Source organism: Bos taurus, chromosome 23, assembly GCF_002263795.3.
Source record: "Bos taurus isolate L1 Dominette 01449 registration number 42190680 breed Hereford chromosome 23, ARS-UCD2.0, whole genome shotgun sequence".
NCBI lineage: Eukaryota > Metazoa > Chordata > Mammalia > Artiodactyla > Bovidae > Bos > Bos taurus.
In genome coordinates, this window is record NC_037350.1 from 7,254,526 (window position 1) to 7,312,795 (window position 58,270).

At 46.9% G+C, this 58,270-nt stretch overlaps 2 protein-coding genes across 9 annotated transcripts; one reads left to right on the forward strand and one right to left on the reverse strand.

Moving 5' to 3' along the window:
- Nucleotides 1-9,169: 9,169 nt before the first annotated feature.
- On the reverse strand, nucleotides 9,170-27,940 carry BOLA-DMA (major histocompatibility complex, class II, DM alpha). Of its 3 annotated transcripts, XM_059880215.1 has the most exons (6): nucleotides 27,886-27,940; nucleotides 20,451-20,591; nucleotides 11,931-12,215; nucleotides 10,232-10,510; nucleotides 9,896-10,021; nucleotides 9,170-9,544 (listed from the first exon to the last, which is right to left on the reverse strand). In XM_059880215.1, exons 3-6 carry the CDS (start codon nucleotides 12,160-12,162, stop codon nucleotides 9,540-9,542), a joined length of 642 nt encoding a protein of 213 aa, XP_059736198.1. In that variant the 5' UTR covers nucleotides 12,163-12,215; nucleotides 20,451-20,591; nucleotides 27,886-27,940; the 3' UTR covers nucleotides 9,170-9,539. The 3 variants fall into 3 exon arrangements, with proteins under 3 accessions (XP_059736198.1, XP_059736197.1, NP_001422101.1); XM_059880214.1 differs by having other exon boundaries at nucleotides 20,451-27,940; NM_001435172.1 differs by lacking the exons at nucleotides 20,451-20,591; nucleotides 27,886-27,940 and adding an exon at nucleotides 14,444-14,594.
- A 2,564-nt stretch (nucleotides 27,941-30,504) lies between these two features.
- BRD2 (bromodomain containing 2) lies at nucleotides 30,505-40,240 on the forward strand. 6 transcript variants are annotated; one of them, XM_024983436.2, is made up of 13 exons: nucleotides 30,505-30,843; nucleotides 31,169-32,491; nucleotides 34,055-34,358; nucleotides 34,968-35,105; nucleotides 35,867-36,005; nucleotides 36,086-36,300; nucleotides 36,394-36,768; nucleotides 37,290-37,418; nucleotides 37,603-37,854; nucleotides 37,974-38,239; nucleotides 38,717-39,021; nucleotides 39,256-39,378; nucleotides 39,492-40,240. In XM_024983436.2, the coding sequence occupies exons 2-13, from the start codon at nucleotides 32,463-32,465 to the stop codon at nucleotides 39,626-39,628; spliced, it is 2,412 nt and encodes an 803-aa protein (XP_024839204.1). In that variant the 5' UTR covers nucleotides 30,505-30,843; nucleotides 31,169-32,462; the 3' UTR covers nucleotides 39,629-40,240.
- Nucleotides 40,241-58,270: the final 18,030 nt, after the last annotated feature.

Genomic DNA, 58,270 nt, shown 5'->3' on the forward strand with positions numbered 1-58,270 from the left:
GCAACCCCACTAATCTGCTTGATAAATAGCTGGTCATGAGCCAGTGCCCATAGCTCACTTGTCTCCCCCAAACTCAAAACTCCCCTATGTGTTTCCCTGACAGGTGCCATCTGTCTTGGGGCAGGCCCTCCTCGCATTGTGAAGCCACTAGAAAAATGAGATAAACGTTCCCTGTTCTTCTTCCCCAGGAAAAGACAAGCTTCACGTAGCAATTCATTCTCACCTGTGACCTATACAACTGGTAGATTTTTCCATTACAAATGTAAAACCCTCAGTTGACTTCCCTGTGGTCCCCACCAGGCTTCAGGGCTGCCTCTCCCCAGCTTGGTTCCTGAAAGCTCTTGAACTTGACTTAATAGTGAGCTAAACAAAGGAGGATGAGGAAGGAACCCCTTAACACGACACTTACCTGTCCCCCTCCAAGTCCCTGACTCCAGAAGAATACGATATTTCTGAAGAAGAAAGGAAAGGGGAAAGCATATCCCCCAAATGAATATATAGACAAATATCAAGAACCAAAGGCTGGTTTTGTGTAATTAATTGAGCTTCACTTCAACTGTCTTGAGTATTGTTGGTAATTCACTTCAGTTCAGTTCAGTCGCTCAGTCGTGTCCGCTCTGACCATGTTTTCCTACCACCCCCGCCCTCAACCCCACCTGGTTACAAGATTGTTCTACACTTGAACTTCTCTAATCAGCTGTGAAGGGTGTTGAATGAACCGAAAACAGAGGAGTTGGGGGGGTGGGGCGCGAGTCCAAAATGTGTTGAGCTTCTACTTTATGGTGGATACTATGAGATCCACACTGTTTCATTTACTCTTAAAAGTCTTGTTATGAATGGTCCTTCTTACAATTTGGAAAACAAGTTGAAGATTCACACCAAAGGTTTCAAGGTACACCCACACACACACTGCCCTAGGACTGAGAGGACCACATAGAGGTAGCTTGTGGCGGCCCCCGCTCAGAAAAGGAAAAAGGGAAGAGCCAGCACATCCCTCTGAGTCTTATCTTTCCAATGCTCAGAGCTCCTCCCACTCCAAACCAGTGTCTCTTCTACTTTCTCTTTCAACAGTCTCAAAACTGTGTGAGCTCTCATACACACATGATCACTTCTCCTTTGAAAGTCTCTCCTCCACCTCCAAGTAGGTGGTGAGCCTAACCTTAGGAACCAGGTCTCAGGATCCTTATCAAGGTCTTCAAAGCCTGCCTGGAACCGGAATGCTCGCTGCGTGGCCCTCTGCCAGCTCCTGGAGGCTCAGCGAGCTCCCTCTTGTGCCTGGGTCTCTGCTCAGGCAGCCAAAGGAGATGTGAAACCTTCCATAAGGCAGCAACAGGAAATGCAGGCAATTTCACTTCTCTATTAATGAGAAGATTGAAGGTGGTTTTAGAATTAAGCTGGACAGAAAAACCCAGAGACCTGTGCTCAGCGAAGTGGTTTCTTCCTTCCCTTTTTCCTCTTAACTCTACTTTTTTGTGTTTTATTTTACACATATAGCTCTGTCCCCCACTTCTAGTCAACTCCAAAGAATATTTCAACTGTCTTGAGCACTGTTGGTAATTCACTTCAGTTCAGTTCAGTCGCTCAGTCGCGTCCGACTCTTTGCGACTCCATGAACTGCAACACGCCAGGCCTCCCTGTCCATCACCAGCTCCCAGAGTCAAACTCATGTCCATCAACTCGGTGATACCATCCAACCATCTTATCCTCTGTCGTCCCCTTCTCCTCCTGCCTTCTTCCCCAGCATCGGGGTCTTTTCCAATGAGTCAGTTCTTCGCATCAGGTGGCCAAAGTATTGGAGTTTCAGCTTTAACATCAGTCCTTCCGATGAACACCCAGGACTGATTTCCTTTAGGATAGACTGGTTGGATCTCCTTGCAATTCAAGGGACACTTCAAGAGTCTTCTTCAACACCACAGTTCAAAAGCATCAATTCTTCAGCACTCAGCTTTCTTTACAGTCCAACTCTCATGTCCATACATGGCTACTGGAAAAGCTATAGCTTTGACTAGATGGACCTTTGTTGGTAAAGTAATGTCTCTGCTTTTTAATATACTGTCTAGGTTGGTCATAGCTTTTCTTCCAAGGAGCAAGTGTCTTTTAATTTCATGGCTGCAGTCACCATCTGCAGTGATTTTGGAGCCCAAGAGAATAAAGTCTGTCACTGTTTCCATCGTTTCCCCATCTATTTGCCATGAAGTGATGGGACCAGATGCCATGATCTTAGTTTTCTGAATGTTGAGCTTTAAACCAACCTTTTCACTCTCCTCTTTCACTTTCATCAAGAGGCTCTTTAGTTCCTCTTCGTTTTCTGCCATAAGGGTGGTGTCATCTGCATATCTGAGGTTATTGATATTTCTCCCGGCAATCTTGATTCCAGCTTATGCTTCATCCAGCCAGGCATTTTGCATGATGTACTCTGCATATAAGTTAAATAAGCAGGGTGACAATATACAGCCTTGAGGTACTCCTTTCCCAGTTTGGAACCAGTCTGTTGTTCCATGTCTGGTTCTAACTGTTGCTTCTTGACTTGCATACAGATTTCTCAGGAGGCAGGTCAGGTGGTCTGGTATTCCCATCTCTTGAATTTTCCACAGTTTGTTGTGAGCCACACAGTCAAAGGCTTTGGCATAGTCAATAAAGCAGAAGCAGATGTTTTTCTGGAACTCTCTTGCTTTTTTGATGATCCAACATTGGTAATCCATTTTGAATTACCAACGGATGTTGGTAATTTGATCTCTGGTTCCTCTGCCTTTTCTAAATCAAGCTTGAACATCTGGAAGTTCATGATTCACATACTGTTGAAGCCTGGCTTGGAGAATTTTGAGCATTACTTTGCTGGCATGTGAGATGAGTGCAATTGTGCGGTAGTCTGAACATTTTTTGGCATTGCCTTTCTTTGGGATTTGAGTGAAAACTGAGCTTTTCCAGTCCTGTTGGTGATTGGATGACCATTTATGTAGAAACCAGGACTGACATTAGGGAACCCCAGGCAGCTTCTCTTGTGCTGTCCCTCTGTATTTATTTATTTATTGGCTATACTTGGTCTTCATTGCTGCCCTAGTTGTGGTGTAAGGATTTCTTGTTGCAGTGGCTTCTCGTTGCGGAGTACGGTCTATAGGGCTCACAGACTTCAATAGTTCTGGTGCACGGGCTTAGTTTTCCTGTGGCTTGTAGGATCTTCCTGAACTAGAGATCAAACCTGTGTCCCCTGCACTGGCAGGTGGATTCTCAACCACTGGGCCACCAGCGAAGTCCCTGTCCCTCTTCTACTGCCACTATAGAAGGGCCCAAAGAGTGAGTCCCCTCCTTGCCCACTGCCTCTTCCACCAACCTAGCCACCATGGCCAGAAGTGGACTAACTATGGTGTGTATGTGCAAAGCATTATACGAACTCCCAAGAGCTAAGAGATGTGGCCTCTGCCTCCATGTCGTTCACTTGCAGGTCAGTTGGAGAGTGGAAAGAAACATCTAGAAAGAGAAGAGTTTTTGTTAAAGCAGGCAAGCAATCTGGATAGTGGACTTAAAAGAGAAAAGAGAAGTCATTGTGGGTTTGGTGCACAGGAAGTCCTCTCCATTGAGTAGGCCTGCAAGTGGGCTGCATTCATATCAGAGAAGAGGAAGGCGGTTGGTGTATTCCAAGCACAAGCTTGGAAATGCAAGTTTCTGTTGAGGGTCTACCAGCCACCTGGACTGGTGAAAACAAAAACAACTTCAGTGACATCATTGGCACATGGAAGAAATTCACTAATGTGGTCTTAGGCTTTTTCTGAGAGGCTGGCCTTAATACTGAAGCCCTTCTAGGTACTTCCTAGTGTCCCTGTACGCACACAGGCTCCTCTTCTGGACAGACGGTTTTCACTTAAGCTTCCATTTTATAAAGTCAAAAATTGTTCAACCCATCCAACATCTGTAATTGAAAACCAAGAGTATAAGACCACATTTGTGACTTCCTTCAATGTCTTCTCAAAACTACACACTTCTGCATTGGGTCAGGATTACATGACTTCCCAGTCTGTTCAGCTTCACGTCCACCCACATGCCATCCCGCCTCTTCTCATTCTCCAACTTCTCTGTTGGGATTCACTACTCGAGACCCTGACCTTTGGGTTACAGTGGCTATAACTAGTTCAACATCTTTCCATCCTGTAGCCAGATTACTTGAACTGCTAGCATATATTTTCCCTGATTTGCCACCACAAGTCTTTTTTAAAAAACATTTAATTTATTTGACTGAGCCAGGACTTAGCTGCAGCTTGCAGGATCTTTAGTTGTGGCATGTTGGATCTTATTCCCTGACCAGGGATCAAACTCGGGCCCCCTGCATTGGGAACATGAAGTCTTGGACACTGGACCCCCAGGGAAGTCCTGCCACCACCACTCTTGAATCATGTTATTACCTTCTCATCTTAACTATGAGAAAATGGAGGCAGAGGGAGGTTAGTGACTGCTCAGCTTTACCCAGATGCTGGGTAATAGCACGATGACAACTCAGGATTTATGATTCAAAATCCTACACTATAATATCTTGAAAAAGTGAAAGTATTAGTCATTCAATCCTGTCTGACTCTTTGCGACCCCATGGATTATAGCTAGGCTTCTCTGTCCATGGAATTCTCCAGGCAAGAACACTGGAGTGGGTAGCCATTTCCTTCTCCAAGGGATCTCCCTGACCCAGGGATCAAACCCAGGTTTCCTGCATTAGAGACAGATTCTTCACCATCTGAGCCACCAGGGAAGCCCCATAATAATATCTTAATAATCAGAAAATAATTGAAAATTGCCAACCATTTATAGCAGGATTTAAAAACCATAATATATTTATATATTTAGAAATTAACATACAAAAGTATAAGAACTTTATGGAATAAAAGGAAAACTTTATTAAAGTATATAAATGAAGACCTCAAGAAGTGAAGAGACATACCATTATTCATGGATGAGGCATCCTATCACAATGAAGAAGTCAGGTTCCCCCCATATTTCTAACAAAAATCAAAGCAGAATTTGGGGAGAATTTGACAAACTGATTCTAAAATATATATGATAATAAAGTCCATGAGAATCTTAGACAATTTTGATAAAGAAGAGCATAATGTAGTTTTCTGGGAAGTGAGGTGGCAAATAAATGGAAATTAGCACTGTCAAATATGAAAACATTTTTAAAAAGCCTTAATAATTTAAACATGTTTACGTGACCTCAGATCAGACATGACAACCTGCTGAATTTAAGCATATTGGTCAGGGGAGGAAAAGAAACTAACCAGGATTCCCTCAGTAAGGGCCAGTGAACAGGGAACAACCCAGCGCGGAATCCCTGCCCCGCGGTGGGGAGCGGGACACGTGGCTTACGGAAGACCCAGGCCCGGCGCCACTCATGGGGGCCCAAGTCCTTCTGATTGAGGCCCTGATTAAAAAAAATAATTAAAAAAAATAAAAATAATAAAAATTAAAAAATAAACATGTTTAAGTGAACAAGGAACTGACAAACCAATTGAACAGGATAATTCAGAGATAAATCCACACATATGGCAGAATTTGGGATAAAATTCCTGGGAATAAATCAAATAGTTTCTAAATGACATTAATGTCAATTTAGTGTTTGGAGAAAAAGAAAGTTGTAAACATACTCACACCATATGCAAAAACTCCAGATCAGTAAAGATCCAAATGTAAAAGGAGAATAACAAACACCAGTAGAAGAAGGCTTAGTGTAATATCATAGATGGCCAGATAAAGCAAAGCATTTTTACCCAAAATTATTCATCAGAAAAGAGAGAATTACCTTCGATATAAGTCCTTAAGTTTTTCCCTTTCCAAATTATGGCCACTCTTTCAAAGTTCTTTGGAGAAGATACATTATTCTAAAATGATTTCAATTAATAAATATGTGACATATGCATACTGTTTTCCACAGTGGCTTAACCAACTTCCATTCTTACCAATATTGCATAAGGATTCAGCAACAGTATAGAAAGTCCTCAAAAAAATAAAAATAGAACTACCATATGATCTAGCAATTTCACTTCTGGGTCTTTATTCAAAGAAAACAAAAACATTAATTCAAATATATATATATATATATATACACCCCCATGTTCACTGCAGCATTATTTACTGTAGACACAATATGGAAACAACATAACTGTCCATCAGTGAATGAAAGAATAAAGAAATTGTCATGTGTACATATAATGGAATATTATTCAGTAATAAAAAATAAAATGCTGTCATTTTCAACAACATGGATGGACCTCAAGGGCATTATGTGAAATGAAATAAGTTGGAGAAAGAAAAATATCATATAATCTCTTTATTATGTGGAATAATAATAATAAACAAGCTTATAGAAAGGGAAGAGAACAGATTTGTGGGTGCCAGAGACAGGGGCCAGGAGGTAGGAGAAAAGAACACACTGGTTTTGGTGGGGCGTTTTAGTTTAAATAAATGGATTTATTTTTAAATCAATCAATCAAATAATTTAGAAACCATTAGCATAATCAAAAATAAATACATGAGAAAAATTAGAATAAAAATTATTTTATGGAACATGAAAGTGGAAACAGCAATATGTGTTAAAATACTATATTATAAATTATGTGATTTTAAACTTGTGAGTAACTAAATAAAAGTAGTTAGCAGACATTTGACTATTTGCCTATAACTTCTATATACCTAAAGCTTTATATTTTGAAACTGGTCAAAATTTTTTAAAAATATTCTCACTGAGAATATGGAGACTCACCTTATCACTGTGCTTTATGTTCCAGCAAAAATTATAACTTTACTGCCTTGGGTTTGGAAAGAATTTCTTAAGATTATGAAAGCACAAACCATATGGGTTTTTTTTTTTTTTTTTTTAAGTTTTTGGTCACATCACGTGTATGTGGTATCTTAGTTTGCTGACTAGGAATTAAACCAGTGCCTTCTCCATTGGCAGTCTTAACCACTGGACCCCCAGGGATTTCCCACCATATGGGTTTTGATCATGAAAATGAAATCATTCTATTTAGGGAAGGAACCATATACAAACTTAACTGATGAGCAGCAAAGTGGAAGAAGGCACTTATAGTATTTATATACTGACATAGGATTACTATACGGAATATATCAGAACCCCCCCACCACCACCACAGTCACATGAAAAAACCATTTTTAAGATAGATGAACAATATAAATCAGCAATTCACACAGAGAGAAACCTAGGAGATGATGCCCAGCCTCACTAGTAAGGCAGGAAAAGCAAATTAAAACATGAGACCACTTGACGCCCACTGAATTGCCAATATTTGAAAGTCAAATAACTTCCAGCGCTAGTGACAGTAAAGGAAGGTGAGAGTTGGTGCGCGTGTAAACTGTTTATGGTCCCTGAATCACTGAAATGACAAAGCAGTCGCGTGAAAAAACCAACACATGAGCCAAGACGGCGTAGCCATGAGAGCAGAGCCGGGGCTGAGTGCCTCAAGTCTTGGAAGAGTTCAGTCAAGGTCGGTTAGGGCTGGAAGATTAGGAATAGGTTCATGGAAGAGGAGGCACCAAGTTTTTTATTAAAAGGGGGACCTCAGATGAGAGAGGGTCTGGAAGGCTTCTTGAGTATTATAAGTGGCAGTATCACAGAATGCTTGATCAGAGAGCACCTAACTAAGCCCACCACTGTACAGATGAGGCGTTTGAGGCCCAGAGAGAGTGTGACTTGCCTAAGGCCACACAGTGTAGTTAAAAAGAAGGTTTGGAAATTTTCTGGTGGTCCAGTGGTTTTCGACTCTGCACTTTCACTGCCGAGGGCCCAGGTTCACTCCTGGTCGAGGAACTAAGATCCCACAAGCCAAGAGGTGCAGCCAAAAAAATACAGCTAAATAAATAAAAGCACTTTTAAGGCTTGAGTGGCAGGAAGTTTCTGGATAGGTTGGAAAATGGGGAGAGAGAAATCAAGAAGAACTAGAAAGCAACAAGGGACAGATGAAAAAGTGAAAGAAAAAGATGTCAAAGAGAGACCATATAATACTTGAAGGTAGAGTCCAAGGTGTTTCCAAAAAAGAAGTTAATGATGCTGCTGAATTCCCCAGTGAAAATCTTTGCTAAGTTACAAGCACCTTTTCTACATGCGAAGCACTGTTCCAAGCATTCTGCAAGATATTAATTTATTTAAGCTTCACAGCAACCTTATTCAGGGAGGCCCCACTGTTAACATCATCCTTTTACAGAAAATGACACCAAGACACAGAGAGGTTGAGGAATTCATCCAAGGGCACACAGCTACAGTCATGACTGAATCCCCAGAGGTCTGGTTCTGCACCCCATCTTCCTAACCAGTACACGTGCTGCTCTTAGCAATAAGATGGTTCAGAGGAGGTGCCAGGTCCTCGGAAGAAGTGAATATTTTCCCTGAGATTCTGATACAAGGCAGAAAACAGAGACTCTTGCACCAACACCAAAATAATTTCACTTTTCACCTTAACGCCACTCCCTCCTTCAAAGCAACTCCCAGACCTCGAGAAAAGCAAGAAGAAAGTGCAGGCAAAGGGAGTTGCCACCATTCGCCACGCGCCCCACCACACCACCACCGCCCACACGGGGCGGCAGCAGCATGGCTCCCTGGACAGTCCCCGCAGGCCACGGGACAGGCCATCAGAGAGGACACGGGAGTTCTGGGCCCTTCCAAGCTGTTCACATTTCACTTCAGTGATTTTTGATTACACTATTTTCACAAAACCGAGATGACTGAGTTAGAACAGCATCTGAAGTATTATTTTTCCCACTTTGAAGCTCTTATTTTCCCAGCTGTGGTGAAGGTTGAAGGTAGTTATATATTCCTCAAGGCAGCCTCTACTAGGCATGAACATTTTCACAAACAGTAGAGTGCAAAAACAAAAACAAAAACAAACAAAAAAAACCAAGCAGCTTCCTCCACCATTGTGTGAGCAGATTATCAGAAAGAGGCTCTGCTTTCCTTGCTCACATATTTTGCACAGACTAATAGGAGTAAAAGCCATTGTGCTGTGTGGAGACCAGGGAGCAGGAGTCAGCCATGAGTTAGGGGTTTTCCCATTTCTCTCCCTAATGAGGGCAAACTGTATCAGGTGAAGGCATGTTGAGTTTGACATGATAACCTACTAGAGTTAAAGTATCCAGAAATAAAATATCATGAGTTAAAAAAGAAGCCACACCAATATTAAGAAATGAGATTTATTGCCTTGACATGGCAGGGTTGTGATCAGAAGGCCACTCTGGGTTCCCCTGGATGCAGAGCCCTTAGCTGAGAAACCTGGGTACAACACACGCTCGCACAGACACACACACACACACACACACACACCCCCCCAGAGGAGTCACACACACACACACACACACACACACACACCCCAGAGGAGTCACACACACACACACACACACACACACACACACACACACACACACACCCCCCAGAGGAGTCCCAGGGCCTCCTGCTCTGGGAAGGAGAGATCCTGGTCAGGATGTGAGAACCTGAACACCTCCTGCTTGGATGGCTGCAGCTGTTGGCATCAGACTCTGGTCAGGAAGAGTCAGCCTGAGGAGAAAGAAGGATGGAGAAAATACATCGGGGGGGTCCTTCTCATCCCCAAAGGGCCTTCCCCACCAGCAACACACCAGCCAGAAGTTGCTCTCTCCTTGTCTCCAGATCATCTCCAAACACCCTTCCTCCAGCTTCCCCGCTGCTCCTCCCCCACGCAAAGACATCCTCCCGACCTGTAACTGCATGTGTGCACCCGGGGCCTCAACCAGGAGGATGGGTGTGCAGATACAGGCCTGCCCACCCAAGGGCCACTGGGTGCTCCCTGGGTCACAAGACGGTCCTGGCAAACTCACATGTGCGCCACTGTGTCTGGCTCTCCCGCCCCCTCCAGACGCCCCGACCTACCCCCTAAGCACGGCTTTCGGCAGTAGAAGAGGACCAAGCCAACAATGATGCCCAGCACACCCAGGCCAAAGGCCACGCCGCACAGCACATTCTCCAGAAGATCAGAGGGCAGCGCGTTCTGGGGCACTGGAGAAAAAGGGGAGCTGATCAGCCCCGAGACCTTGTTGGGGATGACGTGGCTGTCTATGACAGGGCAGACCCCGAGACTGGGAATACTGAGCTCGGCACAGAGCGGGAATGGCCTGAACAAGGCCAGGTGGAGAAACAAGCCCTCCCATGGGTCCACCTCTCTTCAGCCCCACAAAGGAACCCGGCTTCCAGGGAGAAGGGTCTCACCCCAAAAAGCGATTGCTGTGTAGCCATCGATCTCATGAGTCACGATGCAAGAGAAAAGATCAGAGGGTGCTGGTGTGACGTTTAAGTAGGAAAAGGCCTGGAAGGTGAGTCCATCAACCGCGGAGACAAAAGTGGGCCCGGCTCCTTCCACAGGTGCCGACTGATGCTGCCAGTTCACGGTCAGTGTGGGTGGAAAGAGATTACTGATGAAACAGACCAGCGTGTTGGGCTTGCCAAACTCCAGGGGCTTCAGTGTGAACACCTGAACGATGGGGAACCCTGTGGGGGGATTGAGGCGTGAGGGAAGGAAGCTCAGATGGGACCCCCGTTTATGGAGGGACCGTGGCACATGGAGGAGAGGCGAGGAACTGGGGCTCTGGGGGAGGTCTTTGCCCAGGCAAGAACCAGACCTGGACCACAGCCAGACCACGCCGGCCCCGCCACCCTAACTTCCTGCAGCACTTCCGGTCTGGACCGCACGTGGGCACCTGACCACGGGCTGTCTTCTCATTAAAAATGCAGGCACATTTTAACCAGGAGTTTGGGATTAACAGACACACACTACTATATATAAGATCAATAATCAATAAGGACCTACTTTACAGCACTGGGAACTCTACTCAACATTCTGTAATAACCTATGTGGGAAAAGAAACTGAAAAAGAATGAATATATGTATGTGTGTAAGTACACCTAAAACTAACACAACATTGTACATCAACTGCTCCAATATAAAATAAAAATTAAATTAAAAAATAAAGGTAACCACCGAAAAAAAAGAACCAATTGGTAAAAAACATTGAAAATACTGATTTTAAGGATCGTTTCAAGAACTATATGTTTGGACATATTTGAAAGACATGCTCATCACATTTATATATGTTTTTAAAGTTACCTTGTCATCCAATTAATGTCAACTCAGTTTTGATGTGGTATTGTTGTTAAACTCTTGAAAAATGTACATTAAAACACATTATGATTGTCAACTATTTCGTTTAGAACGGTTGGACAACAAGGTCCTGCTGTGTGGCATGGGGAATTATATCCAGTCTCCTGGGATAAACAATAATGGAGAAGAATATTTAAAAAGGAATGTATGCATGTGCATGACTGTGTCACTTGGCTGTGCAGCAGAGATTGGCACAGCACTGTGGATCAGCTATATTTCAATTAAAAACACACATTGTGATGTCCAAACAATTATGGCAGAATAATAAAATAAATATTAACAGAGCTTACTTAATCCATGTAGTTAAGCCTAGTTTACCAAGGCAGTTAACTACCATTTCGTTAACTCAGCTAGGGCTTTCATCTACTATGATCCATCAACATTTCCTAATAAACTCAAGTTTTAAAATAAATAAATAAAATGAAATTCAGACACATCATCAGATACTTCCATTCTCCCCTTCCATCTTGCTGAGCATCAATCACAGCACAAGTGCTAACAGTCAGAAGGCATCAGTTGGTCCCCGCTAAATTTATCAAGTTCCATAATTTTGAATTACTACACCCCAGGGGCTTTTCTTCTGCCCACAACAAAAACAGAGTGCAGACCATGGGTGGTAGAAAAATCAAGGTTCAAGGGAGAACCAGAAAGCATGAGAGATGGGGAATTGGTGTGAAAGGGAAAAATTCAGTGTATAATGAGGTTAAGAGGGCAGCTCCCCTCCCCACCCCTACAGAAAAATGCCCTGACCTCTAGACACTGGGATTTGCCCTTCAAGTTCTGAGCCAATTTCCTCGATCATGGCCCGGCAAAAACCTTTGTCAAACATAATGTCAGAAGTATCTCCGTGCTGGTGAGCCCAGTCAGCAAATTCAGGCAAGCGAGGCACTCGGATGCTCTGGGAAAAGTCGAAGGAGAAAAGCTGGTCCTCGTCGTAGGACTCAGAGAGCGCCACGTTGGGGCTCCAGTCCTGGCAGTACATTGTGTGCAGGAACGTGTGGTTTTGTAGCTCATCCCTCCACCCTGGAGCAGGAGCTGCAAAAGAGACAGGGTGGGGTTCAGGGAGGTGGGATCCCCTTTAGCTTAGAAAACAGCAAGGGACTTCCTTGGTGGTCCAGTGGTTAAGAATCCACCTTGCGATGCAGGGGACTTCGGCTGGACTCCTGGTTGAGAAACGAAGGTCCCACAGCTGAGAAGCAACTAAGCCTGTGCACTGCAGCTACTGAGCAATAGTTTAGGTGCCTTTGTGCCACAACTAGAGAATCCATTTGCCGCAACGAAAGATCCTGCATAACCTAATGAAGATTCTGCTTACCTCAACTAAAACCCAACACAGCCAAATAAATAAATATTAAAAAAAAAAAAAGAAAACAGCAAGCCCTGCTCCAGGGAGGAGGGGGGCAGTGGTGGGTTTACAACCCCTCTTGTGTCTGTCACTTAGGCTCTGCCTCCCAATAGGGGCAAAAAAAGAAATTACAGAATCTCTCCAAACTTCCCCAGTCCATAAAAACATCAACCATCTAAAGCTATAACAAGTAAAAGGTTCTAGGATCTAAAGTGACAAATTCAGTTGACAGAGTCGCAGCACTGACTGTATCTTTGTGCCCCAAAGCACCCAGCCAAGGAGGTAAGTTGTGGCTCAAATTCAGCTTGCATTTTGCTAACCAAGCCATGCATCCTGGCACAGAGTTGTGTGCGTGCATGCTAAGTCCATTCAGTCATGTTCAATTATTTGCGACCCTATGGACTGTAGCCTACCAGGTTCCTCTGTTCATGGGATTCTCCAGGCAGGAGTACTAGAGTGGGTTGCCATTTCCTCCTCCAGGGGATCTTCCCGACCCAGGAGTCGAACCCACCTCCCGAGTTGGCAGGCAGGTTCTTTACTGCTAGCACCACCTGGGAAGTCCTAGCACAGGGCTACTGTCTCCCACAGAAGAGACCTTTGTGTAATTCCCAGGCCATCCTGTTGACTTGTGAAGGGCCTGATGGGTTTCCCAGTCTTCACGTGGATGGAGGAATGGTCACGATCTAAGCCATAGACAACAGTACCGTATCCTACACTCAGACACACACAAGTGTTCAGTCGTGTCCGACTCTTTGTGACCCCGTGGACTGTAGCCTACCAGGCTCTTTCGTCCGTGGGATTTTCCAGGCAAGAATACTGGAATGGGTTGCCATTTCCTTCTCCAGGAGATCTTCCCTACCCAGGGATTGAACCCGAGTATCCTGCATTATCGGAGAAGGCAATGGCACCCCACTCCAGTACTCTTGCCTGGAAAATCCCATGGATGGAGGAGCCTGGTGGGCTGCAGTCCATGGGGTCGCTAAGAGTCTGACACGACTGAGTAACTTCACTTTCACTTTTCACTTTCATGCACTGGAGAAGGCAATGGCAACCCACTCCATTGTTCTTGCCTGGAGAATCCCAGGGACAGGGGAGCCTGGTGGGCTGCAGTCCATGGGGTCACACAGAGTTGGACACGACTGAAGTGACTTAGCAGCAGCAGCATCCCGCATTATAGGCAGACGCTTTACCATCTGAGCCACCAGGGAAGTCCATGGCAGACTATAAAACCACTCTCCAGGCTTATTTTCAGGCACTTCATTGGCACCAGGCCTCTCTAAAAATATCTTCCCTCCCTCAGCCCTGCAGATCTTGCAAAGACAGGACTGGGGGAATAGTACCATAGCTACAGGAAATAATCCCTAATTCTTTGAAACTCCTGGCAGGAATCTCCCCAGCCAGAAAGATTCTACTCAAAACCCAATACCCAGAATGATAGACAGAGTAAGAGGGATCATCCAGGTTCTTCTTCCATTCCACTCCATTCTTTTCAGAGAAAGAAACTAAGGACCAAAAAAGTTAAGAGGTTTTTCAAGAATTGTAAGGTGAATTGATTTCAGAGTGCAGGGTTCCTAAGTAGGAACAGTGGAGATAACATCTGTTTTGTTCAAATCCCAGCTCTACCACTTACCAAAGGGGTGAACTTGCCCAAGTTACTTAAACTCTGAGTCTCATTTCCTTCATCTGGAAAATGGATATAATAATCTCTGCTTCAAGAGACTGTCTTCAGTGTAACCTACGAGGCACCTCTGGCATTGTTTACCATTCATCCATAGCATGGTTCTCTTTCCCAATTCTATCGTCTCTGCTCTCTCATCACACTTTCACCGCTTACTAAGCACTCTTGTCCTTTCAAATACCCCGGCTCCCTAGGCTCTACCCCAATCAGGATGGAAGTCAATGAGAGGTACTGTCATACCTTCAGGGGCGGTCCAGGACAGGGGCAGCAGCCACAGAAAGGAGAGCAGCCGTAGCAGCACATCTTCCTGGCTCAGCTCATGATCCATATCTTCACACCTCCCCGGGGGGCTAGGAACTACCAGCCAGCTGACCCAGGTCCCCAAATTCCTTCCCAGATCATGTTTCTCCAGCTCACTTCCCTCCACTGCCCTTGGCATTCTGGATAAGCCAATCACGAAAAGTGTAGGGTTTGACGTTATCAGTTGCTGGGGAGATACCTGGGGCAAGCCACCTTTTGAGGACTTGGCTCTTTCACCCGGCCAGCCTTGGGGTGTAGCTGGCGGCGTGGGGAGGCAGTGGAGGAACGTCTGCCTCCTGGTGGGGATCCCTCTCTAGTGTCTGGCTGTCAGCCTCAGCCTGTAACCAGACCAAGGGACTCTTCTGAGCAGCACCACCCCGTGGCCAAATAATAAACTGAGGAAGCTCATTCTCCCACAGCAAACCCCACCCCCTCACCCAGACCCAGGGCTCCTCAGACTGTTTGAGGATGGAGGAATAGGTGGGATGTAATTAGGAAGGCTGATAAGAGTCTTGAAGGAAAAACAGGCCAGCAGAATGTGAGGAGAGAAAAACCACCCAGGGCAAGGAGCAGGCAAAGGGGTGAAGGTCAAAGGCATTCAGAGTTCCTCTCTTTGGAGACCTCTGTATAGTTGGACTGTAATAGTTGGAGGTTGTTCATGTGTTCCTGTTTGGTAACAGGCAGGGGATGAAGGTGGAATGTCAAGAGGAGCTAGAATTTTTTTTTTTTAGGAGTTACTTTTTACTTTTTTATCTTTTTTTTTTAAGTTTATTGGGGTATAGTTGATTAAAAATGAGCTAAAAATTTAGGCAAGAGCTAGATCATATAGGCTCTGTTACACCAGAAGACAGGTGGGGTTTTTGTTTCTTTGCTTCCTGCTGCACCACACGGCATGCAGGATCCTAGTTTTAAGGCAGATGCCCAACACAAAGAAGGACGCACCGTTGGCTACTCCCATCCCTTTCACCTCTTGATGACCAAGTGTCCAAGACAATCCATATATCCAGCACCAGAGGAAAACCTGAGCCTATTCCAAGTCCTGAGTTTAAACTCTTGCCTAAGGCATAAATATGAGCCCATGCACCCTACTGAGAGAATCTAACAGGAAGCCAACCTCCCAGGAAGGCTGGGAAACACACACTTTGCAGACTCCTATACAGAACAGTCTAGAACACAATATAGGAGACAAGCTGTGGCACAGACACTAAGTGTTAACTAGTCACTGCAGTACACTGATTTGTATGAACCTGGTGGCAGGAGGCGGAGAAGGCAATGGCACCCCACTCCAGTACTCTTGCCTGGAAAATCCCATGGGTGGAGGAGCCTGGTGGGCTGCAGTCCATGGGGTCGATAAGAGTCGGACACAACTTCACTTTCACTTTCATGCATTGGAGAAGGAAATGGCAACCCACTCCAGTGTTCTTGCCTGGAGAATCCCAGGGATGGGGAAGCCTGGTGGGCTGCTGCCTATGGGGTTGCACAGAGTCGGACACGACTGAAGCGACTTAGCAGCAGCAGCAGCAGGTGGCAGGAGGAGCATCCTAGGAGCTAAGAGAATAAAAGACGAAGAGCATTCAGAGAAATAGAGATGTTCCACGAGGAAGGGCAAGATCAGCATTATCAGATGCTGCTCAGAAGTTGAGGGAGGACTGGAAAGCGTCCTTGGATTTGGTAATTATGAGATGGGTGATAAATATGTTGGGAGCAGTTTCAGCATTGTAGTGGGAGTGGACTCCAGATTGTGGTGGGCTGAGAAGTGGGAGACGAGGAAGAAACTGTCAGTGTATATGCTGCAAGTATGATAGAGAAGAAAAAGAAAGACAGAAGGGGTTTGAGGGGGAGGCAGTGAGAAAAATCTAATGTGGCAATTAAGTAGTAATCTTAGAAATCAATCTATGTGAACACGGTCCTTTCAAAATCCATACTCCCTTCTGAGAAACAAACAACAGCAGTCATAACAGCCCCAAACACTCCATGACTTTCTGCATATCCCCAAACACTAAAGGGTACATACATGTGTGTGAGTGTGTGTGTGTGTGGTGGTGGGTAGAATGCCTGAGTTGGGGTAGGCTTCCTTTGTGGATTAATCCATCAGTAATTTCTGTGGAGGGGAAGATTCAGCCCCTTAGGAAAGTAGTGTTAGTCGTTCAGTCGTGTCCGACTCTGCAACCGGACTCTGCAACATGGACTAAGCCCGTCAAGCTCCTCTGTCCATGGGATTTTCCAGGCAAAAATATTGGAGTGGGTAACCACTCTTTTCTCCAGGGGATCTCCCCAACCCAGGGATAGAACCCACGTCTCCTGCATTGCAGGCAGATTCTTTACCATCTGAGCCACCAGGAAAGCCCTAGTAAATTAGAGAGGAGGTGACTCAGACAGTAAAGAATCCATCTGCAATGAGGGAGACCTGGGTTTCATCCCTAGGTTTGGAATATTCCTGGAGAAGGGAACAGCTACCCACTCCAGTATTCTGGCCTGGAGAATTCCATGGACAGAGGAGTCTGGCAGGCTACAGTCCATGGGGTCACAAAGCGTTGGATACGACAGCAGCTTTCACCATCACTGTCATATTAACATCACCAAAACCATCGCTGGAGACAGATGGCATATGGCCACCTACAGTTCTACACCAGGAGTGAGCAACATTTTTCTATAGAGGACCAGATAGTAAATCATTGAAAGTTAAATTTCATATCATTTTGATGAGTCACAAAATATAATCCTTTTTTTTATGGTCGGGGGAGAGAGCAAGGGTAGTCAGGCAGAGTCTTCAAATCATTTATTTATTGGTCGAAGGCATGTGGGATCTTAGTTCCCTGATCAGGGATCAAACTTGAGTCCCCTGCATTGAAGTGTGGAGTCTTAACCACTGGATGGCCAGGGATGTCCCCAATTCTTTCACTTTTTTTTCCAATCATTTATAAACAAAAAACCATTCTGAGTTCCCGGGCCATATAAAAGCAGATGGGCAGAATATTACTCAGACCATAGTTTGCTGCACACGGTTCTATGTGTGGTCAGAAATGGGGTGGGGGACCCAAAATAAACTCCCCCTCCAAAGAGCCCCAGTCCTCCTTGGGGATGGCAATTCGTTAATGTGTCCCGGATTAACACTGTTCAGGAGGTCTGGGGGAGGAACACGAGGACTAGTGGGAGCTCTAGGAACACGTGGGGGCAGACCCTGCAATACATTGGGTGGAGGGACAAGGCAAAGAGGATCCGAGCTCCCCACCAAGAGTACAGTGTAGATAAGTCCAGCATGCAGAGAAATTCAACCGTCCATCATTAAGATGGAGGCAAGGCTGTGGTTAATTATTCTTTCCCTGTACAAATGGGAACAAGTTAAAACATTTATAACTACCCTTCCCTCTATGTAATTCTTCTTCCTCCCAGGACCGTGCAACAACCTCCATTAATAGATATCTCAAAAATAGTATGTCATCCGTTTGGGGAAGTGGGAATTGCAAGCAAGGGAAGGTGGCCAGTTCTGTATCCCAGTAACTCACTGTCTTTGATGAGATATGAACGCCTCTGAAAATAGAGCCCTTACACCTGTGAACCCAATAGGTCCCGGCTTTCTAACACCCAGCCCTTCATCTGTCTGTACTCCTGCCCCATTTTCTATTTCTTGACAGAGCCAAGTTTCCTGAAAAAGTTGTGGGCAACCATCTCTCTTTCATATTTGCCGTTTAATCCTTAACCCTAAACAATGAAACAGTTCAACATCTTTGTGTTGCTAAATTAAATGGACTCTTTGCAGTCTCAGCAACATTTGACACCGTTGGCCATGCCCTGCTTCCTAAAACGGTTTATTTTTTGGCATCCCTGACAGCACTCTCTCTTAGTTTTTCCTCCAACTTCTCTGGCATCCTGTCACCTTTATGGACTCCTTTCAGCTAACCCTTAAGTTCCTGGAGTTTTGTCCTCACCCTCTTCTCTTATACTCTACACCTGCTCTCGATGGCATTTACCCTCACTTACCTTCCATTACCACCTACTTGCTGACATTTTCCAAATTCCCCTCTTTGGCTCAGACCTTGTTGATTCCACCATCCTTACACCAAACCTAAAGGAGATGCCTTTAGGGATCTCCACTTGGATGTTGTACACAGCGGTTCTCAAATTGTACTCACCACAAAATAGGGTCCCACGAGAAATTTTTGTAAATGTGAATTTGATAGTAGGAATTTTTATTTATAAATATATTTCAACACAGATATAATAAGACACCAAAGATGTTTATACAGTAATTTCTTTTATGCAATACTTTAATAAGGTTATTTTGATTTTAAGCAACAGAAATCAATCCTAGCTAACTTTTAAGCGAAAAGTCAAAGCATTAGTCACTCTGTGCTATGCTTAGTCGTTCAGTCACATCTGACTCTTTGTGACCCCATGGACTGTAGTCCACCAGGCTCCTCTGTCCGTGGAATTCTTCAGGCAAGAATACTGGAGTGGGTTGCCATGCCCTCCTCCAGGGGATCTTCCCAACCCAGGGTTCGAACCCAAGTCTCCTGCATTGCAGGTGGATTCTTTACCGTCTGAGCCGCCAGGGAAGCCCAAGAATACTGGAATGGGTAGCCTGTCCCTGGCTCCAGGGGAACTTCCTGACCCGGGAATTGAACTGGGGTCTCCTGAAATGCAGGTGGATTCTTTATCAGCTAAGCTACCTGGGAAGCCCATTAGTCACTCAGTTGTGTCCAACTCTTTGTGGCCCCACAGACTATAGCCCACCAGGCCCGTGTCCATGGAATCCTCCAAGCAAGAACACCAGAGTGGACTGCCATTTCCTGCTCCAGGGGATCTTCCTGACCTAGGGATTGAACCCAGGTCTCTTGCATTGCAGGCAGATTCTTTACCATCTCAGCCACCATGCTGCTAAGTCACTTCAGTCGTGTCCGACTCTGTTCGACCCCAGAGACGGCAGCCCACCAGGCTCCCCCGTCCCTGGGATTCTCCAGGCAAGAACACTGGAGTGGGTTGCCATTTCCTTCTCCAATGCATGGAAGTGAAAAGTGAAAGTGAAGTCGCTCAGTCGTGTCCGACTCTTAGCGACCCCATGGACTGCAGCCCACCAGGCTCCTCCATCCATGGGATTTTCCAGGCAAGAGTACTGGAGTGGGGTGCCATTGCCTTCTCCGTCAGCCACAATGGAAGCCCCTTAAAGGGGGGATTTACTGGATGGATATAGAGCTAGCTCCCAAAATCAAAAGGGATAAATCAGCTCGTCTCAGGAAGGGGAGTCACAGGGGCCTTAGCAGCAGGGGTTGAGTTGCCATTAATATACCTCATCTTCAAAGGCCTCCAGCATCTTATCTTTCAAGTTTCATGTTGCTACAAGAGACAATCTGACTGTCTCAGCTTGTATTAGGTATGGACCTCTGGATCAATTAGTGGTGGCCAGGCACAATATCATCTCTGTGTCTTAGAGCTATTCCTGAAGAAAAGAGAATTACCACAAACCAAACAACCACCTCAACATAGCTATCTTGAACATACAGCATCCCAGACAATGGCATGAGATCACCTAAGGCATAAACATAATGTGAAATCTGTGTATAAATATTCAGACAGCATTTCCCAGTCAACTCCCAAATGATATCGATCATCTACTTGATGACTTATCACAGGTCTTGCCACAAATTCAAAATATACTTTATGACTTGACTCAATGTTGATTAATTAATTATAATATTTATATTCCACTAAATGATTTCCTTTGGATCTATGACCAAGTTTGAATTTTTTTTTAATTTTATTTATTTGGCTGCTCTGGGTCTTAGTTGCAGCATGTGGGCTCTAGTTCCCTGAGCAGGGTTCGAACCCTGGCTCCCTGCATTGGGAGCTCAGAGTCTTAGCCACTGGACCACCAGGAAAGTCCCTGAAATTTTTTTTTTATCACGGAAAATTTCAAACAAACACAAAAGAATAGTAAACCCCCACACACCATTGTTTTTTTACTCTGGCTGCATCAGGTCTCAGTTGCAGCATGTGAGGTCTTTGTTGCATCATGCAGGACCTTTCTCATTGCAGTGCATATACTCGACTCAGTGGGGCTTCCCCTGTGGTTCGGAGGGTAAAGCATCTCCTGCAAGGCAGGAGACATGGGTTCAATCCCCAGGTTTGGAAGATCCCCTGGAGAAGGAAATGGCGACCCACTCTAGTACTCTTGCCTGGAAAATGCCATGGACAGAGGCTGGCAGGCTACTGTCCATGGGACTGCAAAGAGTCGCACGCGACCGAGCAACTTCACAGGCTCAGCAGTTGCAGCACGTAGGCTTAGCTGCTCTGCAGCATGCAGGATCTTAGTTCCCCATCCAGGGGTCTAAGCCTGCTCCCCTGCATTGCAGGACAGATTCTTAAGCACTGGCTTAAGGAAGTCTCCCCCTATATGCTTGAAGTTTCAATAATTTAAACATGCCAAAAGTCTTCCATTCTTGTTACATCTATTCTCCTATTCCACAGACTTTTTTTTCTAGAGTATTTAAACAAATGCTATCATTATATTTCACAAGGAAACATTTCTAAGAGTATCTATAATAAATTTTCCTTTAACTGCCATACTATCACTATAAGTAACAAAATTAAAAATGATTGCTTAACTTAACCCAGTCTTGTGTTCATTTTTCCCCCGACTATCTCAAAAATGTCTAAGAGAAAGTTTGAAATCGAAAGCACTCTTGTGGTTTTCAAATTGTGCTTTTATTTTTTTTAATTACTTTCCTATTTTACATGATGTCTCATAAACCTCTGTTAAATGTTCAGTAATGAATTTTTAGGCAAATTAAGTTCAGGAATTACTACACTGAATGTACTTCCATCTCAAAATTTACAAAACTATCCTCACCACCTTCCCTTCCCAGCATGCTCCAGCTCCCATATTCAAGAGCTCAGGTGTAGGCGGACTGTCTACCCAATCAGATGAGTCACAAATGTGGGAGTCAAGTCTGACAACTTCACCTTCCTCAAACCATCTCGTCCAGTTGTTCACTATCGATCCTACCTCTCCCATATCTCCTGAGTCTGTCCTCCATTCCTACTGCTTCAGGCCCTCAGTGGTTAGATTTTTTTTCCTGGATTACTGCAGTTTTCTTAGAATTGATCTCTCTGCCTCCAATCTCTCATTTACCAGTGCTGCCATGGGCATCTTTTTACTAGTACATTTGATCACATCATATTTATATGAAAACCTTCAATAGTTCTCTACAGTCTGCCTTCCTTGACATACTTAAATGATCTGGACCCTCTTAATCTATCTCTGTATTAGTCCTTTGAAATTTCAGCTCCCTCAGAAAGCCTTGGAACCGAGTGGAGATGAGGGACCTCCTCAGTATGCGTCCATAGCACTGGCCTGCCCTTCCCATCATCTGTATTTTATCATTCTGTTAATGTCTGCTTTAGTCACCTCACTCCCACTGCAGGGTCTCAAGGGATCTTATCCTGTTCTTTTTTTACACTCTCAGCATGTACCAAGAAAGCCCACCACCAAGTGACTGCTCATTGTATGAATAAATGGGCTGTAGGTTACTGAAGGTGCAAAACTGGGCCTTGAAGAATCTGCAAGCCTTAGATGAATGATAGGTTGTTTCTTCTAATACTGGTATTTCAACAGTAAATCTCACCAGGCATGTCTATGGGCCACTCTACAAACATCTTCACTCCCACTGCCTTCCCCATGCACACCACCCCTCTTTCCATGTTCTCCTTCCCCTCTGCCACAGCCCAGAGTAAACCTGGCCACCCAGCTCCCATCCTTCCCTTCATTTCCTGCTCAGGGTATCTCTTCACATCCATATTCATTCTTCCTTTTTGGCTGCATTATTAGAATACAGAAATGCTGTCAACTCGGAGAAGGCAATGGCACCCCACTCCAGTACTCTTGCCTGGAAAATCCCATGGATGGAGGAGCCTGGTGGGCTGCAGTCCATGGAGTCAGACACGACTGAGCGACTTCACTTTCACTTTTCACTTTCATGCATTGGAGAAGGAAATGGCAACCCACTCCAATGTTCTTGCCTGGAGAGTCCCAGGGACAGGGGAGTCTGGTAGGCTGCTGCCTATGGGGTCGCACAGAGTCGGACACGACTGAAGTGACTTAGCAGCAGTAGCAATTGTCAACTACTCTGCAAAGTTGGAATTTACTATTACCATTATATAAATAAGAAATCCTTGGCTCAAAGAGGTTCATTCACTTATTTAGCAAATATTTATGGACTGTCCTCTATGTACTTGATAGTATGCCGGGTACCAGGCACCTACATGATCAAACTTGTAATCTAATGAAAACTTGTCTCTAATATCTAGAGACATTAAATAAGTAAACATACAAACCTACAAAAACAAATTGTAAAAGGCAGCATAAAGGAAAAGAACTGAGACCCCATAGAAAGACTAACTGAAATGGAACCTAGTGACATTGTGATGGGATATGAAGTGTGAGGAGGGGTTGGCGAAGCGGTGGGAGTGAGAGAAGGCTCTGAGGCAGGCGAGGGGCTGGAGGTCAAGGAGAGCCTGTGTGGCTGGCGTACAGTAATTAGTGATAAGAGACGACAGACAGATATGAGGCAAGAGGCAGGAAGAAGCAAGACCACATAGGGCCTCCTGAACCACAGTGAGGTTTCTAAGTGCAATTAGTTCTAATGCTGTGATGACTTTATTCCTTTTCATTCCATGTATGAATGTATGCTGTGGTTCCTACCTGATCTACCTCCAGTCCCTCCAAAGCCAATCCATGGTGCATGCTGTTAAGTACATCTTCCTATAAAAGTAACTCTAGCTTCTCCTTTCAAAAAAATTAAGCAGCTCCTCCCTTTCTACAAGATTCAGTCTGAATTACCTGGCCTGGGTTTTCAGATTCCCTGTACTTTGACCTCTATCCCTAGATGACAGAAACGGCTCTCCACTGTCAATGACAATCCCCAATTACCAACCTAATGAGTTTTTCCCCTTTCTTCATGCTCTCACACCCTGTGCAGGATCTTGTCTCCTCGTTCAATCAGAATAGGGGTTCTTGGGAATTCCCTGGCAGACCAGTGGTTAGGCTTGGTGCTTCCCCTACCTGGTTCAATCCCTGGTTAGGGAACTAAGATTCACAAGCTGTACAGCACAATCCAAAAATAAAGAAAGAAAAGAACAGGGCTTCTTAACCTGCAGTCCACATGCCATAACATTCAGGGGTCTGTGAACCTGGATGGAATAAAAAGAGCCACCTTTATGCCATAACATTCGGGGGTCCATGGACCTGGATGGAATAAAGAGCCACCTTTAATTTTAAGAACATCTAACTAACTGAAACTTAACTTTATCAATGAAAAGAACAAGTCTTTGTAGTATCAACAGTATGTGTAATGTTATCATCAATAGAGATCACCATCAATTAACATTTCATATCACAGTCTCAAAATGGATATCTCTACAATTATGAGTTGTTAGACTTGAAATAAATCATTTAACTTACTGTACTAGCATTCTATTAGTAAGGGAATACATATTACTAAATCATCACGCAGTTCCTTAAATACTTTGATAACTGCATATTTATGCCCTTACAAACATTATCATCAGACAAGGTCCAAAGGCGCCACCAAATCGCCCAAGTCCATAGCGCAGACAAGCTTAAAAAACTCCTGATTAGTCATACATTCAAGAAATGTGAGGTCCTCACTGGAGCCCTCTCTTGTTCTGGGTTGCTCATATTACGTTGTTCTGCTTTTGTTTGATGTTCTTCCACTGGTTCCACTTCCTATTCTTGCTGCCTGTGTGAGGATGTAACCCAGATCTCGATGCTTAACCTACAACTAAATTGTCCCATACTTCCTCCCTTACAAATCTCACCTACCTGCATGACAGATTCAAACTATACCTCAAAGGTGACTCCCAAATCTACCTCTACCAATCTTTTTTTCTCAAACCTCAACCTTAGACTTTGAAATACCTGCTTCGCCTAACAACCAGAATAACATACCATTCAGTGGCAGACTTCCTGGGTTCAAATCCCAACTCCAGACACTTATTAAACATGTAACCATGTTTATTTAACATCTCTTGCTTTAGTTGCTTCATTTGAAAAATGGGAGTGATAACAATAGAATCTACTTTATAGGGTTACAAGGATTAGAAGAGTTCATACACATAAAGCACTTTTAGTAGGGTCCGAGACATTTCAACTCAATAAATGTTAGCTACCACCAGCCTCATCTCCTTCTAACACCTGACATTTTTATTTGGTGTTTATTAACAGGTACAGTGATAGCCACCGCAGATATAAAGACAGAATTCCTATTCAATGATATAATTCCGATCAAGCTGTTGCTCAATAACTTTCAGTGGTTCCCTATTAGGTCCAAATTTAACAGCACTGGAATTCATCATGTTGCCTCAAGTAAATGTACCTTCCAGTCTCCTCTGGCTCTACTTCTTGTAACTTATTCTATCTGGCCAGACTGAACTGCAATGCTCTGTGAAAATGACCTGCTCTGTTCTGTCTTTTCTCACACAATCCCAGTGTCTCAAATGTTTATCTGATAACAATAATTTTGTCTCACTACAAGTACTTCTCCCATACTATGCATGGAGCCCCCCAACCACAAACATTACAATCTTACCTAAGTCACATACTTAAACATCAACTTGCTTCAACATTTGCATATTCTGTGAGCACCTCTTATTGGCCAGATCCTGAGCCAGAAGCTGGAAGTTTGCTGCTGTCCTTGTTTTAAAGACTATAGCATGGACCTGTTCTCAGGATCAAAATCAAGTAAGGGAGGGAAACGTGGCTCACAGTGAATGGCTCACATGCCATTCACTGTGAAAGGTGCAATTATAAGAGAAAGAGACACCAAAGGATGAGCAGTCACCTCAATTTGGAAGGCAAGGGTAGGCTTTTTGGATGATGGTATTTGGGCTTACATGGACTGAGCAAAAGCCTATTTCATGTAGTGAGAGCAGTGTGTGTGAAATATAGTGCAAAACAAAATGGCATGTTGGGGAACAGTTCAATATGGCTGGAGTATAGGGCCCATGAACAAGTGGCTAGACATGATGCTGGAGAGGTAGGCAGACCTTTCTGGCCAGCACAGGAATTTGAACTTTATCCCACAGGCAATGTGTGAAGGAAATGGCAACCCACTCCAGTATTCTTGCCTGGAAAATCCCATGGACGGAGAAGCCTGGCAGGCTATAGTCCACGGGGTCACAAACAGTCAGACACGACTGAGTGACTTCACTTTCAGGGCTTCCCTGGTGGCTCAGAGGTTAAAGCGTCTGCCCGCAATGCGGGAGACCTGGGTTCGATCCCTGGGCTGGGGAGCTCCCCTGGAGAAGGAAATGGCAACCCACTCCAGTATTCTTGCTTGGAGAATCCCTTGGAAAGAGGAGCCTAGTAGGCTACAGTCCACGGGGTCACAAAGAGCTGGATACGACTGAGCGACTTCACTTTTCACTAACAGCAGCATATGGCTCCAGTTGTATTTTGGAAAGCTCATTCCTGGCAGTGTTGTGGCAGAGGGAGAGAGGAAAATCTAGAGTAGCAATGTCCCAGAGAACTTTCTTCAGTGATGGAAATGCTCTGTAATTTGTCCTGTCCAATACAACAGCTGCAAGCCACACCGGGCTAATGAGAACTTAAAATGTGGCTAGGGCACCTGAGGAACTAAATTTAAAACAGTATTTAGTGTCAAACAGCCACATATGGCTAGTGGCTACCATAATGAACAGTGCAGCTTTAGAGACAAGCAAATCAGTTAGGAAGCTGTTGATACAGCTCAGGTGATCCGACTAGGGCAGAGGGTGAGTCAATAGCTGTATCAGAGGGACAATGATAAGTCAAGGGGATACAAAACTGTGAGAAAAATAAATCAAGAACGGCCCCCAGATTCTAGGTTTTTTGGCTGAATTACTGCTATCAGCCAGGATAATACACTAATAGAAGGAGCAGGTCTAGGCTGCATATAGTTTACACTGTTTTGAACGTGTTTAAGTGTCAGGGCTATCTAAGTGGTAAAATTAAGTACTGAGTTTTGCTCAGTTGAGTTGACTGAACTAAAGATACAGATTTGAGAGGCTGTGAGCCACTGAGTGAGATTACTTAGGAAAGATAAACACAATTAGAAGCAAACTGAGGCAAAATCTGGGCAAACATCAACACAGGTTAAAGAAGAGTCCACAAAGGACACCAAAGGAACAGCAGGACAAGCAGGAAAAGAAACAAGTGAGAAGTAGTCACAGAAATTAAGGGTGTGGAGAATTTCAGGAAGGAAGCCTGATCAAATGTCAAATACTTCAGTGAGGTCAAATAAGGTGAAAGCTGAAAAGTGCTTCCTGATTTTGCCAATTAGAAGGTCCTTGGTGACATTTGCCAAGACAGTGTCAGTAGTGGAAGAAATGGGCTAAAGAATGGGAAATGAGGCAGAGAGAGGAAAATAACACAATTTCAGGTCTTGACTGGGAAGGGGAGCTGACAAGTACATAAGAGAGTCCACAAGGGGATATGGTATTGATTAAGGTTATTTTCTTTCTTTCCTTATTTTTAGGAGGGGAAAAACCTAGAAGGGAGCAGTTTAAAACGCCAATTGGTAGAAAATGGAAAGCTTGAGAGTAACAGATCGGGTTGACAGGTCGAAAGGAAAATACGTGTCTTTAATCCGAAAAGAGGACTTCTAGTACTGATAAAATGGTAAAGAGACAAAGACGGCCCGTTGACAGGTGGGAAACGCAAAGCCAAAGAGTTCTCAGGCAAGTTGGCCTTGCTGCTCCGGTCTGTGGGAGGGGAGTGCGGGTAATGAACTACAGACTGAACCACACTCTGAGGGTCATGGGTGGGGTTACTGCCCAGGAACAAAGCTTTAGGTGCCAACCATCCCTATGTTACCAAATTCGGAAGCCCCTGTGCCCCCTGCACAGTGAGGCTCATCAATCTAAACATCAGAGTTTGGAACAGAGCAAGGTTCATTACAAATTCATACCTGGGTGGCTCATACCCTAAGAATCCCAAAGTTGCTCAAAGCAAAAGGAAGTGATCAGAAGGCTATTAAGTTTTGTAGCATGCAGAGTCCAGACACCCCCCCCCTCCCCCTCGCCCCGCAGCATTCAATAAAGTAAGGAAGTCTAGGTAGACTCAGGCGAATTGAGAGGTTACGGGCCTAAGACAAAGAGGCCGAACACAATGCCCACGTCAACCGCCCACACCTCCGCTCCCCGCCGCAGGCACGACGAGGGTGGTGCCAACACTCCCGCTGTGGAACCACACTACACCGCGGAGGGACCCCACCCTGCAAACCCTCACAACTCCAGGTCCAGGCCCCATCCTCCTCCACTGACAACAGCTCAGCAGCGCGCGCTCCCGCTGGACTCCGGGCCCGGGCGTCCCAAGCCACCCCTCACACCTGCGGAAAAGGAACCGAGTTGGGCCACCTCAGGACGCCCCGCGAGGCCGCCTGCAGTGGGGGAGGGGCTGCTGAGGCGGGAGGGCGCGCGCCGCGCCCGCTTCCGCCCCACCTACTGCGCGCGCTCCGAGCCCAGCCGCGGGGGCCACGGCTCACGCCTGCGCACTGCCGCCCTCCCCGCGGCCTCCCACTCTCCTTTCCCCTCCCCCAAGCCGGTCGCACCCTTGCGCCTGCGCAGTGCACGTTCCCGGGCTGCGGCAGCCATGCTGAACCCGTACGGTGCTAGTAGTGGGGGGGATAGGGTCGAGGACAGCGGGATAGGCAGCCGAGGATGTGGAGAAGCAGCGGCGTTAGGGTGCTTTGGGTGTGTAGAGAAAGGCCTGGGCCATGCGGCTCCCTTGGCCCCTTGCGCGACCCCCGAGAACCTTCGGAAAAATCGGCCCCCGTGGCGGTGGGGAGGGGGGGTGGCTGGCACGTGACCCGGATCAGCCAATCTGGGTGACGCTGACGTGGCCGCGCGGTCCCGATGCTCTCCCCACCCCCCAGCTCGGCCGGGAAGGGAGGGGCTGGGGGCTACGCCCCCTCCCCCAACTCAACCTCAGTTTCCGGGGGGGGGTGACACCCCGGATTACATCCTCCCCCCGCACCAAGCCAAGGGGAACAGTGGAGCCCCCCTGGAAGGTTCCGGGATCCAGGTGAGAAGGGGCCCTTGCTGGGCGGGCATGTTGTCAGTCATTTAAATGTCTAACCAATGGTGGGGAGTCCGAGAAGGAGATTCTTGGGGTGCAGAGAAGAACCCTGAGGGTGGGAGCATTTGTCTTTCAAACAGTTTACAGCCAATGGGAGCGGGGAGGGGGCGAGCAGGCGAGGGCCCCTCGGGTGGGGGAGGGGAATGGCCAACCTCTGTCTTCTTACCAGTCGGAGGGCAAAGGGGCCTGGGGGCGGTATGACCCCCCCCCCGATTCCATTCGTCCCTTGGGGGTACAGGAGCCTGGAGCCAGGTGAGAAGGGATCCTTTTGGCGGCCTGAGGGTGGGGTGATCTAGTGGGCTGAGGAGTGGGAGTGGTGACTATAGTTCCTACTCCTAGAGGGGAATGCTGAGAGTTGGCAGCCCAGGCTGTGAACTGAGATTGTTCCCAGGCGCCCACTCCCTTTCTCCCCAGAGGCTGTAGAAGGAGCATTTCTGTGCTGCTGTTGTGTCAGCGGTAGGAACCTGGCAGTCATCACATGGCATGGTGGAGGTTACGCTTCGAGTGGGTTATCGAATTTGTGTGCATTCACGTGGACCTGGCCTGCGGAGCCTTCTGAATAAACCTTGGTTGCCCCGGCGGGGTCTTAGCTGAGCATGTGTCTATCACCGGCTGGGGAGAGTTTGCAGGCTAGAAGCTTGGGGTCTTCTTTGGATCAGGAACCAGGCCCAACGGGGGTCTCGGGAGAGGTTGAAAATCGTGGCTTGAGACACAGGAGAGTGAGTCTCCGGACCTGGAATGATTTCACAGCTCCCAAAGTTTCAGTTTTCTCCTGGGTGGTGTCTTTTGCCTTCTTCATCCCCTCCCCCACTCCTGAACAGTCTCTCCTTGTGTATTGCGGAGGAGGGAGCGGAAAGGAGGGAAGAGTTACTTTTCCAAATTACTGAGTACAAGTAGCCTCCCGTGTGACTCATTTGGGGGAAGGGACGCTTGGGAGGCAGAGGAGAACAGTGATTTTCCGGAATGCAGGGAAATAAGCCAGAATGTCTGGATGCCCTTCTACTTTCTAATAAGGCCCTGTGGTCTCTCGACCTCTTAACTTTTTCCTCCCAGACCGGCCCTCAGATAGGCCTCTGTGCAAGGCCCCTCGTGGAAGAATGGCAGATTGGGGAGGCTGGGCCACTAGGGGGAGGGGGAGGGGAGAAGGCCTCTGCGAAAGTTGCTGTGTCATTGCTCTCCTTGCTGCAGCCACCCGGGCGGGCCCGCTTGTACTTTTGAGGCCGAGGCCTGATCGGAGGGGGGGAGGAGAGGAGAGACTGCCGTCCCTGTGCGTGCTTCCCCCCCACCCCCGCAGGGTTTGCCCGACTCTGGTGGTCGAGAAGACGAAAGGTTGACGGCCATTTTAGACGCAGTAACCGAGGTTAAGGCTCCAGGGCTGCTACGAAGGAAAGAGGGTAACAGTTCGAGGACTTATGCCCTCACGAAGCCCTGCGGTTGGGGGGGGGCGGGGCGGATCTTATATTCTTTGACTTTTATGATTAATTTCCTTATTCAGATACGCATAGACTGTCTTCTTGGTAGCCAGAAAAGGGGACAAGGAGGAGGGGGGGAGGGCCCCCAACTAAAGGCTGGGCGGGGGAAATTCTTTCCCTCTCTTTGAAGGGGACCGGGGAAGTCCAAGCGATGGCTTTAGCGATCCTAACCTTGCGCTGCGACTCTATTCACACGTAGTCTGTAACCTTATTCGGGTTACTAGGTGGTGGGAAAGATTGAGTGGGCTGGGGGGGAGGGGGCGAAATTGAGCTCCCAAAATGGCTCCTGCCCCTCCTCGGAGGCGGACGGCCTGGGGGGAGGGGGGAGGGGAGAGGAGGAGGGGGAGGGCTAGTCGGAGCCGCAGCCGCCGCCTCCTCCGCTCGCCCTCCTCCCTGGCGCTGACCGATAGACCAGCCGCTCCGTGGGGAGGACTCCGGACCCTCGTGGGGGGGATGGGGGAGCCCTTCCGCCCCCCCGACGCCAGGACCCTAAGAGAGGGTGCGGGCCCGCCTTCGGAGAGGGGGGAAGGGCGGGCAGCGTGGGGAGAGGTCTGAGCTCGCCAGGAGGGGGAGGGTGCGCACCCTGATTCGCCCCTCGAAGGCCTTGTTTTTTCCGCTCTGAGCCAGACACCGGAGAGAAGTTTGGGGAGGAGGTGGGTTTCATTTTACAGGGTATACGGGTACTTTTGTTGGAGATTTTGCTCCCACTAAAGGGTTGCCGAGGTTTTGTCGACCAGGTAGATATTTGTATTGGTAACTGAAGGTATCAGAGGGAGGGATTGAAAAGGTGCTTGGGGTGCAAGTATTTAGAACGTGGTCTCTGTTTAGTTGCCTTGGAGAGAAGCCTTTGAGTTCACAGAGGGTAGATTCTGGGGCGCGTTTTTTATTTCGACTGCTTGGCCTGGGGAAGGAAGAGGATTTGAAGGCTCTGGTTAATTCTGCACTTTTGATTGCGAAGCACAGGAACGTTAGGTGCCTTCCTCGCTGTGTTTGGGAGCCCTCGGCCGTTTGCCAGAGTGGCAGGCCGCGGCTTCTAAGATGGCGTCTTCTTCCTCATTTCAGGTTCTTCACTGCGGCGGCCGCCTCATTCCCGAGAACAACCACCGCCGGCGTCCTGTGGCCACACCCCGGCGGGCCGATCCTGGCTACGCCCACGCGGCCCCCTCCAATCCTGCCGGCCTGGCCAATGGAGGAACTACGAATGGCACGACCTGCCCAAGCTTGGCAGTCGCCAGTCGCACTGGGCTTGGACGGCTGGAAAGACTTTGTTGGAAGGGGAGGCAGGGAGAGGGTGCTGCACCCCTGCCAACCTCCCTTTTTCCCTGGAGTTGCCGAACCACAGCGCAGCCAATTGGCTCAGAGATGTGGCGGGTTGCCGCTTCCCTGGGGGTCTATGCGGCACTCTTCTGCCTGGTGACTGACGCTTTGGAAATGAGGTTTATGACGTCATCGCTTCCGCCGACCAATAGAAAACGCTCCCGCGGAGAGGTGTTCCTCCCCCTTCGACTCTGCTTCTTCACGCGCGTGAGCGAGCGAGCGCGCGCGAAGGGGGTGGGGGAAATCGCGAGCACGGTGGCGCGCATGAGCGGCGAGGCTCCTCCCCCTTGCCTATATATAAAGGGCTGGCGCGGGGCTCGGAGGCGCCATTTCGCGCTGGAGTGGAGCAGCCTCTAGAACGAGCTGGAGGATTCTGCGTATCTACACAGAGCCTTCGAGTCGTCTGGGGCCGCCATTACAATCCACGTCCATCCGCTTGGAAATGGCCTTCGTCTCGGCCTATGACCGGCCCCGGCGGACAGTACAGACCCCATAGAAGCCCCCGAAGCTCCCCTTTTTCGGGCCCCGCCCAGTTCTCGGAGTCTGTCCACCCCCTCTACTCCGCCCTCAAGAGGATTTCAAAGATGGAGGCGGCGGCTCCCTAAACCATTTTTCGTGTTCATCCGCCTCCATCCGAGATCGAAACGGGACGTCGTCCGCCCCGGACGGTCCTGGCAGGAAGAGGGGATCCTTGCAGACCAACGGCGGGCAGTATTGGCGACGGTGTCTAGGATCGGGGGCCGTCCTGGGGTTTGAAGAGCCCGTCCCCTTTCGCTCGCCCGCCTCAGCTGAGGCCGCCGCCATTTTCTCGCTGTCCGCCTCCTGCGGAGCGCGCCAAGCTGCTGGGAGTTCTCCGAGGGACAGCGGAGGAGATTGCTTTCGTGCCAGCCCGGCGGGGTGGGTTGTCGCCTGGAGGGCCGAGGGCAGCGGCCCCCGCCCTCCCCCCACTTCCCGGGTTATGCTGGACCGGGAGGTAAGGGGAACCGAGGCCACCCGGACTTTCCGCGGCTGAGGGCAGCGCCGGTTCCCCGTGGTCAAGATGCTGCAAAACGTGACTCCCCACAACAAGTACGTCCCTGCGAGCCGCGTGTGGGAAGGGGGCGTTGGGGGGCCGCGGCGCGCGCGGGTGAGGTGCCGAGTTCGGAGGGAGTGCGGAACCGACTCGGGCGCGTTGCTGTTTCGTGGCGCAACTGTTGGCTGTCGAGGCTCGCGGAGGGGGGTGAGCGGCGGTTTGGGGACTGTGGTAGCGGCCGCAGATCCTACGTATGGAGGGAGCGCAGGTAATTTACACGTTACTTTTCCGCTGTGGTCAGATTTTGGCTGAGTCGGGCAGAGCGAGGTGGCGGCGGAATATGCAACGGGGGAGGACTTGGATGGGGCAGCAGGTCCTGAGGGTAGTGGGTCTGGTGTCTAAGCGACCGTTTGTCCGGCCTTCAGTGGCTGGGGTTCGTGGCCACATCTTGTGCTTTACAGGGTTGCCATGGTGATAGAGCTTTGGGGACTGAAAACGGGGATTCCCTGAGTAGGGTACAAGGCCCACTCTTACTCTGGGTTCCTAATGTCGGGGATAGGTCCCTTTTCCGTGAGTGGTTTGGTTTTGTGTTGAGAGGAGTGTGTTGTGTTGCAGAAGATTGGATTTCTTGTCGTTTGTGTGTGTGTATATGAGAGGTACCATTGAGAGTTTCCTTCAGGGTAGAAAGGTGGAGCTAAGCTCTGGGATGTAAACAATGAGATCTTGGGCCTTGGGTAACACCTGGTCCTGAGGAGCCCCAGAGAGAACGTAAACTTGATGCATTGTTGGCCTTTGATCTCTAGAGGTGATGCTACAGTGGAGCCTGTTAATGGCATCGCAGCTTTTGGCAGAGGTTGGGTAGGGGGAGGTCTGTATCACTTTTATGGGGGAATTTGCTGACCTTGACTGTTCAGACAGCTCTGTTTTTTTGAGTCCTTTCGACGGAGGAGACTGAATTTGCGAATAGTTAATTCCTGGAGGCTGGTAGCTTGAGGTATTCCAGGCTGTGAAGTCTGACAAATACTCGCTTGTCTGGTTCCTTTTTTTTCTTGGTATGGATCCGTTAGATTGCTGGCCCGTTGTTTGGAGTTAACTATTCCGAGCTTTGTGGAGAGTGCTGATCCCTTCTGTACAGGTGGATTCTTAGGTGTCTGTCTCATCAGCGATTTATGAAATTTTCTGTTTTGTTTCTTTAGATCCGTTCCCCTCAGGCTCAACCACCATGGCAACCACCAAGCCCCTAGTGAGGAGGAAGCTTGGGGCTTGAGTTTCTTGGCTCCACCCATTTTGCTTAAGTTCTGTCCTCCTAAGGCTGTGATTCTTAAATGGCTGGGCCCTATGAGAAGCTACTTGGGCTTTTTCACTTTAAAACAGGTGAAGAAGCCCATCAGATTTTAAGAACTCAGAAGATAGGGCTTCTGTGGGTGTAGAAAAGGCGATAAGAGGTACAAGCACAAAAGCTCCACGGATTGTTTGGATACTGGATTCGCTTTCATAATCTTTACCACTGTTTTCACTTGATTCCAAGCCTAGATGTGCTGAGTGCAAATCTGTGAATTGTGGAATTCTACTAAATTCCACCAGATTACCACATCTGATTTTGTTTCCTATCTTCACAGGCTCCCTGGGGAGGGGAATGCAGGGTTACTGGGCCTGGGCCCAGAAGCAGCAGCGCCTGGGAAAAGGATTCGAAAGCCGTCTCTATTGTATGAGGGATTCGAGAGTCCCACAATGGCTTCAGTGCCGGCTTTGCAACTAACCCCTGCCAACCCACCACCTCCTGAGGTGTCCAATCCCAAAAAGCCAGGACGGGTTACCAACCAGTTGCAATATCTGCACAAGGTGGTGATGAAGGCTCTATGGAAACATCAGTTTGCATGGCCTTTCCGGCAACCTGTGGATGCCGTCAAACTGGGTTTGCCGGTGAGTGGAGAGGTTGGAGTGGGGAGGTATGGAAATGAAGAAGAATGCGTGTGCATGGAGGTGGGCTGCCTAGTGTAGGTAGGTGCTGCGGCCCCTAGGGAGTTCCCATTTCTACCCTGTAGGGCAGATAGCCACCAGATTTCTAGATTTTTGGTCCTTTGTGATTGATCCAACCGCTTGCTATCTAGGGTCTCTCATTGTGCCCTCCATGTGTCCTTCCTTAACTTTTGTGCCCTGGCTCCATTTTACAGATTCCCACCCCAGGTTGGGAGAGGACCACGGTGGCCAAAATTCTTAGCTTCTTCCTTTCCCTCATGCAGCCCATGGATAGCCAGCCCCAGAGGTAATGTCACAGGATGGGAAACTTTTCCAGAGTGGGTGGGAGATGGGTGGTTAGAGCAAGGCAATAGGGGTCTCCTTATGGGTGATCAGAGTTCTGTTCCCATTTTTTATCCCTATCCCATAGTTTTAATTGGGGCCGCAGTTGAGACTATGTACTCCCCTGACAGACTTGGGCGGGTGTGTGTATGTGTGTGTGTTGGGGTTGGTAGTTTGCCTGAGAACAGGCATTTTTCTTTCTTTGGTCTGATCTACCACTTTTTTCTTTAGGATTATCACAAAATTATAAAGCAGCCTATGGATATGGGTACTATCAAGAGGAGACTTGAAAACAACTACTATTGGGCTGCCTCAGAGTGTATGCAGGATTTCAACACCATGTTCACCAACTGCTACATCTACAACAAGGTGAGTTTTTGTCTGTTATTAGTTAGGGAGAGCGGAAAAGGCAATGACACCCCACTCCAGTACTCTTGCCTGGAAAATCCCATGAGTGGAGGAGCCTGGTGGGCTGCAGTCCATGGGGTCGCCGAGGGTCGGACACGACTGAGCGACTTCACTTTCACTTTTCACTTTCATGCATTGGAGGAGGAAATGGCAACCCACTCCAGTGTTCTTGCCTGGAGAATCCCAAGGACGGGGGAGCCTAGTGGGCTGCCGTCTATGGGGTCGCACAGAGTCGGACATGACTGAAGTGACTTAGCAGCAGCAGTTGGGGAGAGAGTGCATTTCTTAACACTACTTTATCATTGTAAAGTTTAAATCTTTTACTGAAGGTGTTCTCAGTAGTTTGGTATCTAGAAAGTCTGTTTGCAAAGGTACCACTGCAAACAGTGATGTGGCTTCAGAGATCCAGGATTAAGAGATGTTGAAATACAGCACTGCTGACGGTCTTGTGAATAGTGGCCTTATTTCTCAGAAATCTCAGGAGACTTGCGTAGAAGAGAAACTGATCAACTCTGAATCTCTCACTTTTTATCTTTGTTGCATATTGAGGGGCAAAGTTGGAAGAGATAAAGGGAAATGAGTGGCCCACTGTAGGTAATTTTTAGCACTTTGATGGAGTTGTGTAAGGGAGTAGTGATGATGCCTGGGGCTAGGTATTTCCCAGAGAAAATGGTTTTACCTCTCTCCTTAGCATTTGAACTTTTTGTTTGTGTTTCCTGTAGCCCACTGATGATATTGTCCTGATGGCACAAACGCTGGAAAAGATCTTTCTGCAGAAAGTGGCATCAATGCCACAAGAAGAACAAGAACTTGTGGTTACTATCCCTAAGAACAGCCACAAGAAAGGGGCCAAATTGGCAGGTAGGAAGAGAAGGAGTTTTGCTAATAGAGACCAAAAGATGGGAATGAAAATCAGACTAAACTCTTTTTCTGCCCTCCAGCGCTCCAGGGTAGTATCACCAGTGCCCACCAGGTGCCTGCCGTCTCTTCTGTGTCTCACACTGCCCTGTATACGCCACCACCTGAGATACCTACCACTGTCCTCAACATTCCCCACCCGTCGGTCATCTCTTCTCCCCTTCTCAAGTCCTTGCACTCCGCTGGACCCCCACTCCTTGCTGTCTCTGCAGCTCCCCCAGCACAGCCCCTTGCCAAGGTATACATCTATGGATATCTTTGGGGTAATGAGGAGGAAAAGGTCTTAAATGGGGTGGATCCAGAGTAAAAGGCACCTGTCTTTTCTCCACAGAAAAAGGGGGTAAAGCGGAAAGCAGATACTACCACCCCTACACCTACAGCTATCCTGGCTCCTGGGTCCCCAGCTAGCCCTCCAGGGGGTCTGGAGCCTAAGGCAGCACGGCTCCCCCCTGTGCGTAGAGAAAGTGGCCGCCCTATCAAGCCCCCACGCAAAGACTTGCCTGACTCTCAGCAACAACACCAGAGCTCCAAGAAAGGAAAGCTGTCGGAACAGTTAAAACATTGCAATGGCATTTTGAAGGAATTACTGTCTAAGAAGCATGCTGCCTATGCCTGGCCTTTCTATAAACCAGTGGACGCTTCTGCTCTTGGCCTGCATGACTACCATGACATCATTAAGCACCCCATGGACCTCAGCACTGTCAAGGTACCCACTGCATGGGGCAGATGGGATACTCAGGCAGTGATTGGAACCTAAGGATCAATAAAACAGTCACTTTTTATGGGCGTGCAGCTATCTTGGTGTTTTACTTTTACAAAATAGTGAGGCAGAAGGTCACATACTCTAATGAGTCCATATTTTCTGGAATTGGAAACAATGTGGTGGGTTTTACGTTCAGAGCATCACTCCTTGTCCTCAGGTCCTATCTACTGGAAGTGTTGGGTTAGGGTAGGTGAGTAAAGGGGTAGCCCAATAGTTGGAGGCCACACACACCTCCACTTTTCGCTTAGAAATAATGGGTTTTTCCCCTTAGACATAGATATTTATTCAGCCCACCCAAATTCCTTTGACTTCAAACTTGAGCCCCAGGGTATAGGTCCTTCCTGTCATGTACATCCCACCCCCCACTGTGCTGTCTAGAGGGCTGTTCTTGGCAGTGTCTGGGCCTGGCAGGGAAAGGTGAGTCTCCCTGCCTGTGCAGCTTCTGATGCTGCCTCCTTCTGCAGCGGAAGATGGAGAATCGCGATTACCGGGACGCACAGGAGTTTGCTGCTGACGTGCGGCTTATGTTCTCCAACTGCTATAAGTATAATCCTCCAGACCATGATGTTGTGGCCATGGCGCGAAAGTTACAGGTGAGTGTCAAGGTCGGAGTTTGAAGAATAAATGAAGCTGGGGGAAGGAATTTTGCCATCTGTGCTGCATAGCCTGAACATGAGGTTCCCCAATCTATGCAGTTGTATGTTGGAGCTGCCAAATGGCTGGGTATGATCAGGGCATATCTACTAGCCTGGTTTTGAGTCTGCTGTCTCTTTCTAGGATGTATTTGAGTTCCGTTATGCCAAAATGCCAGATGAACCACTGGAACCAGGGCCTTTACCAGTCTCTACTGCCTTGCCCCCTGGCTTGGCCAAGTCATCTTCAGAGTCCTCCAGCGAGGAAAGTAGCAGTGAGAGTTCTTCTGAGGAAGAGGAGGAGGAAGATGAGGACGAGGAGGAGGAGGAAGAAGAAAGTGAGAGCTCTGACTCTGAGGAAGAAAGGGCTCATCGCTTGGCTGAACTACAGGAACAGGTACTTTGTTACTGTTGAGTTTACTGGGTGAGGTTCATGCTGTCTTTGGCTTGATTTTTTTTTTTTCCCCATTGCTTTATCTATGTATTTTTTTCAATTTGTTTCTGTTTTCTCTCAAGCTTAGAGCAGTACATGAACAACTGGCTGCCTTGTCCCAAGGCCCAATATCCAAGCCCAAGCGAAAGAGAGAGAAAAAAGAGAAAAAGAAGAAACGGAAGGCAGAGAAGCATCGAGGCCGAGCTGGGGCTGATGAAGATGACAAAGGCCCTCGAGCACCCCGCCCGTCTCAGCCCAAGAAGTCCAAGAAGGCGGGTGGCGGTGGGAGCAGTGGCGCTGCTACTCTGGGTCCCCCTGGCTTTGGGCCTTCTGGAGGAGGGGCCACCAAGTGAGTTCTCACAGGGACGGAGGCAGAGATTTCTCCCAGCGCTTGCAGTTTTCTCTAGTGATTTTTTTTTTTTTTTTTCTGGCAAATGTCCAGATGATTAAATAGACCTTGAAGAATATAGGGTCTTTTGAAGCTGCTACCTACCCCTCTCTAAGCCAGAGTCTGTACTTTTTTGTATATTCTTTTTTTCTGTATTCGGGGATGGGTTAGTGCTTTAGGTACAAAAAAAAAAACAGTAGACCTGTGCTGACGTACTTGTATTTATTTTTCAAAGCCCAACTGAGATTAATATAAAATATCTGTTGTGTAAAGAAGCTCTGCTCCCCTGAGGAGCACACATGTGTCCTGTAGCCCATCTCTGACTCACTCATTTGCCTTAATGGAAACAGTTGTTCAGGCAAGAAATCCAGATCACTGGATTAAGTAGAATGTGTTGAGGTAATGCGTTCCCCCAAGTGATAATTTTCTTTTGCTCAGACTCCCCAAAAAGGCCACAAAGACAGCCCCACCTGCCCTGCCTGCTGGCTACGACTCAGAGGAGGAGGAAGAAAGCAGGCCCATGAGTTACGATGAGAAGCGGCAGTTGAGCCTGGACATCAACAAGTTGCCCGGGGAGAAACTGGGTCGCGTTGTGCACATAATCCAAGCCAGGGAGCCCTCTTTACGTGACTCAAACCCAGAAGAAATTGAGATAGATTTTGAAACACTCAAGCCGTCCACACTTAGAGAGCTTGAACGTTACGTTCTTTCCTGCCTGCGAAAGAAACCTCGGAAGCCGTATAGTGAGTATGAAATGAGATTCCCAAGTTGCCTTAGCGAATTCTTGTGCGGTTCTGAGGACAATTTAGAGAAGGAGGTGGGGGGGTATGCTTGATGCACTTGGAATCATCAGTTCCTGGGATGATGGGTTGCATTAGTTGCTTCCTTAAGTTCAAGAAAGGCATTTGGCAACAACAGGGGACAGGGAAACCGGAGTGCTCCTGGCTATGTTAGTCCTGGTTTCTTTTCTTCTCTAGCTATTAAAAAGCCTGTGGGAAAGACAAAGGAGGAACTGGCTTTGGAGAAGAAGCGGGAACTAGAAAAGCGGTTACAAGATGTTAGTGGGCAGCTCAATTCTACCAAAAAGCCCCCCAAGAAAGGTGAGTGTCCCATAAGCCACTGTGAGTTCATTACATCCTGCCCTCTTGGTTCTTGGTTCTTCAAAAGTGGAATGTAGGTTTACACATTTTTAAACTTCACCTCTGTTCTTCAGCGAGTGAGAAAACAGAGACATCCTCAGCACAGCAGGTAGCGGTGTCCCGCCTCAGCGCTTCCAGCTCCAGCTCGGATTCCAGCTCCTCCTCTTCATCTTCCTCCTCTTCAGACACCAGTGATTCAGACTCAGGCTAAAGGGCCAGGCCAGATGGGGCAGGAGGCTCCGCAGGACCGGACCCCTAGACCGCCCTGCCCCGCCCGCTCCCTCCCTGTGCTGTGACACTTCTCATCTCACCCCCTCCCCCCTCTGTGAGAGAGCTGGCTCTGCAGGGGGGAGGGATGCAGGGACAAGACTAAAGGAGGGACAGAAAAACGGACAAAAGAGGACTGAGCTCCCAGCCCAGTGGAGAGTGCCCCCGTAGGCATAGAGCCCCCATTCAAAATGGCTGGGGCAGGCAGGGGTATCGGGTGGGAATGGGCAGAGGCCCTGATACAGGCTTACTGAGGTCACAGCTGCCCTGTTCACTTAGAAGGGCCCTGTTTTGAGATTGTTTGTTCTAATTTATTTTAAGCTAGGTAAGGCTGAAGAGGGGTGGGGCCATGGTCCCTCAGCTTCCATAGGGAGGGAGGAAGGGGGAGCTCTTTTTTTACGTTGACTTTTTTTTTCTACTCAGTTTTCCCTTTTCCTTCTGCTCCATTTGGGGACCCTGGGGGTTTCGGTCATCTCCCCAGTTGGTCCCCTGGATTGTCTTTTCTTTTGTCTGTTGATTCTAACTTGTAAATAAAGAAATATTATTCATGTTCTGAGTTCATTACCTTAATGATGGTGGTTTTTTGTAGTTGCTTCAGAACAAATGGAATACACTTAATTTTGAGGAATATTGGGGGTGGGTGGGAAGAAGGATCATCCTGTTTTAAATAAATCAGTAGGCTGTTGCTGTGATAAAAGTGCATCTGCCCTTTGTAAAGTGAATCCTCCAGGATAACTTAAGTTTCACAATCTGCTCTGATTCAGATGAAGCCAACACCTGGCTCATTTGGCCAAGAGTTTCAAACTCAGGACTTTAAACAGGCTCAGATTTTTCGCTGGTCCTGGATGTGTAGAGTGTCCCCTGAACACTGCAGTTACCAACTAGATGTGAAAGGGATGAGAGCAGCCAGCAATGGGTACTACCTTGCACTGGGCATCTGCCTTAAGGGGAGGTGTGCCTATTTTTATAATTTGCTGGTTTGGCTTCAAATTGCATGTTTGCAGAGCTTTGCAAAGTTGCCTAATACAAATGCCACATTTACAGGATTCCAGCAGTCTACCAAATGGAAATCACAAAAACTCCTTTGCACAAATTTAGCCCTTTCTCTTGCTAAAGACAGAAGGGCTCAATAGTTAAGAACGATGAAACATTTGGGTTCCATCCAGAATTTGGGGCCTTAAACCATACAAAAGCAAGAGCTTTCAGTATAACAGGTATGGTAGAAAATCTTCATTTTTTAAGTGAAGACTGGCTTATTCTGTATGTTATCAGAAACACGTATGGTAGAAATGGTAGTGGTGATTTTGGAAATAGCAGAAGGTTGGGTTCTAGCAGATTCTCAACTCTTGAATCTTTGCTCTCCAGAGCTGCTAAAAGCTAGTAACATGGAATTATATCTGAAAATTGTTTTGGCCACACCCTGTGGTTTGTGTGATCTTAATTCCCTGGCCAGGGATTGAAACCATGCTGGCAGTGAAAGTACTGAGTCCTAACTGCTGGACCCCCATGGAATTACCTAAAGTCTTAAACTGAGGCCTGGGCAACAGCTCAAAGAGTAACACACAGGTAGGGTTGAGATGGCTTGTTTGTTACAATTTTGCAAGGACCTTAGTTTTTTAAATGAGACCTATGAAAGGGCTTTGAGCCAACTTGTGAGGCTCAGTGAGTGAACTCCAACTGCATTTAAACTCTTGTCCTGAAAGTTCAGAAGTACTTAATTGGAGTGGGATAGAATTTAAATCTAGAAGGATAAGTGATTTCAATTAGATGTGTGTGTGTTTGCTTAGCACTATGTCACATTTAAAAGGGAATTGAAGGTTTGAGTTTGGCAAGGAGACCAGTTAGAATCGTAACGTCTGTGGCTGTATCCCCTTCAGGTATTTTTAAATTGTGGTTTGGGAATATAAAGATTTCAACTGTCAAGAGGTAAGTGACTTTACGTGTTCAGTTGCTAAGTTGTGTCTGACTCTGTGACCCAATGGACTGCAGCACGCCAGGCTTCCTTGCCCTTCACCATCTCCTGCAGTTTGCTCCAACTCCTGTCCATTGAGGACATCCAACGATCCCATCCTCTGTCACCCACTTCTGCCCTCAGTCTTTCCCAGCATAAGGGTCTTTTCCAATGAGTCAGCTCTTTGCATCAGGTGGCCAAAGTATTAGAGCTTCAGCATCAGTCCTTCCAGTGAATATTCAGGATTGATTTCCTTGCAGTCCAAGGGACTCAGTCTTCTCCAACAGCAGTTCAAAAGCATCAGTTCTCTGGCACTCAGGCTTCTTTATGGTCCAACTCTCACAGCCGTACACGACTGTTGGAAAAACCGTAGCTTTGACTACAGATTTGGTAGCAAAGTGCTGTCTCTGCTTTTTAATACGCTAAGTTGGTCATAGCTTTTCTTCCAAGGGGCAAGCATCTTGTTTATTTCATGGCTGCAGTCAACTGCGGTGATTTTGGAGCCCAAGAAAATCTGCCACTGTTTCTTTTTTTTCCTATTTGCCATGGCTTCCCTGGTGGCACAGATAGTAAAGAATCTGCCTGCAATGCAGAAGACCCAGGTTCGATCCCTAGAGAGGATTCCTAGGAAGATCCCCTAGAGAAGGAAATGGGAACCCACTCCAGAATTTGCCTGGAAAATCTGATGGGCATAGGAGCCTGGTGGGCTACAGTCCATGGGATCACAAAGAGTCGAACACAGCTGAGTGACTAACATTTGCCTTGAAGTGATGGGACTGGGATGCCATGCTCTTAAGTTTTTTGAATGTTGAGTTTTAAGCCAGCTTTTTCACTTCCCTCTTTCACCTTCATCAAGAAGCTCTGTAGTTCCTCTTCACTTTCTGCCATTAGAATGGTAGCATCTGCATATCTGATATTTCTCCCGGCAATCACGATTCCAGCTTGTGCCTCAGCCAGCCAGGCATTTCGCGTGATGTACTCTGCATAGAAGTTAAGTGAGCAGGGTGACAATATACAGCCTTGACGTACTCCTTCCCCGATTTTGAACCAGTCAGTTGTTTGATGTCTTGCTCTAGCTTGCCTCTTGACCTACATAAAGGTTTCTCTGGCGGCAGGTAAGGTCATCTGGTATTCCCATCCCTTTAAGAATTTTCCGCAGTTTCCACGGTTGTGATCCACACAGTCAAAGGCTTTAGCGTAGTCAGTGAAGCAGAGGTAGGTTTTTTCCTGGTCTTCTCTTGCTTTTTCTATGATCCAACAGATGTTGGCAATTTGATACCTGGTAAGAGAAAGCAGCCTGGCTTATCCCCTTGACTGCAAAACAGGCTGAGACTGGGCGAGAGTGCCTCTGGACCTGGTTTACACCTCCTCCCTTGCCACCTTAAGTAGGTAGTTTACCAGTGTTTGTGGATTTCCTGAGCATAAGTCTGTTGGTAGAGTCCTTGTCTTGGTCCCTGACCTTTGAGGTTGCCATATGGCCCTTCGACTTACTTTTTCCCTTAATCGAATTACTGGTCCAAACCTTAGCTCTACCCCACATCCTGTCTGCTTGAGGCATTGTAATGGTTTCAGGAGTCTGATCCCCATCTGGATTGAAATTACTGCCTTCCAAAGTAACAAGCCACTTCCCTGGTGGCTCAGACAGTAAAGCGTCTGCCTACAATGTGGGAGACCTGGGTTCAATCCCTGGGTTGGGAAGATCTCCTGGAAAAGGAAATGGCAACCCACTGCAGTATTCTTGTCTGGAGAATCCCATGGACGGAAGTGCCTAAGAGTTGGACACGACTGAGCAACTTCACTTTCGCTTTAAAGTAACAAGCACAGTCTCCAGCTCACCCGGGGGGAAAACAACTGTGGGGTCCTAGTGTGGGCAGTGTTCCCGCCCGTGCTCTTAATTTCCAGCTCCCGCTATAAGCATCAGTCCCACTGCTGCTGTTATTTGTCCCTGTTTCATGCCATTTACTCATCTTTAATGCTTCCATTTATTCAATCAACACATTTTATTGAGTTCCTTTGATTGTCTTTATTTTTCAACAAACAGCATTACAGCATTACGCATAGATGTTGCCTAACTGTTAAGTCAGGAGGCGTGCGAGTGAGGATACAAGGCCCTTACCTTGTCTTTGAAGCTTTATCATACAGTTAACTTTCATGGTGCAGTTATTGGACTGATCTGCTTCAAGATGAAGGCGTGACTTATTCTTGCAGATGATTCCTTCTAATTGAATCCCAGTATGTACACCAGTCCAAGCCCTGCCTGCTTTACTCTTACATTCTCTCAGGACTATCCTGACTAAAAAGCCTCACTTCCCTGAGGGGCTCCTAGGATAAGCACCAAAGCTGGTTGGAGTTACTCACTGACACTTGCCAAGAATAAGGCAGGGGAGGACTCCCTGAGCAATGAGAAAGGAACTCAGAGAGCTGGGAAGGCTGAGCACTAAAGAATTGATGCTCTCGAATTGTTCTGGAGAAGACTCTTGAGGCTTCCCTGGTGGCTTAGATGGTAGAGAATCTGCCTGCAGTGCAGGAGACCCGAGTCCAATCCCTGGGTCAGGAAGATCCCCTGGAGAAGGGAATGGCACCCCACTCCAGTGTTCTTGCCTGGAGAATTCCATGGGCAGAGGAGCCTGGTGGGCTACAGTCCATGGGGTCGCAAAGAGTCGAACACAGCTGAGTGACTAATATTTGCCTTGAAGTGATGGGACTAGATGCCATGCTCTTAAGGTTTTTGAATGTTGAATTTTAAGCCAGCTTTTTCACTTCCCTCTTTCACCTTCATCAAGAAGCTCTGTAGTTCCTCTTCACTTTCTGCCATTAGAATGGTAGACACGACTGAAGTGCCAGCACAAAAGACTGTTTTGAGGAGTCCCTTGGACAGCAAAGAGATCAAACCAGTCAATCCTAAAGGAAATCCACCCTGAATATTCATTGGAAAAACTGAAGTTTGAAGCTCCAATACTTTGACCACCTGATGCTGGGCAAGATTGAGGGCAGAAGGAAAAGGGGGCAACGGAGAATGAGATGGTGGGATGGTGTCACCAACTCAATGGACACGAGTCTGAGAAAACATTAGGAGATGGTGAAGGATGGGGCGGCCTGGCATGCTGCAGTCCATGGGGTGGCACAGAGAGAGACGCGGCTAACGGACTGAACAACTGCAACAGAGAGTTGGGAAGGGGGCCGGAAAGGGTGGGCAAAGCTGACCTGATGATGCGGTGACCGCCGGCCTCGCCTCTTCCCCTTCCGTGGATCATCACCCTAGTGCCATGTCGGCAGAATCCCGCTAGCAAGACAGCTGGTCCTTCTGTCCCCATATTTCACATGCTGTGAATAGGGACAGGGGTGATATTAGACAACCAGTCCCAGTTTTTAATAAAAATTGTAAGTTGTAGTAGCACCATAGGCAAAGATCTGCAAAGAATGTAGAAGAGAGGGTTCTGATCTGAGAGACTTCCGAGAACTGTTCAGACAGATCTGGAAACTGTCAGGGAGGATGGGAGTGAGTGGTGCCAGCGGAGGAAACAGTGATGGGAGTTTCCTGGGTTCCAGAGGTTAGGACTCCATGCTTTCACTGCAGTGGCCTGGGTTCAGTCCCTAGCGGGGGAACTGAAGTCCTGCAAGCCAAAAGAAAAGCAAGAAAAGAAACCACAATGAGAAGTGCCTGAGAACAGGCCGTGCTGAGGCAGCAGGAGAGGGTGTGGGCTTCCAGATAAGGTCAGAAAGTCGGGCAGAGCTGGATCAAAGGCTGCCGTCAAAGTTTGAATGTTTATCCTGAAGGTTTTCGTAACAACTCTTATTTATCAAGCAATTACGGTGTACCAAGCACCGTGCTAGAAGCAAACTGTAAGCTCACTTGGCCTTCATTCTAGTCCTGTGAGGTAAGCATTACTTACCTGAACACAGCCAGTGAGTTGGAGGGGGGGATTTGAAGCCAGCCCGACTGAGTGACGAACATTTTTCACTTTCACAACCTGGCTAGGAACCACTACACTGGAATCCCAATGTAGGGGAGCTGGGAGACGCACCTCCTCGGAAGAAATTGCGGTGAGGAGTCACATGGGGTTGGCAGGGCAGTGAGAATGGAGGCAGGTCGACATTTAGAAAGCCGTGGCAGAGGTGGGCCCCCGCCTGAGGACAGCGGTTTGGAAGAGAAATGAGCACGAAGAGGCGCAGGTGGGTTAGAAAACTACGCAGGAGTTTTATAGCCGGGACTATTTTCCGAAGGTTCTTATTTGATCTCCACATGCCAAAGGAAGAGTGTGTGTACCCGAACCCCTCAGAGCTCTCCAGCAGTGGAAGCCTGATGGTTCCTTACTGAAAGAAGGCCTCCGGCTGAATGTCAGGTTTGAACGCAAGTCCGGGAGGCTCGCCTAAGGAGCAGCAATGCTATTCTGCAGTCGTGTCTGACTCTTTGCAACCCCGTGGACGCCAGACTTACCTGTCCTTCACTGTCTCCCGGAGTTTGCTCAAACCCATGTCCATTGAGTCGGTGATGCCATCCAACCATCTCATCCTCTGTCATCCCCTTCTCCTCCTGCCTTCAATCTTTCCCATCAGGGTTTTTTCCAGTGAGTCGGCTCGTCCCATCAGGTGGCCAAAGTATTGGAGCTTCAGCTTCAGCATCAGTCCTTCCAATGACTATTTAGGCTTCCCTGGTGGCTCAGATGGAAGAGAATCCACCCGCAGTGCAGGAGACCAGAGTTCAATCCGTGGGTTGGGAAGAGTCATGGCTACCCACTCTAAGTGAATGGCTATCCACTCCAGTATTCTTGGCTAGAGAATTCCACGGACAGAAGAGCCCGGCGGGCTGCAGTCCATGGGGTCACAAAGAGTTGGACATGCCTGAGCAACTAACACATCTGGAAAGGATGCTTCAGTTCAGTTCAGTTCAGTCGCTCAGTCGTGTCCAACTCTTTGTGACCCCATGAATCACAGCACGCCAGGCCTCCCTGTCAATCACCAACTCCCGGAGTTCACTCAAACTCATGTCCATTGAGTCGGGGATACCATCCAGCCATCTCATCCTCTGTCGTCCCCTTCTCCTCCTGCCCCCAATCCCTCCCAGCATCAGGGTCTTTTCCAATGAGTCAACTCTACCCATGAGGTGGCCAAAGTACTGGAGTTTCAACTTTAGCATCATTCCTTCCAAAGAACACCCAGGGCTGATCTCCTTCAGAATGGACTGGTTGGATCTCCTTGCAGTCCATGGGACTCTCAAGAGTCTTCTTCAACACCACAGTTCAAAAGCATCAATTCTTCGGCACTCAGCCTTCTTCACAGTCCAACTCTCATATCCATACATGACCACTGGAAAAACCACAGCCTTGACTAGACGGACCTTTGTTGGCAAAGTAGTGTCTCTGCTTTTGAATATGCCATCTAGGTTGGTCACAACTTTTCTTCCAGGGAGCAAGCGTCTTTTAATTTCATGGCTGCAGTCACCATCTGCAGTGATTTTGGAGCCCCCCCAAATAAAGTCTGACACTGTTTCTTAACACATGTTAATCTCCACGGAGGGTCATTGGCGCCACCTGGTGGGCGTGCTGCCCATGACGTCCTCCTGAACCTCCATGCTATGTCCTTGTGTGTCCACCCTTCCGGCTTCAGGTCTTTCTTTCCTGCTAACCTCCTCTATTTCAGCTCTTGAAACATGAGCCTTCACTTTTCTGACCCAGAGACCCTTGTCTCCCTTTATAAGCTCTCAGCCTCCCTGGTTCTTTGACACCCCAGGTTCTTAGCGCTCATCCTCTGTAGTCAGCCCTTCTTGGTCGTTTTCTCCAGAGTCCCTGCTTCAGCTTCCACATGTTGTTGTCCATCCTGTTACCTCCCTTTCCCTCTTCTCCTTATTGACGCAGTATTTCTAAGCAATTTCCTCCATTCCTCTGGAGGCAACTCCCACTCATAAAGTCTATGTCTGTCTAGACCTTGTTCCAGAGTTCCAAGTCTGTTTTTCAACAGCCTCATAGCAATGTCCCATAGGCTCCTGACACTCAACACACATCCAGAAAAGATCCTGTCTTTTCCCCAAATGTGTCTCTGTGAGTTACCCATTTATGTAACAAGCACTTGGTACAGAAGCCCCTCGTTAATGTGCCAGACACTTAAAATCCCTTTAAAATGAAGTCCTGGGGGGTGGGGGGAAGGGATAGATTGAGAGTTTGGGATTGACAGGTACACATATATTTAAAATAGATAACCGGCCTTCCCTGGTGGTCCAGTGGTTAAGAATCTGTTTTGCAACGCGGGGGACACCGGTTCGATCCCTGGTCCGGAAAGATCCCGCACGCTGAGGGGCAACCAGGCCCATTCCCCACACCGCGGAGCCTGTGCTCCTTAACAAGACAAACCTCCACAATGAGAAGCCTGCTCACTGTCACTAGGGTAGCCCCCAGTGGCGGCAATGAGAGAAAGCCCACGTGCAGCAACGAAGACCCAGCACAGCCAAAAATAAATAAATATTTAAAACCAGATAAAATAGAGAGCCAGAGATAACCAACAAGGACCTACCATATACCACGGGGAACTGCTCAATATTCTGTAATAACCGAAGTGGGAAAATAATCTGAAAAAGAGTAGATACATGTATAAGCAAATCCCTTTGCTGTACACCTCCTGAAAGTAACACAACACTGTAAATCAACTATATACTTCAATAAAAAAAATAAATTTAAAAATAAAAATGAAGTCCTCAACTTTACTCAATGTAAAGACCTATATGGGCGAACAGTCTAGAAAAGAGTGGATGCATGTATATGTGTAACTGATTCACTCTGCTGTACAGCAGAAACTAACACAACAGCTAACATCAACTATAAAAACATTCAGTCTTCAAAAAATACATAAATAAAGTGAAGTCCTCACAATAATCCCACAAATAGATACGCATCACCCTTTTACAAATGAGGAAACTGAGGCTCAGAGCCACTGAGTAGCAATCCCGCAGCAGGTCAATAGCCGAGTCAGTGTCAGTAACGCACCGCACCGCCCGGGTCGCTCCAGCCAGACCGAGCCTGGTGAGCGGCCTGCGGCCCCCTGCTCTGCTCAGCCAGCGAGCAGAGCTTCCCTCCGCCCGAGCTTCCCTCTGTCACTTCTCCCCTTTTGGTGCCCGCTCCAGCTGGACTATCACAACTCTCTCTTTCCTAGTTCTTTTTCTTTTTTTTTGGCCCTGTGGTTTGCAGGATCTCAGCTCCCGGACCAGGGATGGAATCCTGGCCCTGGGCAGTGAGAGCGCGAGTTCTGGCCACTGGACCACCAGGGAGTCCCTTCTTTCTAGTCTTCAGTCTCAGCCCTGTTGCCACTGAGTGCACCCCGCGTGGGCCCCCACCCGCCCGCACTGTTGCTGCCAGGGAGATGGCTGAGGAAAGAAATCCGGTCTGTTGCTTATTACCTCTAAGGTTTAAACTCCTTCGCAAGGCCTCGCTCCAGCCCTTGCTACACCCAGAAACTTACGTCCCTCATCCACCCTCCTCTGAATCCTGTGCTCAACTCAGCCAAAGAGAGACCTTCCCAGATTCTCCCCAGCTTTTTCCTGCCACTGGACCTTGGCACATGCTGTTCTCTCTGCCCAGAAGATGCTCGTTCCAACATCAGCAAGTCCTACACAATCTCCAAAAACTGCTCGTCACCTCCACTGTGCAGGTAACGCTGCCTGCCCGTCCCCCATGACACGTCCGCACGCACCTTCCAAGGGGCCCCGCTCAGCTTGCAGCCACGCCCAGGCCCCTCCTTCACGCACTTCGCAGACCCCCGCAGCAGCGTCGGGCTCTACGACTGCTCACACAGTGTCTACGTGGTTGCTCTCATCAGCCTTCGAGGGCTCTCCCGGTGAGCAGACGGCCACTTCCTCTTTCACTTCACACCTAGCTTCCTTCCTCCTTAATTTTGCCCCCTTGGACAGGTTTCCCACAGCTCCTTTGTGAAATAGGAACTATGTCTTATTCTTTAGATCTTTAACCTGCCCAGTGCCTGGGGAAAGACTTTAAGCATAAACAAACCGTAGGGAACTTCCTCTGTGGCCCAGTAGCTAAGACTCGGAGCTGCCCATGCAGGGGGCCCGGGTTCGACCCCAGGTCAGGGAGCTGGATCCCACATTCAGCAATGAAGAGTTTGCCCTTGGCAGCTAAAGATCCTGCATGCTGCAATTAAGACCCGGCGCAGTCAAACATATAAATGTTAAACAAATAATAACAGTGATGAGACCACCTTGGTATCCCCATCCATCCCCGTGCCCCCACATAGATCCCCAAACAGTCTCACCGGCCCTGCCTAGGGCTGGCAGGCGGGGAGCTGACGTCGGGACGGGCTCATCATTAAGGTGGGGTAAAGGTAGGGTAGACAACCCTCCCGGGTTTGCCCAGGGTTGAGGAGTTTTGCTGGACATGGGATTTTTAGCAGTAAAACTGAGAAAGTCCTCCGGGAAAATTGGGATGGGTGATCACGTCATGAGTGGGAGACGTGATCATCACTCGGAAGTGAAGGAGACAGAACTGGTAGACACCAAGCTGTACCACTGTCCAGGTTCTGCGCTCATCCCTTACAGACTCCATCTCATGATGCGCCTCGCATTTGACTCCTGATCGTTAGAGTCTATTATACCCACTTCATAGAAGAGAAAACAGGTTCAGAGAGGCCTATTGACGTGGCCTAAACCACTGGATCCATAGACCATGCCTTTCTGCTGAACATGCTGTCTCCGGGGTCCTTCAACCACCTCCTTCCCTGGTGCCTGCCCCCTCCCCTCCACAACAGTAGCCTCCCCTGGCGGGGTACCGGGCCGGTCACCCCCGAGGGGGCCTCACCTCAACCTCAGATGGCCCAGATAAGACTAGCTTCTTGTCAAAGCAAGAGGAACCCACCGTCCTTGCCAAACTTCCATTATTTGTGTGTCTTTGTATAGCAAGTCAATGTTGATACGCAATAAAATATTTCTCATATGTGTCTGCCAGATGAGGACACTGCTATTCTTGTCCAGTAAGCTAACGTTTGATTAGAAGTTAGAGGAGAAAAGGGATTTATATCTCCAGTAATAAGATTTTTCTGCCAGGTGTTCGTTTGAAAAACCAGTATTACTAAAATGCTATCAGCCGTACTCACAGAATCATTGCTTTTATAATTTCTGAGACTCGGAGAACATAACACTGGCAAGCCACTAATACTTTCTTCTCTTCTGCCTCTGCAATGGGCTTCCCCAGAAAGGCAGGATGTAGAGACACTGAGTTTCTCCCAAAATGATGATTTCCTGTCTTCCTGACTAGACTTTGCTTTTCATCTGTAGTTGCTACAGAAAAAAAGGAGACAGTTTCGTATTTTCTCTCATCCTTTTCTTCTCTCTCTTAAAACCAACCAACCAAACAAAACAATGGTTTTTCAAGCCTGCTTGTATGTTTCTAAGTAACCCCAGGGAAATGAAAGCTGAAAAGTTACTAACAGGATGATAGTTCTAAGTGGTTAGAAAGCCCTGTATCTCCATCCGAGTGAAACTTCCTGCTCTGTGATGGGAAGTGGGGGTGGCTGTTCTGGGTTCGTGGCCACCATGACCTGTCGTTCTACATTCTTGATTTGAGAGAAAACAAGTGCCGTCAAACACGCCCCACCCCAACACACTCACACACTCACACACACACTCACGCACACTCACATACACTCACACTCACACACACTCACGCACACTCACATACACTCACACTCACACACACTCACGCACACTCACATACACTCACACTCACACACACTCACGCACACTCACATACACTCACACACACACACTCACACACACTCACACTCACGCACACTCACATACACTCACTCACACACACACGCACACTCACATACACTCACACACACGCACACTCACGCACACTCACATACACTCACACACACACGCACACTCACATACACTCACACACACACTCACACACACACTCACGCACACTCACACACACTCACTCACACACACACACACACACACACACACGCACACACGTCTCTCAGTTCCTATACTGGATTCCTTGCTGCACCTTCTGTCTTCCATAAGGAATCCCCCTAACTTGGCCCCTAGTTCCCTGAGGTCTGGTCAGTGACTTGGTGCTGATACTGGCTGTGAACCTTTGCTTATATCTCCACTTAAAATTCTACATCCCATTCTGGATCTGACCCCAACCACAGTGACCCGACCCCCAGACCCCTCAGGCTGGTCCCAGGATTAGGCTCTTCCATCACTGCCTTTGGTCTCACAAATAGACCCTGCCAAGCCCCACCGTGATTTAAGCCACGATTCGGCCAGGAAGAAAAATCGAATGAAATAAAGAATGCTGAGCAACCGAGGCAGCAGCGTGGTGTCGAGAAGCAGGTTCAGAGAGCAGCACTGTGAGTGGGAATAGCGGTTCGGCCTTATTTCAGAGCAAGGTGGAAAACCAAGCAGAAAGGGCCTTATTTCTGCCGAATCGGGCAAGCTGAAAGAGAAGGAGAAAACCAGGGAAAAGGAATTGACGCTTATCTGAGACATTGCTGTCAACCTTATTGTAGTGATCTCTTTAGTCCACAGAACATCCCTATTACATATGTTTTAGAGGAAATACTGACTTGATGTGTGTAAGATCATGGAATTGGTGAGACAGGGAAATGCTGATTTCAAAGTTTATATCTTTTTTTCTATGCCCATTGTTTCTGGTTATATTATAGATATAAGCAAAAAAGGAATTCAGAAGTGAAACTTTGAAAAAAAAATTCAGATATTGTTAACTCCACCAACCAGAATGGAAGAACAAAGCTGGACATACACACACACATCTGTCTGTCTGGCTATCTGTCTATCTGTCTATCTGATACATCTACTGATGTATCAACATTTTTTTAAACGTAGCTCCTGCCCAAGATTCCACCATGCAGTAGAAAATTAATTTTTTTTCACCAAGCCCAACTATACTGAGCTTAGCAGAAGAAGTACTAGGAAGTGTGAAGACATGAGAGAAGTCAAACAACTTGGTTCCAACCGCACAGCTGAGGGAATCCCCAGTGCTGACTTTTGCTGTGTGAAGAGGAGCAGGGCTGAGTGAGAATCACTCACTCTGAGTGCTATTCATCCAGTGATGTCACTGACTAATGTCTGAGTAATGACTGTTCATACCCACCATCCCTCCTAACCATTCCTTCAGGCTTGACTGAGAGACTGGGAGCTTCGTGAAGGAAAAGGGCTCCCAGGGAACAGGCGATAGATGTTAGGGGGTGACGCTGTGTCCAAATGGACAGGGTCCATGAGAGGAAGGTGGGGAGGGGTATAGCTCACCTCCTTTTGACCGTGTAAGAAGTAAAGGGATCACAAAAATATAGACCAGAAAAAGCAAAAACAAACCCCCCCAAACCCCTCCAAAATTTAAAAAACAAAAATAAGTATAGGCCGAGAATAAAGATTACATGAACTTTGTACGATTTTGAAAATTTTGCATAATTTTTCTTCCTGTCTTTATTAATCTTCTCTCTTTTCTGGTTGGGGTTGAAAATAAAAATCTCAAACGTGGATATAACTACAAAATTTCAAACCATCTTGATATTTTCACAGTTGAACGTATTCTTGGTGTTCCTGAGATGCAGTGTGATAGTAACTTTTGACCACAGAGCATTTTTCCAAAGGAGAAAACAAGGAAGCAATTGTAGAGCTCCCATGACAAAACGGAGAGTGTGCTTGGAACCTGAAGGTGAAAAAGTTGCTGGAAGAGACACTGATGTATAGATCAGTGTTATGGACTCTGTGGGAGAGGGAGAGGGTGGGGAGATTCGGGAGAATAGCATTGAAACATGTATAATATCATGTATGAAATGGGTCGCCAGTCCAGGTTCGATACACGATACTGGATGCTTGGGGCTGGTGCACTGGGACGACCCAGAGGGAGGGTATGGGGAGGGAGGAGGGAGGAGGGTTCAGGATGGGGAACAGGTATACCTGTGGTGGATTCATTTAGATATTTGGAAAAACTAATACAATATTGTAAAGTTTAAAAATAAAATAAAAATTAAAAAAAAAAAGAAAGAAATGGTCAAACTTGATGTATGTATTTAATAGCCAGGTAATGGAACCCCAACAAGGCATTACATCTTCTTTCTTTATTTCAATTTTAAAGAAAAAACAATAGATTAAAATTATTTATATGTATATTACAAAATATCAATTATTATTGTTCAGTCACTAAGTCATGTCCAACTCTTCGCGAGAGGAGTAATTATTCAATAAGTGGCAATATAGTAACTCATGCATTGAGGAATCCAACGATCTCTCCTTTAATTTCCTGATATTTTCAAGAACAGCATGCAAACATATACACACTCACAAACACACACACTTTATGATGCAAATCCCAAATCAGAAAATCCAGAAAAAGTGCAAAGAATACTTGACTACCTGTTGGTTTAACAACTATTAAGATTTTCCCATGTTTATTGCAACTGTGTGTGTGTGTATCTACATCCACTTCAAAATAAAGACATCATGGCATTTTATCTTTAAATGCTTAAAGCTGTCTTGCTACATAACCACAGTAAAGTAATCATGCTGAACAAAGTTGAAAATAATTTCCTAATATCATTGATTATCCAGTCTATTTTTTCATTTATCTCGAAAGTATCTTTATATCTGTTTTCCCCCAAAAGTGTTGCCAAAAATCACCCTCTAAATTTGATTGTAATGCTATGCAGTGTCTCTCAATCCCCCCTCCTCCTTTTTTATATGATTTTTCAAGAGGTCAGGCCAATTGCCTTATAGAATATCTCATATTCTGTGTTCGTATGGTGGTTTTCTTCCTGGCTTCATTTGACTTATTCCTGTATCCAGTGTATTTTCTATAAACTAGAACTTTTAGCAAAAGGCTTTATTAGATTCCGATTAAAGATATTTCACAGTAATTCTCCATAGGCGATGCTGTGTACTTTTCCTCTCATCAAGACGCCTGTGATGACTGTGCTGTTGTCTCATTATTGGTGAAGTCGTGCTAGACTGGCGAGCCGAGGCAGTGGCTGCCAGATCTCTCCACTATGAAGATACATTTCCATCCTCAGCAAACAAGCCGCAGGCTCGACACTTTGGCGAGATGGGACTCTCCCTTTTCAGGCCTCTGTTTCCTAACATTTAGACACCTTCCCTGAGTCAATTCTCCCATTAGGGTTACAAAATGCTTATTTAATCATTCTATTATTTCCTAGCTGGCCGTCATCTGAAAGGAAGACATTTTCTCATCCAGTGAACTTTATAGTTCTTTCTGAAAAAATCAGGAAATCAGCTAGTTTCCTTTAAGTATCACTTATCTTTGTTAGGAGTAGAATATCACCCCCAGTGGTCATAGAAAAGTTCTGTTGTTGTTGCTTACTTTATCTTTATTTTGATTATTATTAAGGACTTGTGCATTTTTATCCATTCAGTATGCTTACGTTGGTTACAGAAAAAAATTTTTAAATCGTCAAATTGCCCCAAATTTGGCCAGTTGGAGCTCCTTCAAGCTGGCTGCTCTTTTCTTTCATTTTTTATAAATATACTTTTATTTTTTAAACATATTTATTTTTATTTTGGTTGCACTGGGATTTCATGTGGCATGCAGCTGAGTTGCCCTGTGGCATGTGGATCTTAGTTCCCCAACCAGGGATAGAACCTACATCCCCTCTGTTGGAAGGCAGGTTCTTTACCACTGGAACACCAGACAAGTCCCTACTCTTTTCTTTGGATGTGATTCCAGTAGTCTTTGAGTACTTTCTTGCTTTCTGAAACAAGCTTGCTTTGCATATTCCCTAATCCAGGCCTGAAATAAGTCACTTCTCTAAGATGCTCCAGTTCCTTTTATTGGGTGACGATATTAAGAAATCACAATCTGCATTCTAGAAACAACCACCACTCCTGAAGGACCATTGCCTCCAGGTTCTATCACTTTCTAGAGCTAGAAAATATATATACTTGTAAATCATTAGTTTAAATTGGCCATTTCCAGTTCAAATTTAATATTAGTGTTTTAATTTAGCTACTTTTTTCTTTCCTTTTATACATTAAAAATCATGCTTCCCAAATACATTACATCAGTCATTCCTGCATTGCTTTATCCTATAATATATATAAACATAGTTTCAAAATAATAATACAATATTATTACTAATGATAAAACTACTGAATGACCTTCAATGTTTTTAGTAGTTCTTTTTGTCCTTGGAATATAGTCCACAGGGAATATACAGTATTGTTTTCTAATAGGAGTTAATTCTTGTCTCTCTGGTTCAGTCGTTTATGTTTGTCTTAAATTTTAGGGGTTTTTGTTTCATGTTTATAAAAATTATAAAGTATTTATATATTTCCAAACTCAGTATCCAGTTTTATCCCTGTTGCCTCAAATGCATTCCCTCTTTTCTTCCTTCCCCTCCCCATTTTTAACAATTTCTGGTTTATCCTGTCAGTGTGGTTTTTTGCAAACATCTCCCCTCTTTCTTACCCCAAGGGTAGCACATACTGTATGCCTTCTTTTGTATTGATATCTTGCAATTATTCCACTACATACTAGGGATCCCTCCATATCGGCTCAAAGAGACCTTCCCCATTCTTTTTAACAGCTTTGTGTTTCTCCACTGCACGGATGTACCATAACTCTTTCATCCAGGACATTCTCACTGGACGTGTTTCCAGTGTTTTGTTATTAGCAAACATGACATGTCCTTTTTGAAAGGCAGAGTACTATAAACTAACAGCTACGTATCTATGTTTCGCATTTCCTTACCCATATTAAAATATGCTTTAGAAGAAAAAGATTACTTACATTGATTTACGTTATTAACATCCTTCAGAACATTTGAGTTTCATGGAACAATTTAGGACAACACCATGGTAGGTGTGCAGACTCATAGCTCTGACAGATACAAGTGTTTAGACTACTGCTTGGCAAACTGCAAGTGCTCAATACGTGAAAATCTCCCCTGGTGGCTCAGACGGTCGAGAGTCTGCCTGCAATGTGGGAGACATGGGTTTGATCCCTGGGTTGGGAAGATCCTCTGGAAAAGAAAACGAGTACCCACTCCAGCACTCTCGTCTGGAGAATCCCCTCGGACAGAGGAGTCTGGCGGGCTTCAGTCCATGGGGTTGCAAAGTTGGACATGACAGCGACTAACAATACATAAAACTAATAGTATTCAGAAAAGCAATAGTATTGGTAACAGCAGAAAGTTTTTAAATGTTTTCTTTGTTTGGGCATGTCATCAAGGAATCTGAGAGCTGAGTAGGCTACATCTTACTCTTTGGTCAGTTATTTGATGAACATGTGTTGAGTAACTGCTGCGTTCTGGGCAATAGGGTAAGAACTCATACCTGGAGCCAGAGCATACACTGCCAGCCTGAGGGAAGGAATGAAGGACAACAGGGAGTCAAACCAGGTCTCGGGAGTGGCACTGAGGATCCAGGGGCGAGGCAGCAGAAAGTTGCCAGGGGGCAGAAATGCCAGGGGGTCTTCTCTTGTGAAGAGGAAGTTGACTCAAATTCGGAGCCTCCATTGGAGTTGGAATCAAACCACAAGACACAGTCAAATCACAGAATTAGTGGCAATGGCCAGAGACGAGGGGAGGGGAGGAGAGGGGGGAGGAAGTGGCAGCTCCTGAGTGGCCTGGCCACTCAGAAGAGGAAAGGAAGCCTGAGAGGAGAGGCTGCATGCTAGGAGAAATGTCTGTCCACGGAGAGAAACAAGTCACGTGATCGAGAAGGGGTAAACGGGTGGTTTATTCAGCAAAGCTCATCAGGGAAGACTCTGAATTTTTACCACAGGACTTATGAATGGATGGCAAGTTGGAAGCATTGATGTTAAGGTCACAGGCAGGAGGATTCTAAGGCAAGAGAGTGTGGCTGTAGCGTCATGAAAAAAAAAGAGGTGAGGTTGGAGAACCTTAGCCAGGAAGGAATTGAGAGTCTAAGTGAGAAAGAAAGTCTGAACGAGGGGATCTGCATGAATGGTTGGCAGAAGTGACACCCCTGCAGTCATTTCTAAACACGGTCATTCTGCTAGCTGGATGTAAGAAACAGAAAACGCAAGTGTTCGTCGCTCAGTCGTGTCAGACTCTGCGACCTCATAGACTATAGGCTGCCAGGCTCCTCTGTCCATGGAATTCTCCAGGCAAGAATACTGGAGTGTAGCCATTTCTTTCTCCAGGGATCTTCAAACCTGGGTCTCCTGCATTGCAGGCAGATTCTTTACAGTCTGAGCCACCAGGGAAGTCAAGGTCCAACCCAAAAGACAAGGATGGTAAATCCCGACAAGGATGGTAAAGGGTGTTCCCCGGATGACAGCTGTCTCACTGAAGACATTAGTTAAGACTGAAGCCAACAGAAGATTCTTGGAGGTGTTTTTTGGGGGGTGGATTTTTGTTTTTCTTTGCCACGCCTTGCAGGATCTTAGTTCTGTGGACAAGGATTGAACCGGGGGCCCTCATCGGCGAAAGCGTGGATCAGGGGCGGTTCTGGAAGTTTTATCTGACAATAAAATGGACGGACAACCTGAAACAGCTGGTTGTATTAGTGAAACTTGCGGTTCACTAATGCTAGGTACCAAGAGAACCAAGCAAAGAGAAAGTAAGGCAATTATTTATCCTAGGGAAAACAAAAAGCTGTATAAGAAAGGACGTTTGGCT

Coding starts and splice junctions, on each gene's coding strand:
- BOLA-DMA (NM_001435172.1), bottom strand. CDS start 14,531: ATGGATCATGAGCTGAGCCAGGAAGATGTGCTGCTACGGCTGCTCTCC. Junction 12,216..14,443: donor GTCCTGGACCGCCCCTGAAG/GTATGACAGTAC, acceptor TCTCTTTTGCAG/CTCCTGCTCCAGGGTGGAGG. Junction 10,022..10,231: donor CACAGCAATCGCTTTTTGGG/GTGAGACCCTTC, acceptor CTTTTTCTCCAG/TGCCCCAGAACGCGCTGCCC.
- BRD2 (XM_024983436.2), top strand. CDS start 32,463: ATGCTGCAAAACGTGACTCCCCACAACAA. Junction 34,359..34,967: donor CCGTCAAACTGGGTTTGCCG/GTGAGTGGAGAG, acceptor TTTTTTCTTTAG/GATTATCACAAAATTATAAA. Junction 36,769..37,289: donor TGGACCTCAGCACTGTCAAG/GTACCCACTGCA, acceptor CTCCTTCTGCAG/CGGAAGATGGAGAATCGCGA.